We start from the raw sequence: 72,089 nt of genomic DNA, 5'->3' as shown, positions 1-72,089 counted from the left end.
ATCCAGTGTCTGTCAGCCTGGGACTACATGCTCGACAAGCCGCAATGCTTCACAAGAGACGGCTTGCACCTGTCACCCCTAGGCTTTCGAATACTGGCCAAGGCTCTTGCTGCCCCTATAGTGCCCACCTCCATAATCAGCACAATTAACAAAAAAGTGAGGGTTATGCTACTCAATGCCAGGAGTTTAAATCTCAGAATGCACGGGCTCGAAGCACTCCTCAGTATGGAGAACATCAACATCTGTGCAGTAACTGAAACCTGGTTCAAGGCTGCAGAGAGCACCCCAGCACTACCGGGCTACAACGCATAACACATGTTTCAGCCACATAACATGGACAAAAACACAAAAGGAGGGGGTGTATCCATATTCATCAAGGATACCGACACCTCCAGGTTAGTGGCACAGCATGATACCTCTGTGATCATTCATGTGCAACTAACATTGGGCAAATCTGCAATGCAAATTGTGGCCTGCTACAGATCACCCTCCATGACTCAGGACCACCACTCCACCTTTCTGGAGACACTGGAAAACATGAAGGTCCTACCAAACATGCTGATATTGGGCAATTTCAATTACCCTACCATTCACTGGGAAAACTACTCGAGCACAAATTCCCAGGCCCAGCGCTTCCTGGAATTCATCAACTCAAAAGCCCTGGATCAGCTGGTAAACTCCCCTACCAGAGGTGAAAACATATTGGACCTGGTCATCACCAACATGGGCGACAAATGTTCCACACCGGAGGTCAACCCGTCACTAGTTATATCAGACCATAAACTAATCACTCTGGATGTCCACACCCCACCACCAGCCCCAACTAAGGAAACCACAGTAAAAAACTTTTCTAAAGCAAATTTCACCTTACTTAAGACAGAGGTGATAAGTTTCACAGCTCCCACGCTAAAGGATAATGCTGCCTAAGATGCAGAACCTTTACAAATGCACTCTATGAAAATCTACAAGGATGCATGGGTTGTGTCATCCCTAGCAAAACCAAGACTCACTCCTCTAAGAGAAGGAAACTAGTTTGCTGGACCCCTGCAATAAACATGCTATACAATAGGAGGAAACTAGTTCAGAAAAAAAGCATATCCCAAGAAGGAAAGACAACCCTAATCAGTAAATAACTGAGGTCCCTCATGAAATCATCCAAGGCTAACTTCAAAAGAAGAATAGCCAAGGATTCAAAAGATAACCACAAAGCCTTCTTTAGCTATGTTAAGAATCTAAGTGGCAACTCACAGATATGCACTGAACTAGTGCAAAATAGCACAAAATATACTAAACCTACTGATACTGCCAACAACCTAACAGATAGATTCAGTGCAAGCTTCACCCCCCCCCCTCACCTCCAAAAGGGCCCACAACAATACAGGAAAAGTGTAGTGTCCCAAAAATCACAGACTCACAGGTGAAAACAGCCCTTTCAAAAGCCAAAAACACAGTGTCAATGGGACCAGTTGGTGTCCCAGGCTGCATCTTGCACAAACTACAGAATGAACTAGCCCCCAACCTAAACACACTGTTCAACTTCAGCCTCTCCACAGGCTACTTGCCCACAGAATGGTGCACAGCAATGGTTATTCCTCTCCACAAAGGAGGGGCCACAACTGACCCTGGTAACTATTGCCCCATAAGCCTGATTAGTCTGGTCTGCAAGGCTATGGAGCGCATCATCATGGAACTCATTAACAAATACATTGGGAACCTCCAAATACTTGACCCAACCCAGTTCAGCTTTGTTAAGGGCAGATCATGCCTACTAAACCTGGTTGATTTCTTCGAGACAGTCACCAAGGCCTTAGACGAGGGAAAGGTGGTTCACACAGTCTACCTTGACCTCGCCAAGGCTTTCGACACCATTCCCCACTCGGGTATTACAGAAAAACTCACCAGCCTGAACATAAACCCCTACATCACGAGATGGGTTGCCAACTGGCTCACAGACAGAACTCGCACGGTAAGAATAGCAGGCTCCAGGTCAGACTCTAAACCAGTCACAAGGGGTGTCCTGCAAGGCTCAGTCCTGGGACCCCTACTGTTTGGCATATACTTCTCAGAAGTACAGGCAAATACAGGAGGACTATGGCTAACCAAGTTCGCCGATGACTGCAAACTGGGAGCCATAATTGGCTCTCCGGCTGACATGGACATCCTCCAAAAGGGACTTACTGAGGCGGACAACTGGTGTCAGTCATGGCCTCAAGCTAAATGCCAAAAAATGCATAGTCATCCTGTTTGGGAAAAACAAAACACCTACGAATTACCACATAGGTGGCAGCCCCCTTAATACAGAAGAGGTAATAAGAGATCTGGGGACTCAGTTAGATAGTAATCTCTCTTTTGACAATCATATTGCCAAAGTAGTTAGGAAATCCTTCTATGTGGCCCATCTAATTACTAAGGGGTTCACATCTAGAAATAAAGAGGTTATAGTACCCCTCTACTCATCACTCATTAGCCCCATCATAGAGTACAATGCCCCATTTGGGATGTACCTCACAAGACACTTCCAACAGCTGGAAAGACCACAAAAGTACCTCACCAAGAGGATTACTGGTCTCAAACATATGTCCTATGTAGCCCGACTGAAAAAACTCTGGCTGTACTCAGTGGCATATCGCTTACTCAGAGGTGATCTTTGCCTGACTTATAACGCTATGTCCAACTCAGAATTGATGGACATGCTCCACCTAAAGAAATCCAAGTCAATTTGAACCACGCGTTAGTGAGCTAAACCTTGCCACAACAATAAATAGAACATGCTGTCACAGACTCCCCATGCTTTGGAACAAAATTCCAAATTACATCAGGCAGAGCCCCTCACTAACACTCTTCACGAGAAACCTTGATGAGTGGATGTGTAACAGAAAATACACCCCTGGGATCACTTCATTGGCTCTGCTTGACAGTGGATCAGTTAATTAATCAATGGGGCAGTGAAAGCTGACACAGTCTGGCTAGGCTTATAAATGCCCTCGGGCAGATAGCCTACTACCTACCTATGAACCTATGATTATAAATTAGGAGCCATCATCGAATCCCACACTGACACAAATGTTATCCAGGAAGGGCTGACACAGACAAGCAACTGTTTTCATACATGTGGTCTAAAACTAAATGCCAGAAATTGTGTAATAGTATCCTTTGAGAAGTGATCCACTCCTGTTAACTATCATATTGACAATACTCCAGTTACAGTTTACCCAGTAGTTACAGACGTAGGAACACACACAAATAGTAATCTAGCCTTTGACCACCTCATATTTACAGTACTGAGGAAATTATATGTTGTGCAACAGAGACATAGCATCTAAGTCCAATGACGTCATTGTTATACTGTATTTTGCATTCAGCAGACCTATCATTGAGTACAATACCCCCTTTGGTATGTACTTAAGCAGGCATATCCAACAACTGGAATGTCTACAGAGGTTTCTCACTAAACGATGACAGGGTGTACGTAAAATGTACTCTGCAAACCTCCTCAAGGCCCTATCCTTGTATTCTGTCTCCTACAGGCTTTTGAGGGGACATCTATGGCTGTCACACAGGGCAATGTCAAACCCCTCTCAAATGGACCTCCTGCATATCCACAAAAGAAACAGGACCAGAATTACCTGTTCTAAATACTTAAATCTTGCTTGTGATATAAATAGTACATGTTGGAGAGACAGGTATGTATCTCAGAGACTATCCCATCTCTGGAACAGGCTCCCCCATCCATGTGAAGCAGAGTTCCTTCCTAGCCCAATTCAAGTGCAACTTGGACAATTGGATAGGGAACAGGAAATGCATCCCTGGTTTGGCACCTATGTCTCTAGTGGACACAGATAACCTGTAAATGGTTCATCTCCCAGGCCCCTGCTTGCAAAATTTTCATCTGCCAAACCCCTAATTACACTTAGCAAGGCGATCGGAACTTTTCAGCAATTTGGGATGCATGGCTTGGCTTAAAAAGGTCCTTGTGGTCATCAGCCTATTAAACAGCTATGAACCTATGAATCTATTGGGGTTCCACACCATCACACAGTCATGTATACTGTATTCCCCAGAAACAATACCTAGTTATGGCCAATAAGCTGTGTGATAACACAATGTGACAAAAGTGGTACACGTCAATTACACATCACTGGAAGATGTGCAGGGAGGTACATGAAGAAGCATTCATTGTACACAGTTATTGGTGTGATGAACGCTGGGAACCATGAAGTTAATATGGCCTCTAATGTGCATGTCCATCACATGCCCAGAAGTTCTGTTACATTCAAGGGAGTAGTGACCACATGCTGATGGATGCACCACTTACTCTCTACTCCAGGACACATGTCACATACCTATTAGTCTGATTATAGGTTATGATGTCCACATTATACTTGGGTGGTGTGTGTCTGTTTCTTGATTCAACAAATCCCACCATGTGTCATGTCAATGTAAGTGTTGTCATGGCTGTGGCAGCAGTCTCTGGTATGTGTTGGCAGCAGTCTCTGGTATGTGTTGATACTGTCTATATTATATTAATAATATCACTGAGTCAATATTCACTCACAAGCTTTAGTTCTTCAGGCACCTCTTTAAGGACATCTATCAGATGTAACAAGAAGAGATTCATGATCACAAGTTGGTCTACCTCACAGTTGAGGAGAGTCAGGATGTCTCTGTACATGTATGCATTAGGTGCTGTCCCGTCTACTCAGATAGATGCATGTTTGTGTACCTCTGTGTATGGGAATATAGTCCATGTGGAGGGTGTGTTGAACTGTGTATTCACCTGTATCAGGAAGGTGTATGTGCTGGGTCACACTATAGGTGATCATTGATGTTGTCAGAGCACATGGATTCCATGTGATAGGCCTGGATGAAGGTAAGACATACTGCCTATTGCGATCTGGCCTAGGATTTTGACACAATCACACATGCAGGTATCATTGAGGAATTCCCCAAGCTAGGGATTAAACATTATGTCTGTTGTTGGGTAAACAACTGTCTCAGTGACAGAAAGCATCATGTGATGCCTGTACTAGTAGTGGTAAACCATTGGTAAACCCCAGGGATCTGTTCTTGGACCGTCACTGTTTGAACTGTATTTCTTGACAGTTCAGCCTCTAAAGTATGTGGTATTTGACTTACCAAGTTTGCTGGTTTTTGCATATTGTGCACAATCATTGAGTCCACCAGTGGTGATAACATAGTACAGGAGGAGCTAATGCTCACAACTGAATGGTGACAAAGATACACAATGTACAAATAAATGCAAAAATGTGTGTTTGTAATATTGTCCATCTGACAACTGGAGTCTTATGTTAATCACAGCATTGACAACAGTATTGCTAAGCAGAAACCCAGTGATGCAAGCACTGGGAAAACATTTAGATAGGTAATCTCAACTTTGACCATCAAATGTCCACACTGCTATTGAAAGTCTATGTTGTGTTCATCATAACTCATGCCATCATGGGATTCCAAGATGGCTGCCGACTAGTCTAGTCCTTACTCTCTGAGCTCCTCACAGCTATTTAACTTTTGTTTTTTTTTACAACTATACATCAACCTTTTTCCTCAAATTTTTATACTAAAAGATTTTATAAATCTTTTTCTACGCATTTGGATTATTTTTTCTTCTGGAATTATTATCCTGGGATTTATTTTACCTCAGAACATTCTTGGTCTCTCTGCTGCTGGGACTCCTACTGCTCTAGTCTGTTCCTGGTTCCTGGTATCCTGTTAACTGCATTCCATTTCTGGGCATGGCTACAAAATCTGACTCCATGGAGACTCAGCCTACAAAGGCCAAATATACTTCAATGCTCTCTCCTGAAAAAGATTCAGGTTCAAAAAGACTGAAATCATCCAGACAACCTACAGAAACTATTAATGTAAGTAATAAAGATTTAAATGGCTCAAATTTCCTTTTAGAAGAACTAAAAATAGCATTAAAACCAATCCAAAGTGCTATACAAAACTTTTCAGAACAGTTTACAGACTTTAGTAAATCTTTAAAGCAAATAAACGATAGTATTGTTACTATTGAAAATAAAATCTTAGCTTTGGAGGTTAAAACAGACTTATTGGAAAGTGACTTTAAATCTAGAGATAAAACTGTTTCAGATTTACAAGCTAAAATATTGGATCTGAAAGCCAGGAGTCGAAGAAATAACATCATTATTCGTGGTTTACCTGAATCTTATGACAATAAAAACTTGTTATCTGTGACTAAAAATATCTTTGAATCACTGTTAAATTGTGAAGCTTCTTCAAAATCTATAATTGTAGAGAGAGCACACAGAGCACTGCGTACAAAGCAAGATTCTTCCACACCAAGGTTAATTTATACTAAGTTACTAAACTTTCAAGACACTTTCCAGATCCTAGAAACTGCTAAAACAAAAACAATTCATATGGAAGTCTCACAAACTATCATTTTCCCAAGATCTTCCTGCACAGATCAAATTAGACAAAAACTAGCCCCTATTGTGCTGACTTGATAAAAAGAGGGATTAGATTTCGAATGGCATATCCTAATACCTTGTCTTTCACAGCTAATGACAAAAGATTTGTATGTTCAGATCCTAAAGATGCAAAAGACATTTTTCTTAAAACATTTAAAAAACTTCCTGACACTGTATCTTAATATTCTACTGTTAAAGAACTACAATAAGGTTTGATCTTTTCTTTTCTTTAATATGACAGTATTTGTGTTACATGATTTGTAATTCTGGTGTGACATAATTATATTACCTAAAGAACTTGTCATGTAATTTACACATGATGGATTTGGTGTGACAGTGTGCAGTGACAGGATATATGCTTGTTAGATTTGTGTGGATTAATAGAAGCATTTAAATTCCTCTATTTACTTTTTTCTCTTTCTCTCACATATGCTTGCTGTGTAAATAGATAATATGTTAATTTTACTACAAGCTTTGGAGTTACAGCCTTCTGTGTAAGCTAAATGATTTTTGGAGGGAAAAACATTCCATCTCAACATTCTAGCAAGAAAATCTTCCCCTCAGAGTTCCAGCTGATGCTCTGCATGAACATGCGCACACTACAGTCTCTCTGAGATGGATGGTGATGTCATCATTTGTGAGGAAAGAAGGACAGTTTCAAATACACAAGTCTGCTTGTTTTCAACAATATTCAATAGCACTAACTTTTTAATAGATCTGGCTATTATTTAAAGTGTTTTCTCTTCATAAATGAAGGTTGCTTTTAAATTTAAACAGATTCATGTCACATAATATATTCAGTGACTTTTAGTGTGTCTGCATGACTTCAAAGCAAGCTGCTACTTTCATAAAGCAGAGTGAAAATGTTTCTGGAAACAAATGAACAGGTTAGTTTTATATATTAAAATTCTAAAGGATGTGTAAAGAAATGAACATATTTTCCTATTCAGAATATGTTTTCATACAATATTTTATATTATACTGAAGTGTTTAATTTGACAAATGTTACAAAGTATACCTGTTCATATGAAAGTTTCATGTTCTTTCTATTCTCTGCTCTCTCTCTTCTCAGAGGCTGGATGTGATATTTATGATTAGTAGTTTATGTTTAAGAAAGCCTTTACTTATTTGAAAGGTTTGAAATAACTATCTTTAATATGATTAGCTGAATCTACATGTATATATTTAAGCCCTTAGATTTACTGCATTTAGCTTGCTTGTTTCTGTTTTAATTAGATTTTCAAAATGTTTACTTTAAAAGCCTTGTCTTTTCATGCTGTTTTGCTATGTTACATCTATAGCTTAGAAGAATAGTATGGCTATATAACCTAACAGAGTCATTAGTAAAATATTCAAAAAGTAGATTTAAAATTATATGTATGCACATTGTTGTACATTCAGTCCAATATATATGATGCTGTTTAAGTTACTATTTAATAATATAATTATACTTTATTCATGTATATTAACTAGTGTTAAAACCTTACAGCTTATAATATTTCATTTTGAATAGTTCCTGTACTATTATTATCTAGTTAATAGATGCATCTCCAGACTGAATTGTTTTTCATTTTGAGATATGGTTGCTTGGTAGTTGTTTTTTGCTTTATTTTGAACTATAACTAAATACTCATTCTACAGGTATTAGTGCTTTTATCATACTAATGGTCATGTTGATTAATGAAATTATCACTAAAGTACTAAAGAAGGTTCAGTAGATAGTGCATGACTATTAGCTTTAGTTCAGTAATGCTATGCTTATTTACTTATATTATAATGTTACCAGTTGGTTTTGTTATACTTATATATGTTATCTTACATATCTTTCAGTTTTAATTGTATTACTTCTTATGATAGAGTGTTCTAGTTAAGCAGAGTGTGATTTATTTATTATTTACTTGTTTCTCTTTCTCTTGAAATACTTGAGGAAATACATTTAATCACTATAAATTTCAATTTAAGGATAGGAGCTTTAGATTAGTATTAGAAGTAGGGATTAAGCATGTTGGACGTCTTGAAATTAGTTAATTTTGTATATATTTTTAGTAGTATTACTCGGACTTTATGTTATGTTAGGCTTCCTTTGAGTAATTTGTATTCTAACTTGAGGTTATTATTATCTATAATTACAATGATGTTTTTTCATGTTCTTCTGCTCTTCCTTTATTACAGGGGATTGGTGGGTAGGCACTAGGGTTAGGATAAAGGTTATTATTATACATTTCATGGTTCTTAAAAAACCTTTTTTCTTTTTTTTCAACAAATGTTATTTGATGACTTGCTTGAATACTTAAAGACTTTTTCTTTTCTTTTTTTTCTTCTTCTTTTTAATGTTGTGTTGGATTTGCACCTTGAGTTCACTTTTATAGCATCAATAATGATTATACTTGTAGAATATGCCTGTTGACATAATTTTAGATTCTTGGAATGTTAGAGGCATTCAAGATAAAGTGAAAAAGTCACTATTATTTCATATGATCTTTAAATCACAGGCTAACATTTGTTTTATTCAAGAGACCCATATTTCACGTATTGTTTGGAATAAAGAGTTAAAAAAATGGATCAAAAAAGATTATAGCTTCAGGTGACTCATCTAACTTCAGAGGTGTAGCTATAATCATTAAACAAAATTCATTGGGAATATTATTGATGAGAAATTTGATGTGAGGGAGGTGGTGCTTATTTACCGCTTCTATTGCTGGTTTGGACAAACCCTTATTAATTTTAAATCTATATGGCCCATGTAATTCACAACATTTGTTCATTTTAAAAATTTACAATATTCTTGCATCCTATAAGGATCATCATATTATAGTGTGTGGTGACTGGAATGCAGTTATAAACCCTGTAATTGATCGTTCCCGCTCCACTGTCACCTATAATCTTCAATCTACTCTGGCTATAAATGATTTGATGACAGAATATAATTTAATAGATTCCCTCCGCACTGTTAAAAATATAAACAAGAATGATATATATACTTATTATTCTAAGTGCTATCATTCGTGGTCCAGATTAGACTTCTTTCTAATTTCTGATTATATTTCAAAATATATTGTGGACTTTACTACAGAACCCAGATTCTTTTCGGATCACTCAAGAATTTCACTAAAATTGAACATAAAACCCAATATCAAAAATAAAACTATGTTTAATAAGTGGACCTTAAATAATAACTTATTGTCAAATGAAGATATTTGCAAACAAGCTTCAGAAATCCTAAATGAAATGGTGAATAGTCTTGAATCATCAGACATTCCTTATGACATACAATGGGCTGCATGTAAAGCAAGATTAAGAGGTTTATTTATTAGTAAAGCTGCTTTTTCAAAAACAATACTTTAAGAAAGAGGAATTCTTAAAATCAAGAATTTCTTCATTGGAAAATCATCTTAGTCTGAACTATGATGCTACTTTAGAAAAACAAATTTTTGATTGTCAGAAAGATTTAATTCTGCTTCACCAAAATAACCTCTCCTTAGCTGAACAAAAGCTACTTGCTTCATATTCAGAGTGGGCCCAGGTTCCATCTAAATTGTTAGCGAGAATTATTAAAGTTAACTTCAGAAATCCAAATATTACATCTTTATGTTATAATAACAGATTATATAATACTGATGAAGAGATTATTCAACTTTTCAACTCTCTTTACACGGAGTTATATTCAGGTTCTTCTAATTCTGTTAAAGATAATCACTCAAAACTCTTTTTAGACTCTTTGCAGTTCCCTAAACTTAATGATAATCAGCAAAAACTACTTTCTACCCCTATATCGGTACAAGAAATCTCGGATTCAATAGATAATCTTAAATTGGGTAAATCTCCGGGACCTGATGGTTTTACTCCAGAATTTTTCAAAACTTTCAAATTGGTAGTTCTTCCCTTTCTATTTAAAGTTTACAATCATATAAGAGTTAATGATATCTCAGATATTCATTGGAACACATCCAAAACCATTCTAATTCTAAAAAATAATAAAGATAAATCTGACCCAGTAAATTATAGACCCATTTCTTTAATTAACGTGGATATTAAGATTTTGTCATCTATTCTGGCTAACAGATTGAAACGGATTTTACCCTCAATTATCTCGCCAGATCAATCAGGTTTTATGTCTCAGAGACATGCTTGGGATAATACTCTATCTTTAGAGACTATACTTCATCTAATTAAGAAAAATCCAAACCCTATATATGCTTTGATTATAGATGCATCAAATGCCTTTGACAGAGTATGTTGGAACTTTCTATTTCAAACTATGTTATGTTTTAATATTCCCTTATTCTTTATAAATTTTTTAAAAGTTTTATACAAGAATATGTTTACTAGACTATACATTAATGGTCAATTTTCTGCTCCGATAAAGATCACTAAAGGAACAAGACAGGGTTGTCCATTGTCCCCTTTTCTTTTCAACATTTACTTAGAGCCTTTGCTATTGTTTATTACTCAAAATACTTTTCACAACATCCCTAGAATTCTTAATACTAATATTCATTTCTCTGCTTTTGCGGATGATTTAGTAATCTACTTTCAAACTCCATTATCTGATTACAGAAAAATAATGAATTCTATTGATTATTTTTCTTTGGTTTCCAACTATCTTTTAAATTCTACCAAAACTCATATTTTTCCCTTAAATCATTTAGCACACAAATCTTTTTTGTTTCCAGACGATCATTTTCAGTTTACTTATAATATAAAATATTTAGGAATCAATTTAGAACACAATAATAAATCTTCCTTTCAAAATAATATTAATAAATTATGGAACTCTATATTGTCTGATATGGACAGATGGAAGCATCTAAACCTTTCATTTCTTTCAAGGGTGGCCATTATTAAAATGAATAGTCTGCCTAAATTTCTTTACCAATTCTCATCATCTGATCAGATAATTTCAAAAAATTTTTTTGAGTCTGTAAATAAAGCTTTGGCAAAATTCATATGGTTCCCTAAATCTGTTAGAATTTCCTATTCTAGATTAGCATTTTCGAAGGACAAGGGAGGTTTGGGTTTACCTAATCTTTATCTCTATTATTTGATTGTCTCATCCAATAAACTTCTTACTATCTCTAAATTCAATAACACTTCTTATCCAAATCACTCTTTATGGATAAAATTATGGTATAATTATGTCATTTCTAATAATTTAAATCCTGAAGCTATTCCTTTATCTCTCTGGATAGTTTATTTATTAAAATATATCTACAGTATTTAAACAAAAGATTAGAGATTTCCAAACCTTACTCAAAATGTGTAAACTAGAAAAGATCTCGCACCATGTTCAGCCAATTCATCTAAACCCAAATATATTATTGGACAATAAACTTTTGAACTTAACAAACTATCCTTTAATTAAAAATCTAAAAGTAGGAGATGTTTTGAAATATCTTGACTTGCCTTTATCTGACTGGCGTAAGTTATTGAAAGTAAACTGGAATTACTCACCAATTCTTACACAACTAAGAGCAATAATTAAAAACAAATTTGTATCTCTGGTCCCCATAGACTCACAATTGAAAAACCTTAACACGATTATCAAAATACTTTCATCATCTGATAAAATGCTCTCAAACTCATATAAATTAATTAATTCTTTAATGATGGACCACAACTGTCTTATCTAATGTTTGGTTGAATTATAATTCCCAATTGTCAGAATCTCAGAAAGTCCTGGCTATTAGACACACTAAGGAATTTATCCCTTTTAAAAATTAGCATACACACAATTAATGATTAATAATGATGCCTACTTTACCCCAATCAAATTAAACAAATTTAACATAAATAAGTCCCCTTCGTGTTCATGCTGTTCTCATCCCCAAGCAGACCTCCTTCATATTCTATGGTATTGTCATTTTCTCACAGATTGTGGACATCTTTGAAAGTCAGACTGCAGAAAATGGGATATCAAAATCCACGTTGACGGGAATTTACTATTCTACATATTCCATTGATTCATCTTTCAAAAGTTGATATTCATGTTATCATTTTTATTTGCTCATTACTAAAACTTTATATAATACAAAATTGGATTGATCGTTCTAAATTAAAATGGGTTACTTTCTAGAAAATGGCTTTTAAATTTATTGATGTTCAAAGATACTTAGGTGGAAGTCCAAAAAAAAAAGCTATTAGAAAGGTTGTGTTAGAAAAGGTTCTAAACATATTAAATAGTTAATGTTAATTTTTTTTTTTTTTTTTTTTCTCTCAGGTTGCCTAACTTGTATATAGTGTACATATGGTGTATGTTTTATTTCTAAATAACTTATCAAAATCTCATGAAGGTTGTTATCACTAGATGAATTGTTATATGTTCATTTATGCCTTCTTGTTATGTATAATCTTTTAATTGTCTTGCTATTCATATAATTAATAAAAATTTTTTTGAGAAAAAAAATAACTCATGCCATCATATTGAGATGTTAGGATCATATGACAGCACTGTAATCAAACCTCATTACAATGCTAACAGAGTATAATGTGCATTGTTACATGTACCTCACCAGACACATGTAGCAGCTGCAGAAACAACAGGGCTTCCAAAGCAAGATAACACAGGGCCTACACACCATACCATAATGTATGTGGATGGATTAAAATCCATATCACTGTAAACTTTACTGTATATGATGAGGTGACATCTGCCTGGCCCCAGGCCAGTCTCTGACCCTGTCCTGGAATGAGTACTGCCTATCTAAAAATGTGGAATAGCTGATGTCATCAACAATGTCTGTTGAGGAGAAGATGACAGTTTCTCACATGCTGGAGTAAAATGCAATCTGTAATGTCAAGCACGCACACACACACACACACACACACACACACACACACACACACACACAGCTGACTGGAGTGAGAATAGAACCCCTACCTAAATACACCGGCTACAGAACATATTACTTAATACAAGTGCCACAACACAAGTTTGAGTTATATAAGAGTGCAGGTGACATTATAGTAGATGATGTCAGCAGACCATGTGGGAGACAAGAGGTTGGTAGGCTTATATGAAATGGATGTGTAGATATAAGCAAGTATCAAAATAATGGCAATCCATGTAATTGGAGAAGTAACTGTAGGATACACACATCTGCTTAGTTGTCTAGATGCGCGTGCTCATACGCATGCATGCACACACATACAGTCAACTTTAGTAAGACTAAAACCCTATCCAAGTACACAGACAGCAGAACTCAGTATTTAACACAAGTTTCACAGCACAAGTGTGGGCGGCACAGTGGTGCAGCGGTTAACGTTGTTGCCTCACAGCAAGAGGTTCTCCGGTTCGATTCTCGGCTGGGGTGCCTTCTGTGTGGAGTTTGCATGTTCTCCCTGTGTTCGCGTGGGTTTCCTCCGGGTACTCTGGTTTCCTCCCACATTCCAAAGACATGCATCTGGAGCATTTATCCCCGGGCCTCCGCTGAAAACAGGCTCTGTGGAACCTAGTCGGACATTCCCGGTCAACAAATGTTAAATAAAATAAAATAAATAAACAAGTCTGAGTTAAACAACACTGCAGGTCATCTTATAGTAGATGACATCAGCAGGCCATGTAGGGGACAACAGTTTGAAAGCCTGCACAGATTCATATGTTCATATAGGGCTACTAGCCTAACAGCACTAGGGTGTTTAAAAGGGTAGCTGTGTAAAAACACAGTACCCTTATTGAGCATAGCTGAATGGTCATTTTTAGCAGATCATTTTTGTGAGAAGAACCAACTGGCCCTCTCCATGAGGGGCATAGGTACCAGCCCAGAGATGACTGTGATGATACCGAGTACAGTGACAGATATGTTAGTCTTTCCATGTATGTCATGTTTGTAGACCTGGGAGTCACCCAGGCACAACCCTGTGTTCTCTCCAATTGCTGCAGGTGTCTGGTGAGCTACAGAGATCTAAGCATTGTGCTCCATTATTGGTGTGATAAGGGTAGGTACAGCAGAGGTATAACCACCCTGGTCATGGATGCGATATCCATATGTATGATGTCCACAATGCAGATTGTGTCTCTCACCACTACGGGCACATAGTGACGAAAATGTAGATTGCTATCAACACGTGTTCCCAAGTCTCGCAACACTGTGTTTGAGCTTAAAGGGGTGCTGTGTATATCAAAGTTAGCATGGGTACTTCATTGACAAAGGTGACAAAGAGTCTGTGTATGCTTAAAGTCCAGTCCATGAGTTTGTCACCAATCTCCAGTCTGTGTCTGCCCCTACTGTACTGTTACCATCATTAGGGGACTGTATATGAGAGCGTCCAGTTAACAGTCATCTGCAAACTTGGTATACCACTCACCATGTACTGTTGCCTTTGCTTCTGGGGAGTATTTCCAAACAGTGGAGGACCAGTCACATATCCTTGTGGTATTCCACTGGTGAAAGTGTTAGTGGTGGAGTTGCAGTTCCCAACTTTGACAATGTGCATTCTGTCATTGAGCCAATTGTTTCTCCATCTAGTACTGTATGCCCTAATTCCCAAATGGGAGATCTTCATTATGAGATATGACTGGGGGATAGTATCAAAAGCCTTGGATAACTCAACATAGTCAGCATGTCCCATTATCCCTCATCCAGGTCTTTTGGGTCAGTATCCAAGAAGTCCGAAAGGGTCAATAAGCAAGATTTATTACTGACAAAACCAACATAGGTAGGGTCACGTCTGTTGAAGTTCACCTCTGTCCCCGTGGATATGGTCCATGCCAATTCCTGCAGTAGCCTTGCAGATTAGGCATTTTAGGCATATGAGTCAGTAATTGTAGTTCTGCATGTTACCAGATTGATGACCATTGCATAACACACATTTGATATTACATTTTGTAGTGTGGTTGATATATGTATGGAAAAAATACTGAGACCTCATGGTCATAGTGCTTGGTGGGGTGCCAGTACATGGATGTATTTTAAATATATGAAATACAGTTAGATAGGGCCCTCAGTTTGTAATGTTTCTACATGAAATTTCATGTCATACAAAGGAAATGTATAGTAAACAGCAGAAATGCTGCATAACATATACATTTCCATAACACAGCAAGCATCGGGGTTGAGCGACAGTTAGCAAAGTGCACATGAATGTGATATACCCATGTTTGTGCATAGCTCAGCTGTGCACAAACACAAGACACATTGCAAAAGTCTGACAATTAGGTCTGAGTCTAGGAAACCTGCTCCTGCTGCTCAACTGAGTCTGTTGCAGCATGTTTTAATGCATTCCTTTTTTGAGGCCACATGGGACTGGGTTCAAATACAGGTGCATGTAATACTTTAAAATACTTTTCAGTACAGAGTGATAATGCAATGACATGAATTCTTTATACAAAATATGTTGCTGTGTTGGCATAGCGCAGCTAGGTTAAGTGGCATTGCATGAGGGTAACAACAGCTTTTGCCACTGCTCACCACTGGGGTGCAATGTGCATCTCTGCACAAACATGGATCCCAAAAAGTTAAGGAATCCATAGCTTCTCTAACATTGTTAAAGTCCAGTAGCTAGTACTCAGTCTGTGGAATACACCTGCTTATTTACTGACAATGTGGCAGCAGGTGTTAATGTACTGAATGCAAGGATATGTTCCTTTATGGGGATAGATGGTACTGGGAGTGAATAAAACTGTATATAATATTTTCAACTACTTTTGCATTACCATTGCTACACACTGGTGTGCAATAAGCACCATCATGCAATAATGCTTTAAGGAAAAGAAAATGGGGAAGATAGGACAGTGGGGAAATGGTGAGCAAGCAGAGGGAAGAACAAATGGAAATCAATATATGAATGTGCAGGAGGAGGTAGGAAAGAACCAAAGCTATCCATTTCTTCAACAGTAAAAAATGATAATACATGCAGATTACCTGAATTTGGACGGTCATCTCCAGAGAGAGCAGGGACCACAACACAATCATGTTGTATATCCAACTGGAATGAATAAAGTGTCAAGAAGACATGTGAATGAAATGGACAGCTATATATGGGACAATGTTTTATTTTATTTTTTTGTGGGACTAGTGTCCTAGTGTCTGTGGGTACACTGTCTTACTATGTTCCTGTAAGCAGCAGGAGGAATGCCCAGTGATTGTCTCTGGGAGCAAGGGCAGGTGTGGTAAGTTTATTACCAGCTCTGAACTGCCAGGGATGGTACTTAGCATTGAGCAAACAAGGTGCTCATGTTTTCAGAATGGTAAGCAGTGTGCAACAGTGGCAAGCAATGCAAATTCAAGGTTATTTGATGTAGAGGCAGTTGTGTAAGTGTCTTACTCAAATGTGAAGGCCACGTCACTCCAGATAGATGCATGTTCCATACAGGAATGTTGGGGAAGGGATGTAGGTATGTCTGGGTCTGTTAAGTTGGGTTAGCGAGGAAGCAATTGCAGACAGACAAGACACAAGGATGGTGATGGACACAAGAGGTTGGTGAACAACATAGATGGGGTGAGGGTGTGGATATCCAGGACCCATGTATGTCAAGCTGGTAGACAGAATTGAGTCCTCACTCACAGGGCTATCATCTCTGTCACCTCACTCTGCCACTGGCTGGATCACTCAATGTTTGCTTCTTCTCCTCCTGGTCCTATATAAAATGAGCAGGAAAGGCCCCTCCATCTGGAGTAGGCATGCACCAACAATGAGGCACACAACCATTCGCACTATCCCTGGCAGTTAAGAGTGGGTGATTAACAACCCCTGCCACTGCTCTTGGAGGGAACCACTGGCCTATCCTCCAGAGCAGAACTACCTGAGGGGGCAGGTATTGCAGGGGCAGAACAGGTGCTGTGGAGTGGGGGACAGGTGGATCCTATGGGTAGGCCTACCCTGCTATGCTGTTCAGCAATTTATTATATGGTACACATGGATGACACTGGCACATTTTGACAACATATAATAAAATAAAACAGCCAATAAAATAAATAAAGAGATAAGGCTTGGGGTGAGAGAGAAAAAGATACAATTAGTACCTTCATATGTAACATAAAATGGATTAATACAATTATTTGACTCTATTATCTTAACCTTTAACCTTAAGTCTACTACCCCTAATAACTTATTACTTTTAAGACTAGCAACTCCTAACAGATGCACACTGTACTACTAACTGTAATAAGTGTTCCTTTACATGTGCATATATTGTACATATGCATGTTCCAATTATCCAGATTACAGTTTACAGCATGGCATGGTATAAAGGTTTTACTTTAAACCTTTAAGTCACACATAGCTGAAGAATTAGCAATTATTGTATAGTTGGAAAGTATGGTATTTGAACCCACCACCTCTGACTAAAGCCTAATATTGCACTTTTGGTTTGTGCTCCAGACTGATGCATGAATATCTCCTTTTACAGTTGGAATATGCATGTTTAATTTAATACAACTGTATAAAATACCAAACAAGCTATCTTTCTTTGTGCTACAGACTAATGCATGCATACTTGCTTTAACAGTTGAGGTATGCATGCTCAATGTGATACATCTGTATAAAATACCAAGCAAGCTATCTTTAACTTTTAATGGTGCAATAACTACTTTTCTGCATACATACCACATGCCACCTTCATACTCTCCAATCTAGCATCATAGGTCCTAATATTGCACTCTCTCTCAGTTGCAGCTGTGGAAAAAACAGAACAGAATACCATTATGAATACCAGCCTTGCTTATATTTAGTTTTTAAGTATTACAAGTACTCTCTGTAGTTAATAGTTACACATCTGTGGGATATCCTCCTCCTTCCTAAATGCCTCGATCCAAGCTGTGAAGGTAACTTTCCTCCTCCGGAGGTCACTCTAGTGATGTCTACATTGTTCACTAGAGTAGGGGATACCAGTGGCACCGGTCACAGCCTGGGCCATGCTATCCCAATTCTCTGTCTTAAACTGGCTCCCAGAATAGTCCTCCTGCACCAGCTTGGCACTGTGCTATTTCACTACTTGTCCAACAAAAACTTGGACTCCTGGTCATTATATCTCTGAGCACTAAATCTCAGACCCTCTCCATGAATGCCTCCCTTGTCTATTACAGCAATGGAGACTGATGGTTTCACACCAATTTCCAGTTATCACATTTACTGGGAGTGTACAGTGCTTGAAATTGTTGCACACTGCTTATCATTGCACAAACAAGGTGCTCATGTTTGCACAATGGTAAGCAGTGTGCAACACTGGCAAGCAATGCAACTTCAGGGTTATTTGACGTACGGGCAGTTCTGTAAGTGTCTTACTCAAATGTGAAGGACATGCTACTTCAGATAGAAAAAATCTGCTTACAGGATCATACTACATGGAATACCTATAGACATACATGTTAAAAGTGAGAGTGACTATAATGGGAAGTGGAACAACATTAGAAGTGTATGGAATATGCTGTATTTTAACCCAGGACCATGTACCTGGTAGTTCTACATTTACAACTGCTGCCCCGAGAATGCCAGGCCCAGTGGAAGGATGGCCCCCCTGTTGTAGAAGGAAGTAGTAGATCACAAAAACTGATAGGCTAAATAAGACACATAAAGACAAAGTGGATTACTGAAGATAAGAAAGAAATTATGTATTGTTAGTATAATGCAAATAGCACAGAATTTCCAGACACAAGATATACATAACGATTAAGTGAGAAATTAGAGAAAAGAAAATGCTTCCACTAGAAAAACTGTCAGAAGATTCAAATAAAAATTTGCATTCATTAATACAACAGATTTGTGAAAAACAGTATATAGATCAAGAAACATTGATCTGTTTGGAAAAAGAAGGATCTGAGGATATGAGAAAATATAAACAACAAAACCTAGAGAATTTTGAAAAGTATAAATAAGAAATATGGACATGGGAAAGAGAGATTTGATATGGTGCAATAATTATGCAAAGGAGAAAGCCAGATTAAAGAACACAGTCCCAAAGATACAGGCACAGGCATCCAGATATGGAAAATTTCTCAAAGAAAATATCACAAAGTGGGAATGTAGAAAAGAAGATTAGTAAAGTAGAAATAAAAAAACAATAAAAGATAAAGTTATGGAGTGCCTGAGAAATTAAGGATTTGGTGTAGAAGGTCTAACATAGGTCACATCATAGCAAGATGGAGTGAGTCCACAAAATAAGGAGAAGCAGGAAACTCAGAAAAAATCTGCAGAAGAAATATGGACATGGGAAAGAAAAAGAGATTTAATATGGTGTAATATTTCTGCAAAGGAGAAAGCAAAACTATCCAATAGAAAAAGAGCAACAACAAAAATAATCAAAGAGAAATACAGGCAAAGGAATCCAAATATGGAAAATGTTACAGTACAAAAAATAAGAAGACAAACAGGAAAAAGATTAGCAATGGAGAAGTTAAAGAAATAGAAACTGAGGTTATGGAGTACCTGTGAAGTGAAGGATCCGGGTCTATGTTAGAACAACGAAAACTCAAAATGTCAATCGCTCACATGAACCGCTAAATATATATTCCTACTCCGAGAATGCACTCCAGTGAGGAAAGGACAAATATTCCAATCTTCACTGTACTGTGATCCCAAAAATCCAACATCGACTTCCTGATTATTCGCTCATGTGAGCGATCGACATTTTGAGGTTTCAGCAACCCAAGGACTCAGTGTAGAAAATCTAATTCAGTAAGCACCACAACAGGATAGAGCAATGGAGAGAGCAATGGATATCCAAATAAAGGGGAAACCAGTGGAACGGGAAGCATCTGGTCATGTGCCATATGAAGATATTTTGTAGCCTTCCAGAAGAAAGCAGTATAAACATTCACTTGAGGCTGGACAGCAAGGAAAGGAATAGGAAACTGTGGAAACTCTAATGCAGTCAATGTTGAGGAATGATAGGCCTGTAAGTTCCCATAAGAGAGAGCAATGGATGGCACAGGATGAAATTGAGCAGAATGTGCCACAGGAAGATGTACAGAACATTCTATAGAATGCCAGCAGGAAACAGAAAATAAAAAAAGTGCCCTCAGATTCGAAGAAAATGAGCTAAGAGAAGAATTGCTTGATTTAATAGAGATAGACATATTAAGATCAAAGAAAGAAATAGACTTCAGAAGGTCCATAAAACACAAAAGTCTAAAGTTTAATAAAATAAACACAGTAATTAGTAAACAAGTCCAAGAGGAATAGTGCTCACACCAAGACCAGTAAACAAAAAGAGCACTGGATAGCTGTTTCCACCATGAATAAAATTTAATGCACAGCAAGCCATAGCACAAAGACAGGATTAACGCTGACACACAACCAGTTCGTTTTCATCTCACCACTTCATCAGATAAAACAGACCCCACTAACTTCCTTTTTATATACCCTTTCTAATGAACAATTAAACAATTAAAATTAAAATCCTTCTAGTTCATTTAATCCTTCATTGACCTAAGTACAATATTGCACATATAAAAGCTCCTAAAAATCACTTGATAATGTTAAAATACATACAAATACATTCAATAAATGTTTTAAATATTTTAAATAAATATATACTATCAATAAATAATAAATTTAAAATATTTAAAATGTATATTACCTACATAACTAAATAGATGTAAGAATATTGTTAAAAATGTAAAAATGTGATTATAAAATGTAACTAAAACAAAGGGGGTTTAATATATATATGTCTTAAAGCTTAGCTGCTCTTAACTTCAAGATAGGGGCAAGGAAGTTCATCTCATTTAAACCCGGCCATTTACTGGCTTCTAACACCAGTTGCCAGAACACCTCACGATATTCCAACTTAGTCTCTCACAGTCCATCCCTTTTGTCCATAGGCACCTCATCCACCACAAAACATGTAAAAGAAGCAACCTTGCATGTCTGAGTATGTTTACATAAAGCATTTTTAATATAACCCCTCTTAATATCGTAAAAGTGTTCATATATCCTTCTCTTTAAACACCTTTCGGTTTTACCTATGTAAAATGCCTCGCAGTTCTTGCACATGCAATAAGAATTATAATGTGACTTAGAACCTATATATTTACCCCTACTGCTAATAAATATTTTTGAAACATTAGCTATAAAAGGACACTGCTGGCATGCTCCGCACTTGAAAGTTCCAACCTTTTGTTAACTAACTCCTCATATTTATTCTCTAAGAAGTCCTTAACATTTCTACCTTTCCTATAATTGAATTTCAGAGGAACATTAAATCTTAAGTTCAGGTCAGATAACATAGAAAACTTATCCCATTCCTTCTGAACTAGATCCCTAATAATATAATAATACCCATTATAGTCTAAAATGAAGGCATTCCCATGTTCACCATCTACACTGGTGTCAGTATTCCCCTTTTCTTCTACTGTAACTGAATCCTTTGAAGATAAGATAGGTGCAAATATATCAATCCTATATAAAAGCACTTCATCCTGAATCTCACATATTAATAACTCCAGATACCCACTTTCTAAAAACATTTGTTTTAAGAAGTCACATTCATCTTTAAAATCTTTTTCTACAGATGTCATCTTACTACCTCAAACATACTGACCCTTCACTACACCTTTCTTTTGGTAAAATGGATGGGCACTTTTAAAATGCAAAAAGGAATCACAGTACGTCTCCTTCCTATGTACCTTAGATTCAAATTAATTCTCCCCTTTCCGCATATTAACATCATGGTAGTTAATATTTTCATAACCTATCTTGTATGTAAACCTCAAAAATATAGTACTATTAGAAATATATTCAAAAAATTCCAAAAAACTCACCTCACTGTCAGTCCAAAACAGAAAGATGTCATCTAGGAAACACCTGTAGAGTGCCCAGCTATTTTTAAATCTTGAATTAAACACATATTTCTCCTCCCACCTGGCCATAACAAGGTTGGCATATGTAAATGCACACATGGCCCACATAGCTACCCCTTTTGTTTGCCGAAAGAACTCACCTTCAAAATAAAGGAAATTATAATTCAAAACTAGTTCCATAAGAACCAAAAATACATAAATCTCCTTCTCTGTAAATTTATTCTCTTTCCTTAAACTTTCTTCAAAAAATTCCAAACCAGACCTATGAGGGATGGAGGTAAAAAGGTCAGTTATGTCGATAGTAATACAAATAATGTTACTTGTCATCTTTGTATCCCTTACACTTCTCAAAAAATCCCAGGAATCCTTAAGTACGTTACAAGCACCTACAGACACACTTTTTAACTTAAAATCCAAATATTTGGCAATGGGTGCAGTAACAGACTGACTGGCTGCCACAATAGGCCTTAGGGGTGTCAATAACCTTATGGACTTTGGGAATCCCAAAAATGGATCGTACCCTAGGCTCTTTATTGTACAAAAATCTGAAGGTCTCAAGATCTAAACAGCCTTCAAGCACTAAATCATTAAGCATCACATATATTTTCTTGTAAGCTATGTGTACCACATTAATGGAAACCTTCACATATTTAGTTTCATCCAACAATAAATCCATCATCTTACCTTCATAAGTAATGGAGTCCATGAGGACTGTACCCCCTTCCCTTATCCGGCTTCATCATCCGGCTTCATCACTATTACATACTTATTCTTCCTAATACTATCCAAAAGTAGTCTTTCCTTAATGTTAAAGTTAGATCTAACCTTGTTCCTAAGGACCCTTTCTCTTAATTCATTTTCCAAAACATTTTCAAAATTGTTTAACTGGATTTGTAACGGGGGATTCCAAGTGCTTTTTCTTTTTAATTTATTGCATGCCTCCTTGTGCACATTAAATAGAAGCTCTACATTTTTCTTACAAACAAACATCTTCAAGTCTATTAAAACCTTACTTAACTCACATTTTTTATTAGGATCAAATTTAAAACCTTTTGAAAATAGGTAAAAAAAAAGTGGTCGTAACACACAAACTACTATAGTTAAAAACAGTGTGATCTTGACATATTAACTTAAGGCCTGCCATTTTTATACTCACGTCAGGTTCCAACTCACACCCTAAATTACTATGTTTGGAACATCACCTATCTGCCCCCATTGTTGTTTCACCCCATCCAGTTGCCCTGATAATAATTAATTGTAGCCTTGTTCTTCAGTCTCTCGGATCTCCAGAGGGGGGGATACTCTAAAGGATCACTATAACCATTAAATGAAATTCTTTCTTCGGAATTAACATTTATATGTTCCACATGGTTAGGGTGTCTATAACCTTGGTGGATCATTCCACCATCATTCCTATTTTTACCAAAATTCACAAAGCCTTTGGCTTGGGGTATTGAATATTTTGTTCATACTCATACATATCCCTATTTATTTTCCTTTTCTTCCTATTAACAATCAATGTCACCTTCTCATCAATTTCTGCCCTTAAATTAAAATATTTCTTTTTTGTTTCATCTACAGTAAACAGGTCATTCATTAAACAGGTGTTAATATGATTAATTCTGTTATTTTAAGTCTCCAAAACCCATTTGTTGTGTTTAATAATAGCTCTCAAGATGTCTAAACCATGAGTCAAAAATTCTAATCAATTTCATATGAAATTCAGAACCTTCCTCGACATTATTAGGGTATCTATATACCCATAGACCCTTAGGTACAATCTTTAAATTAATACACTCTCTCAAATAAGCATTTAAAAAGCAAATCATGCAATTTTGTTAAATTATTATTATAAGTATCAGACTCATCATTAGATACTACAAATTTATCAAAAGAATCATTTTGTCCAAATTACACTGATTAACTTCAGTGCAATTTAAATGGTTAATGCAGTCAACCTTGAATCGTTTTTCTTTGTCCAACATCAGAATTAACAGTTTCATTATGTTTGTTCTGCATTCCGCTTGCTCGTAGCACCTCCGGCATCCTTAAACCATCAAAACCAGGGAGCTATGTCCATTACTCTCTGGATTAACAGGACAATTAGAAAACTCACCATCTCCTTGCCTCACCAATAACTCTGCTTCCTGGTTACCGGGAAGTGATGTCAAATGGACAGGTTTAATCAAGTGATTGACATATCAGTGTCATCAACTCCACTAGCTGTGAAACCTTGCTTAATAAGTCCGGAAATTTCTTTGTCACTGCTGCTTCCACCTGAAGCAGCCTCTGTGGAAACAATAAGCCCTTCCATCCTCTATTAAAACCAATAAACAAGTCCAAGAGGAATAGTGCTCACACCAAGACCAGTAAACAAAAAAAGAGCACTGGATAGCCGTTTCCACCACAAATAAAATGTATTAATGCACAGCAAGCCACAGCACAAAAACAGGATTAATGTTGACACACAACCATTTCATTTTCATCTCACCACTTCATCAGATAAAACAGACCCCACTACCTTCCTCTTTATACACCCTTACTAATGAACAATTAAACAATTAAAATTAAAATCCTTCTAGTTCATTTAACCCTTCATTGACCTAAGTACACTATTACACATATTAAAGCTCCTAACAATCACTTTATAATGTTAAAATACATACAAATACATTCAATAACTGTTTTAAATATTTTATATACTATCAATAAATAATACATTCTAAATATTTAAAATGTATATTACCTACATAACTAAATAGATGTAAGAATATTATTAAAATTATAAAAATGTGAATATAACATGTAACTAAAACAAAGAGGGTGTAATATATATATATATATATATATATATATATATATATATATATATATATATATATATATATATATATATATGTCTTAAAGTTTAGCTGATCTTAACTTCAAGATAGGGCCAAGGGAGATAATTTAATTTAAACCTGGCCATTTACTGGCTTCTAACACCAGTTGCCAGTACACCTCTCGATATTCCAACTTAGTGTCCCACTGTTCACCCCTTTTGTCCATAAGCACCTCATCCACCACAAAAAATGTAAAAGAAGCAACCTCACATGTCTGAGTATGTTTACACAAGGCATTTTTAATATAACCCCTCTTAATATCATAAAGGTGTTCATACAGCCTTTTCTTAACACCTTTCTGTTTTCCTATGTAAAATGCCTCGCAGTTCCTGCACATTTATAAACAACACCTTTACTATCACAATTATAATGTGACTTAGACCCTATATATTTACACCTACTACTAATAAATATTTTTGAAACCAAGGCTCAGTGTAGAAAATTGAATTCCGAAAGCACAACAGGATAGAGCAATGGATATCCAAATTAAGAAGAAACCAGTGGAACGGGAAGCATTTGGTCATGTACCATATGAAGATATTTTGGAGCCTACCAGAGGAAATCAGTATAAACATTCACTTGAGGCTAGACAGCAAGGAAAGGGATAGGAAACTCTAATGCAGTCAATGTTAAGGAGTGATAGGCCTGTAAGTTCCCATATGACAGAGCAATGGATGGCACGGGACGAAATTGAACAGAATGTACCACAGGAAGATGTACAGAACATTCTATAGAATGCCAGCAGGAAATGGAAAATAAAAAAATGTGCCCTCAGTTTCGAAGAAAATGAGCTAAGAAAAGAGCTGCTTGATTTAATACAGAAATACATATTAAGATCACTGAAAGAAATAGACTGCAGAAAGTCCATAAAACCCAAAAGTCTGAAGTTTAGTAAAGCAAACACAGTAATTAGGACCATCCATAGAGATGCATGCAATATAACAGAGGTAAACAGGATACATTACTGTGCAAATAAATTAATAACTGATCAAGTCCTACTGCAAGAACACAGGGTAGTGAGGGAAAGGAAGGGGAAAACTGAATACCCTCAGGGAAGTATTGAATAGAGAAACCTATAAAGCAGTTAAGACAAGAAGTGTCATTGTTAGAAGAATCTAGAAGAGTGAACAGATCAACAAAAATACTAAGAAAGATAGACATAATAAAAGCAATGAACAGTATTAGAACAGACCAGGTGCTATCATGTAATTGCAAATAAGCTAAAAATCTCAGCACAGGCAGAAAAACTTAGAAGATGCACAGATAAATATAAAGGAGAAGTACAAAATAAGCAATTTATTGATGACCCAAAGATATTCTAGAAAGAATTGGGAAATAAGATAAAAGGAATTGAAAGACTACCAAAAAAAGAAAAAAATAGCTATATTTTGGAGAAGTATTTATGCAGATCCGGTGGAACATAATAAAGATGCTAAATGGATAGAAGTAAAAGAAAGAAAGAAGAAGCTTAAAGGTACAGGATATGAAATGGGATGAAGTAACAACCAGAGAGACTGAAACAAAGTTAAGCAACGCCTCCAATTGGAAAACCCAGGCCAAGATTCAGTACCTAACTTCTGGTTATAAGTATGAACATCTTTGCATGAAGATTTAGCTATGAGTAAGAACTATTTGTATGCACACCCTGAACAGACACCAATCTGGCTAACAGGAAAAACAATGCTACTACTTAAGAGTGAACCTGCAAGCTACCCCAAAAACTATAGACCAATAACTTGCCTTCTGACGACGTATACACTAGAGCTGATGCCGACAGAGTTTATAGTCATTTAAAAAAAGCCTCAATTATGGCAGTAGAGCAAAAGGGCAATAAAAGAAAGTCATATGGAACAAAGGATCATTTGTTGCTAAAGTCATAGTGGAGAACTGTAAAAATGGGAAGAATCTAAGTGTGGCACGGATTGACTATAAAAAAGCATTTGATAGCATCCCACATTCAAGCATAAAAGACTGCTTAAACATGTATAAGATACACACTACACTGATCAACTGCATTACAGTGACCATGAAACAATCATCGACTGCTTTGCAATTAAGCCATGATAAAGGACATATTTGTATTTCAGGGATAAAAATTCTAAGGGGGATATTCCAGGGTGACTGTCACCACTGTTATTCTGCCTTGCCCTTAACCCATTAAGCTGTCTACTTAACAGCTTTGGTCATGGCTACAATTTTGCTCTTTGAAAACAACAAAGTGTAAAGACTTCTCATCTTCTCTTTCTTGATAATTTAAAACTGCATAGCTCATCAGATGAGGAGCTGAGAGCAGAACTGCAAATTGTCAGAACTTTTTCAGATGATATTAGAATGTCATTTGGTTTTGATAAATGTCCAAATGCAACCTTTAAATCAGGAAAACTGCAGCACCAAGAAAACATCAGTTTGGAACAAGAATATGACATAAAATAACTTGAGCAAGAGGGAGTGTATAAATACTTGGGAGCTGATGAAAGTTCAGCAAAAAAGCATGAACATATGCAAATAAAACTTAGCAAGGAATCGTTTAGAAGACTTAAATTAATCCTGAAAACAGCATTGACATCTAGGAACAAAATCAAATCTATAAACCAGTTTGCTTTTCCTATTATAACTTACAGTTTTGGAGTGATTAATTGGTGTCAAAACATGTTGGATAGATTAGATAAGAAAACACGAAGGATGCTTCATGCTCACCAAATGATTCATAAAAATTACTGCATACCGAGATTATATATTCCCCGTTCCGAAGGAGGGATGGGCCTCCTTGAAATTGATTACATGTATGGCTCTGTAATTGTGGGACTCCACACATATCTACTGACCTCACAAGACCCAAATGTAATAAAAGCTTTGAAACATGAGGAAAATAAATCTAAGATGACTTCTCTGCTTAATTTAGCAGATGCATATCGGCATCAAGGAGCAATGGAAATCAAACCAAAAGTAGATAAAAATAAGGCAGCAACTGAATATGTCAAAAAACAAAAGAAAGTATACAAAGCGAAGGACCTAATGAGAAGGCAAGAAATGTGGAAAATGCATAAATATAGTTGCAAGTATAGAACCTTATGGAAAAACCTCATGTTGATCAGGAACAAATGCAGGAATGGTTAAGGAGAGGCAAATTCAAACCAAGAGATTGAAGGTTAATACTGGTGGCCCAAGATAGTGGGCTACATACACACTGGCTTACAAAGTCCATTGAACATGTGGCAGAAACAGACAGATGTAGGTTTTGTGAAACCAAATTGGAAACACTTGCACACCCTGTTGCTGGTTGTGACATAGTAATGGCATAAGGACTGTATACTGACAGGCATAATAATGTGGCAAGACTGTTGCACTGGGGATTGTGCAAACATTATTGTATTGAAGTGGCTGAAAAACACTGGAAACATGACCCAAAAATCATCACAGAAAATAAAGGCTACATCACATGGGATCACCCATTACCAACAGTTCAAAAGATAGATGCCAGAAAACTGGATATAGTGGTTCAAGAAAAGAAGACAAAAGTAGCATTGATCATTGAAATCACCACACACAGTTACTTCAGTGTGTTGTGCACAGAGAGACACAAAGTCATAAAATATCAGAATTTGCAGGCAGAAATGAGATCAATGTGGAAGAAAGATACCCATATAGTTCCAAAAGCAGTAGAAGCAACAGGTCTTATAAAAACGAATCCACAATTGTATTTAGACAGGTTACCAATACATGTAACCCCATACTAACTGCAGAAGAGTCATTACTGGGCACATTGCAGGTGCTGTGAAGACTTCTGGATGACATCAAAGATACTAATTTCATGAACTTTAATCGTACTTTAACTTAGGAATGGGGTTCATCCCTGTCATGGTATTAGAAACCCAAAATACTTGGAGTAATTAAAAAAATGAAAAAGTACTTGTCTATGTTTCAATTTAATGCTATAAACTGCAGTGTCAAAATACCTTGCAATAGAACTCTGGGCCATATGGACTTCAGCCCTACACTTAACACCTGCTGCCATAGGATTATGTATGTAATATTCCCCATCTTAGTATTCATTGTTAAATTGTTAAGCACAGGATAACATTGCTTACCAGGTTTGCATGATGCACAATAGAATTAATTGAATGCATCAGGTGTCTATTTTTGGCTGTCTGGATCACTTCTGCTTCCTGGGTGGTTCTGTTTCTGCACTGCTGCTCTTCGAGCAAACAAGATAAGCAGAGTTAACCCTGTTTACGCTAAACCCAGCATCACTCAAACACTGGCAAAAAAACAATTAAAAAAGGGGAAATACTTGAAATGAAGAAAAGCAATGTCTGACCCAGCTCTGTTAGAAATGCTACATTTAAAGAAATCCCAATCCTTCCGCACCACATGCTCCAGAGATCTCAATCTCATTACCACAATCAACAGAACATGCTGGAGGGACAGGTTCATAACCCAGAGACTGCCCATGGTCTGGAACAGACTTCCCATACATGTCAAGCAGAGCACCTCACTGGCCATCTTCATGAGAAATTTTGATGAGTGGATGGGAAATAGAAAGTTCACAATGGGGATCACTCCAGTGGCTCTACTTGACTAACGTTGGGTGGCATGATGCCAGGGCACTTCTATGGGCAAGTATTGTAAAGGCTCCAGGGCCATTATCCTAGTACTCACCTATGACATATACACTACAAAATGTTAGTGCACATGAAAGATTTCTACATAGGTCTGGATTAGAAATGTTACTCCAATGTACCTTCAAGAACACAGGATGGGTGCCTTATCCATCTTTACTACACAGACAGCTTTGCAGCAAAGAGTTGAAGTCATTCTTCACACAACCAGCTGCAATAAAAAGTACACAGATATCAAACCATAATCTGTTATTTGTACATTTATTATATTTGGATGCAGTGCACTTAGTGATCACACAACCTGTTATGATAACTGCTTGCAAATATACAGCTCTGTCTTACCTTTCTGTGTTTATTGCTCATTCATCAGTTATCTGACCAGTAGTCTGAGACATTCAGTGAGTTAGCCATTCTATATCGTTGGCCTTAAAATGTCTGAAGATATTAACTGGGAATAATATGATATGGGGTTGCTAACAACTGAAGGGCAGGTTGGATGGCACAAACAAGCATAGACTGCTCTTTTGGAAGGGGAGCAAAGGTGAGATACTGTTATGGCACATACAAGGGTACACTGTTCTTTCAAGGGGGGACAAAGCTGAGGTACTCTTATGGCACAAACAAGCATAGACTGTTCTTTTGGGGGGGTCAAAGGTGAATTACTGTTGTGGCACAAACAAGGATTTGTTGCTCTTGTTACTCTCCTTGTTTTGCATCCTGCCTGTTACCTAATCATGTGATGGTTGTGAATTCTGAAACTGTAATGTGTATCATTACTTTCCAACATATCTTTTTAATTATTTTCCAGTAAGCATGTATGGTTCGAAACCAAGGGCATGCAGTGATCATCATTACTTTTCAGAGGTATGACTGTGTGAATCTTTGATGCCTGAGGCCTACTTCTTACTAATGAGCACATAAGTTAAACAAGTCTCTGCTGTCACATGTTAAGGCAATTTATGTACAAATCTCCTAGCTTTTACTTGCGTACTATACCAAGTGATGATATACAAGGAAATGCCACAATATTATTAAACAATATACTCCAGGTTCAGGACTAACCTTGTAAATGCAGTAGTTGCCACAGTGTTACTTCAGGACTGACTCTGTCTGATGTAAGGAGTACACCACCAATACATGAGGAGGTAAATGTTGTGTGAGTTGCCTGCCATCAATATTACTATATGTATGCGAGAAGGAAGGTTTTAGGCCCCTAGGTAGTGAGAGAGTGTGCTACGCTTTGTCTCTTAGCTAATGCAAAGGGCAGACTGAGCACACCTATGTCTGTCTACACCCACAACATCTGATGGTTTTCCCCTCTGACTCCTAATCTGCCTGTGGCTGTGGTGACCTTGACATCGTTGATGTAATGTCTGCCCCTTCCCCTTGATGATCCTGCTGCAGCTGTTTCCTCAGGATTATTTTGTGTAGCATAGGACATACTATGAAAACTTTGATACTTGCCTGTGGATTGTACTGCAGGGCTCCCCCTGATGTATCTAGACACTGGAACTGTGACTTCAGCAGCCCAAACAAATGCTCTATGATATTTGTGACTCATTATGACATTCTTCTGTGGGTGGTGTGCATTTGTGATAGGTGTCATCAGCCATGGCTCCAGTGTATAGCCTACATGCCCTAGTAAATGATCCTTTGGGATACCCCCCGGCAAACATCTGGTACAGTTTGGAGGTGTGCCAGATATGCAAGTCGTGGTAACTGCCAGGGCTGCCAGTATACACGTTCAAGATGGCATTACACACAACTTGGCAGTTGATAGAGTGGTAGCCCTTTCTGTTGCTGTAGAGCCTACCCTGTTCTCCAGGTGGTGTCTTTATTTCTACATGAGTGCAATCTATAGCACCCAGTACTCCAGGGTGGTGCACTACCCAGTAGAACTGTTGCATATTGCTGACCCTTTCCTCAGAACTACTGGGAAAATATATGTGCTCAGTTGTATATTGGAGCATAGCATCCAGGAATTGGTGGAGGATCCTGGATGCTGATGCCTATGAAACCCCCAGCATGTCTTTAGTTTGTCTCTGAAAGGTAACTGTAGCTAAAATACTAAGTACTACACATACCTTAGTTTCCATTGGGATGGGTTCACCTTGGTTGGCTTTTGTTTCTGAGCTGAGGCTGGCAGAGGTTGCAGAGTTCGTATAGTGTGTCCCTGTCCACCCTGTAGTGCTACAGAATTTACACATCATGTAGGTTGTGATAAGTTAAACATGGCCTGAAAACTGTTCTCCATCTTGGCCTAGGCCTTTTGTCAGCAGCAGCAGCAGCATTGGTTTCAGCCTCTAGCAAATACAAATGGATTAAAGCAGCAACAACCCCTAACATTCCGTTTATGCAGACTTTGTGTCTGTACTCCAAAACTTTTGAAATCCACAGGAGGAACAAGCATGAATTCTACATCTATCATTTATAGTTTATTGAATAGCTCCACCATGTTGGACTGGTCGATTGCCATGCAAGTCAGCTGCTTATGCTGTTATTTGCATCTATGAAAGCCAAACTAAGACAGGTGCAATCCATTAATAATGTACTCCATTATAAAAAGGCAAATGTGTAGCTAGTCAATCTGGTGCTGAAGAGCATTGTTATATGTTTGCAAGACTGCAAAACAAGTGTTATTTTCAGGATATATAAGTACAGAGGACTACTGAACTTCAGCAGGTATGTTCCCATTTTGTTACCTACATAAAGCATATGCTGGAATGTATTTAAGAATAATGTAAAGCAAAGACTTTTACACTTATCTGTATGCATTACTTAGAAATGTACTGATGGCATGGGCTAGTTTGTCAAGCCATTTAAGAGATACACATAATTCGCAATACATGAAAATGGAATGCTGTGTGATAAATATATACAAATGTTTCAGGGACAGGTCCTTTGTTAGCACTTTTAGCATTTCAAAGATGTTTTGTTAGCAAAATGGGTCATTTGCCAGTTATTTTGTTGGGGGGAGCAAAGATGAGTTACTGCTATGGCAAAAACAAGAATGGACTGTTCTTTTGGGGGGGGGGTCAAAGGTGAGTTACTGTTGTGGCACAAACAAGGATATGTTGCTCGTTACTCTCCTTGTTTTGCATCCTGTCTGTTAGTATTTCACATCTGTAGAGTGTTGTGTTTCTTCACAGTGTAATACTGACTGCCTGTTTTTTTCTGTTTTATCTGGGATCAGTTATTTTGTAGTTATGTGATACTTGTGTGTATTATCATTCTGTTGTCTTTTAGGGCACCTACAACCATGTGAGTGAGACATGTTCATCCATGGAATCCCCCCTTCAGTAATGCTGAAAATTAAATTATTGTTGATGGTTTTCAGCAACATGGTGCATTTCGTCTGGAAGTGGCCATGCAGATTTGGCACAGATGCTGCGAATATGGCATCAGATCATACAGGATGTCAGTGATGTGGGCAGTCACAGCAGAACATATTAACAGGTGTGCCACACGGCCAATGAAATGGTAACCACTGCATGGAGGTGAGCAGTGCAGTTGCCTGGGACCAAATGGTTACCGGGGGTGACTGCTAGGGAAACACCTCTTACTCCCAATGAAGAGTTGCTGGCAAATATGTGAGATCCTGACAATTCACAGGAGAGTGGAGTACTGTGCTGGATGTGGGCACAAACCTTCAGAGACAGTGAGTGCATCCCAGGTGGAGTTTCCAGGTAGGCATTGTTATCTGAACAGTTAAATACTGTTGTATAGTAAAACAACGTATAATAAATTTTAATTCTGTGTCACATGTCTTTTGAAGGATTGAAGATTGCTACAGTTATAAAGCTTAGTTTGAAGTTGCCAGCCACATTCTTGTTGAGAGTAGTGTTAATGCACATATAAAGGAATAAACATATTACCCTGTGTTACTGTCAAATGTGAAGATGTTGCTGCCCTTACCTCTTGTAACTTCTTCCAGGACCATCAGGACTCCAGTGACATATGCTTCCTGCAGATAGTAAGCCAAATAATTTTTTATCATTACTGCAGATCAGTTTAAAGAAATATTGTAGTTTGTCATCTTAGGCTTGCTGTGTGTATTGCTGTATTGTCTGCAATAGTGGTGGCACTGTTACTTTCTTACTAACTAATTGTGGAGCTGTTCGCCCCAGGCCTCTGCTTATATATACTATAGTAGTGCAGGTATTAATGTATTCCGGTGCTTCTTACTTTTATCACTGGTGATCATGACAGTGGGAGTGTGGGCCTTGTGCCACGTGATGCCAGTGTATAAGAAGACTCTGATGATGTATGGTAGCCAAAGTGAGGCACAGTCAAGGGATGCAGAGGTTGAATCTGACAGAGGTTGACATACAGCCATCCCCTGCATTTCAATCAGGCATAGCCAATGGCGTATATGCCTACCCAGTCCACTGAGCCCACAGATGATGGACAGGTGGAGAGGAAGGACATTGATCAGGGGAAATGTGGCTACTATGAATTCAGTGCCTGTTGAGTCTGGCCGTAGCAAAGTGTGGGTGAGGTGCCACACAAGAGGATTGATAGGGTGCTCACAGTGCCTGATGTCCCTCATCCACCTGGTGCAGGTGTTGCTTCCAGTGCCACTGAGAAGGTGTGTGGGGGCCATAATGGAGGCACAGGCACATTCTCATCAGTGCTCAGACAAATGCTCAGGGTTGTGGTTGTGTCACAACTGCCTCTATCATGTTGACAATTCACTGATTCAGATGAATGACACATTGGAACAAGGGGCATCTGTGATGGACTGATGGGTGTCTGTCATAGAATGAGCAGTATCTGTGGTGGAATGTCTGCCTGGAGGGGAACAGCATCCTTGTGGGCATAGGTCAGCCACATCATCTGCTGTCAGCCAATGTGGCCATTTCAAATCATGCTCTAGAGTGGCAGTGCTGCTCATTCAGTGAGTGTGCTGCATGGCAGGCAATGGGGTCATGGTCTCAGGCATGCCTACGAAAGGATCTTGGTCCAGCAGACATCAGTCATGTTCAGGTAACATTGGTACATCTGACCTTGGGCATGAAGATGCCAGTGCAGATCCTGGCAGAGCCAGTTCTCATGGATGGAATGACAGCAATGATCTGCCACCTCTACCATTCATGGCTCACACCAATCTGACAGATCAAGACACAGAGCTATCACAGAGCTTGGCTGTGCTTATGCACACACTTACACACTAATTTCAACTACAGGACCTGTACTGACACATACACAACAGTTACTCATTTTGTCTCACTGACCATTTGTTGTTTTATCCCAATGTCTGCCTTCTTCTTACTCACGCACACTCACTGACCTTTTGTGTCAGCCTAGGCTTCCTACCCCCCTCGCAATGCCCCGTGCAAGTAATAACTGTGCATATCCCTGTTTTCTATCTTTTGGATTTAGGGATATAAAAGTTGCGTCTGATGCCCAGCATGCATAGCTAACTTAGTGCTTAGTATCTGCATTTGTGCTGTTGAACTTGTCATTGTGTCTCTGCCTTATACTGGCCTTCACAAATTACATGGTTTATAGCATCATAATTTCACAAGTTTATTGTGAATGCTGTTGTAAGGGTTGTGAAGTCAGAAACTGTAATGTGTATCATTACTTTTTAACTTCTCTCTGTAATGACCCACATACAACACGGTGTGCAAGTGATCATAACTGTGCCATATCCCTGTCTTGATCTTTGGGATTCAGGAATACAAAACCTGTGACTGATGCTCAGGTGCTTAGCTTATCTGCATTTGTGTTGTTGAAGTAATCATTGTACCATTGCCTTATAGTGGCCTTGGCAAGTTATACAGCTGCTAGCATCATCATTTCACAAGTTTATGGTGCTGGTCGGCCATGGTGGTGGCAGCGATTAGCGTTGCCGCCTCACAGCAAGATGTTCTCTGGTTCGATTCTCGGCTGGGGTGCCTTCAGCGGAGTCTGCATGTCCTCCCAGTCGTGTGGGTTTCCTCCGGGTGCTCGGTTTCCTCCCACATCCCAAAGACATGCTGTAGGTGGATTGGACACCTAAATTGGCTGTATGCATGAGTATGTGCATGTGTGCCCAGCTGCCTTCTGTGGAAGGTTGGGTGCCAGGCTGGCAACTCGACACTGTAAAACTCACTGCCAATCATGAGCGGACAGGTGATCCGCTGTTGAGACCCCTGACCAGGAAAACCCGAAAAGAGAAGAAGATGGTGAATGCTGTTGTAAGGGTTGTGAAGTCAGAAACTGTAATGTGTATCATTACGTTCCAACTTTGGACAACACAGCAGTGCAGTGCTTAGCATTGTTTCCTCACTGTAAGAGGTTTTATGGTTTGATTCTTATCTGGGGTGTCTTCTGCAGAGTCTCTGTCTTCCCTGCATATGTGTGGGTTTTTCTAGATGCTCCAGTTTCATCCCACATTTTAAAGACATGCATCTGGAGTGTTTCTCCCTGGGCCTCTGCTAAAAAGGGCTTTATACTCATTGGACTTTCCTGTTAAGCAAAATGTTAAAATAATGTTTTCCAGTACAAGCATGGTACACATCATAAGTCATGCGCCATTATATTCAGATCTTAGGATTGTGTGACAACACTGTAGTCAAATCTCATCCGAACATTAATACAGTACAATGGTCTCTTTGCATGTACCTCAGCAGACATGCAGCAGCTGGATAGACCACAGGGCTTTTCTCATCAATATAACACAGTGCCTAAAACCATGCCATGATGCATGTGTATAGATAAATGACATGTCACTGTAAACTCTCCAGTATAGGATGAGCCAGTGTCTGACCATGCCCTGGTGGGATGACTGCATATCCAATAATCTGATATAGCTGATGACATAAGCATTGTCTGTTGAGAATATGGTAATAACAGTGTCCCATGTGCTACTATAAAAGGCTGTGTAATATCTGGCAAGAGCTCACACACAGTTGACTCCAATGAGAATAGAACCCATACCTATCTAAGTATACAGACTACATAACACACGTACCACAGTACAGCTCTGATTTTTGTAAGACTGCAGCTAAACTTATAGTACATTACATAAGCAGGCCATGCATGAGATAAGATGTTGGCAGGTCTACCTAGATTCATAGTTTCATAAGTTTATATGAGGCAACTACTATAATGGCCCTAGGTTCATAGGAGGTTACTAGGCTAAGGACCCTTTAGCCTTTACAAGCCAAGCCAAGTTGTACCACTGTTCCTTTATAAACCAGGATATGTAGTCAGTATTTGCAAATCCATGATCAGCATGGGTTTCCTCTGTCTAAGAGTGACATAGGTGAAAGTTCCAGGGTAAATTAATTTTTTCCCATCCGATTGTCCAAATAGTTTCACGTGAATTGGGATTTTGTTTCATGGGAGTGTCAGTCTCTGGGAGACATATATGCCTCTCCAGCATGTCCTGTTGATGTCACAGGTTAGGTTAGGACCCTATAGTGGTGTGGCTTGTTCCATTTATGGTTTAATCCCCAGCTGGTGAATTTTCTCAATGATACCTGGGTGGGGTATTGTATCAAAGCCCTAGGCCAAGTCAATATAGGTAGAATGTACTGATTTACCCTCATCCAGGGATTTGGTGACATACTTAAAGAATTCAACTAGATTTAACAGGCTGATCTACCCTTAAAGACAAACTGGGTCAACTTCAGAATCTGAAGGTCACCAATGTATACATAAAACGTATTTGTGACAAACCCACATTTGTGTATAAAACGGGGTTCAATATCAAAAGGCTTATTGAATTGAAATCCAGTAGGCAATTTTTGCACATTAAAAACAAGTGTAGGGGGACCAAGAAATGTGGTCGTTGTTCCCAATGTGCTTTTATTTTTGAAGAAGATTGTACTACACTTGCAAATGTGAATAGGAACAAAATTTGGTTTGCCAATGGGAACTGTCAGTCCAAACACTTGGCATACTTAGCAATGTGCTGTTCATGTTCCTGTTTTTATGTCGGGAAAACCGACAGGCATCTTAAAAACAGGATATATGACCATATATATTGTATGAGGAAAAAAGATGAAAACAACGCTTTATTTCGACACATTGTGAGCAGTAACACTTGTGAGAAATTCAAGTTTGCCATTTTGGAAATTGTGAAGGTCAATCCTAGAGGAGGTGATATAAAAAGTATTGTGGGTGAGAAGGAAATTAAATGGCAACTTAAATTAAATGCAGCCTGTTTACCAGGTCTCAATGAGATGATTCCTACCAAGCCACTTATAAGGAATTTTTAACAAAATTATATTCCTATACAATACACACAGCATGTTAGGGATTTTATATAACTTATTATTTTAGGTGGTTGACAACTGTATAAGGAAGTACAGTATGTATGCAGTCCATTTATTTATGTAACACATATTAATTTCATTGTTGAGAATTGTCTTTTTATGAGGACTATTTATATGTTTTTTATATCAGTGGTAATATATATATATTTTTTGAATGTATATATATAGTACAGGTTTCATACCATTTGAAACCATTTACAGATGTTTTATTAGTTGTCACTACTGATCAAATTTGATGTATTATATTAACAACTTGTAATATACATAGTGACATACAGCATTTTTAAATCTTGATTTTTTTTTTTTACTTTTTTCATGTTTGAATGTACCCTAGTATTGATGAACCTAGGGTTACACAGCACAATGACCTTTTTAGATTATTACAATACTGGAGCTTTAAAAGGGAAGGGAGTATTATTAATTGATTAATTTTGGCGGTTTTTCAACTATTTAAATAGGTGTTCAAGTGTTTTTAATTCGTTCTGATGAAGTGTATTGGTATACATGAAAGCGCTCAACTACATTGTCTAGTGGTTTATTTTCAACAATAAACTTGATTTCTGGTATTAAAATACAGCGTGGATCGTGGTTTACATCTGTGGGACTTTTTGTGTTGGTTACGAGATGCACATAATTGACAATACATGAAAATGGAATGCTGTGTGATAAGTATATACAAATGTTTCAGGGACAGGTACTTTGTTAGCACTTTTAGCATTTCAAAGATGTTTTGTTAGCAAAATGGGTCATTTGCCAGTTATTATGTTGGGGGGTGGAGGAAAGATGAGTTACTGTTATGGCAAAAACAAGAATGGACTGTTCTTTTGGGGGGGTCAAAGGTGAGTTACTGTTGTGGCACAAACAAGGATATGTTGCTCGTTACTCTCCTTGTTTTGCATCCTGCCTGTTAGTATTTCACATCTGTAGAGTGTTGTGTTTCTTCGGAGTGTAATACTGACTGCCTATTTGTTTCTCTTTTATCTGGGATCAGTTATTTTGTAGTTATGTGATACTTATGTGTATTATCATTCTGTTGTCTTTTAGGACACCTACAACCGTGTGAGTGAGACCTGTTCATCCATGGAATCCCCCCTTCAGTAATGCTGAAAATTAAACTATTGTTGATGGTTTTCAGCAACATGGTGCATTTCGTCTGGAAGTGGCCATGCAGATTTGGCACAGATGCTGCGAATATGGCATCAGATCATACAGGATGTCAGTGATGTGGGCAGTCGCAGCATAACATATTAACAGGTGTGCCACATGGCCAATGAAATGGTAACCACTGCATGGAGGTGAGCAGTGCAGTTGCCTGGGACCAAATGGTTACCGGGGGTGACTGCTAGGGAAACACCTCTTACTCCCAATGAAGAGTTGCTGGCAAATATGTGAGATCCTGACAATTCACAGGAGAGTGGAGTACTGTGCTGGATGTGGGCACAAACCTTCAGAGACAGTGAGTGCATCCCAGGTGGAGTTTCCAGGTAGGCATTGTTATCTGAACAGTTAAATACTGTTGTATAGTAAAACAACGTATAATAAATTTTAATTCTGTGTCACATGTCTTTTTGAAGGGATTGAAGATTGCTACAGTTATAAGCTTAGTTTGAAGTTGCCAGCCACATTCTTGTTGAGAGTAGAGTTAATGCACATATAAAGGAATAAACATATTACCCTGTGTTACTGTCAAATGTGAAGATGTTGCCCTTACCTCTTGCTTAACTTCTTCCAGGACCATCAGGACTCCAGTGACATATGCTTCCTGCAGATAGTAAGCCAAATAATTTTTTATCATTACTGCAGATCAGTTTAAAGAAATATTGTAGTTTGTCATCTTAGGCTTGCTGTGTGTATTGCTGTATTGTCTGCAATAGTGGTGGCACTGTTACTTTCTTACTAACTAATTGTGGAGCTGTTCGCCCCAGGCCTCTGCTTATATATACTATAGTAGTGCAGGTATTAATGTATTCCGGTGCTTCTTACTTTTTATCACTGGTGATCATGACAGTGGGAGTGTGGGCCTTGTGCCACGTGATGCCAGTGTCTAAGAAGACTCTGATGATGATGGTAGCCAAAGTGAGGCACAGTCAAGGGATGCAGAGGTTGAATCTGACAGAGGTTGACATACAGCCATCCCCTGCATTTCAATCAGGCATAGCCAGTAGGCGTATGCCTACCCAGTCCACTGAGCCCACAGATGATGGACAGGTGGAGAGGAAGGACATTGATCAGGGAAATGTGGCTACTATGAATTCAGTGCCTGTTGAGTCTGGCCGTAGCCAAAGTGTGGGTGAGGTGCCACACAAGAGGATTGATAGGGGTGCTCACAGCAGGCCTGATGTCCCTCATCCACCTGGTGCAGGTGTTACTTCCAGTGCCACTCAGAAGGTGTGTAGGGCCATAATGGAGGCACAGGCACATTCTCATCAGTGCTCCAGACAAATGCTCAGGGTTGTGGTTGTGTCACAACTGCCTCTATCATGTTGACAATTCACTGATTCAGATGAATGACACATTGGAACAAGGGGCATCTGTGATGGACTGATGGGTGTCTGTCATAGAATGAGCAGTATCTGTGGTGGAATGTCTGCCTGGAGGGGAACAGCATCCTTGTGGGCATAGGTCAGCCACATCATCTGCTGTCAGCCAATGTGGCCATTTCAAATCATGCTCCTAGAGTGGCAGTGCTTTTACTGCTCATTCAGTGAGTGTGCTGGCATGGCAGGCAATGGGGTCATGGTCTCGGGCATGCCTACGAAAGGATCTTGGTCCAGCAGACATCAGTCATGTTCAGGTAACATTGGTACATCTGACCTTGGGCATGAAGATGCCAGTGCAGATCCTGGCAGAGCCAGTTCTCATGGATGGAATGACAGCAATGATCTGCCACCTCTACCATTCATGGCTCACACCAATCTGACAGATCAAGACACAGAGCTATCACAGAGCTTGGCTGTGCTTATGCACACACTTACACACTAATTTCAACTACAGGACCTGTACTGACACATACACAACAGTTACTCATTTTGTCTCACTGACCATTTGTTGTTTTATCCCAATGTCTGCCTTCTTCTTACTCACGCACACTCACTGACCTTTTGTGTCAGCCTAGGCTTCCTACCCCCCTCGCAATGCCCCGTGCAAGTAATAACTGTGCATATCCCTGTTTTCTATCTTTTGGATTTAGGGATATAAAAGTTGTGTCTGATGCCCAGCATGCATAGCTAACTTAGTGCTTAGTATCTGCATTTGTGCTGTTGAACTTGTCATTGTATCTCTGCCTTATACTGGCCTTCACAAATTACATGGTTTATAGCATCATAATTTCACAAGTTTATTGTGAATGCTGTTGTAAGGGTTGTGAAGTCAGAAACTGTAATGTGTATCATTACTTTTTAACTTCTCTCTGTAATGACCCACATACAACACGGTGTGCAAGTGATCATAACTGTGCCATATCCCTGTCTTCGATCTTTCGGATTCAGGAATACAAAACCTGTGACTGATGCTCAAGGTGCTTAGCTTATCTGCATTTGTGTTGTTGAAGTAATCATTGTACCATTGCCTTATAGTGGCCTTGGCAAGTTATACAGCTGCTAGCATCATCATTTCACAAGTTTATGGTGCTGGTCGGCCATGGTGGTGCAGCGGTTAGTGTTGCCGCCTCACAGCAAGATGTTCTCTGGTTCGATTCTCGGCTGGGGTGCCTTCTGTGCGGAGTCTGCATGTCCTCCCTGTAGTCGTGTGGGTTTCCTCCGGGTGCTCCGGTTTCCTCCCACATCCCAAAGACATGCTGTAGGTGGATTGGACACCCTAAATTGGCTGTAGGCATGAGTATGTGCATGTGTGTGCCTTCTGTGGAAGGTTGGGTGCCGGGCTGGCAACTCGACACTGTAAAACTCCACTGCCAATCATGAGCGGACAGGTGATCCGCTGTGGAGACCCCTGACCGGGAAAAGCCGAAAAGAGAAGAAGATGGTGAATGCTGTTGTAAGGGTTGTGAAGTCAGAAACTGTAATGTGTATCATTACGTTCCAACTTTGGACAGCACAGCAGTGCAGTGCTTAGCATTGTTTCCTCACTGTAAGAGGTTTTATGGTTTGATTCTTAGCTGGGGTGTCTTCTATGCAGAGTCTCTGTCTTCCCTGCATATGTGTGGGTTTTTCTAGACGCTCCAGTTTCATCCCACATTTTAAAGACATGCATCTGGAGTGTTTCTCCCTGGGCCTCTGCTAAAAAAGGGCTTTATACTCATTGGACTTTCCTGTTAAGCAAAATGTTAAAATAATGTTTTTCCAGTACAAACGTATGGTACACATCATAAGTCATGCCATTATATTCAGATCTTAGGATTGTATGACAACACTGTAGTCAAATCTCATCAGAACATTAATACAGTACAATGGTCTCTTTGCATGTACCTCAGCAGACACATGCAGCAGCTGGATAGACCACAGGGCTTTCTCATCAATATAACACAGTGCCTAAAAACCATGCCATGATGCATGTGTATAGATAAAATGACATGTCACTGTAAACTCTCCAGTATAGGATGAGCCAGTGTCTGACCATGCCCTGGTGGGATGACTGCATATCCAATAATCTGATATAGCTGATGACATAAGCATTGTCTGTTGAGAATATGGTAATAACAGTGTCCCATGTGCTACTATAAAAGGCTGTGTAATATCTGGCAAGAGCTCACACACAGTTGACTCCAATGAGAATAGAACCTATACCTATCTAAGTATACAGACTACATAACACACGTACCACAGTACAGCTCTGATTTTTGTAAGACTGCAGCTAAACGTATAGTACATGACATAAGCAGGCCATGCATGAGATAAGATGTTGGCAGGTCTACATAGATTCATAGTTTCATAAGTTTATATGAGGCAACTACTATAATGGCCCTAGGTTCATAGGAGGTTACTAGGCTAAGGACCCTTTAGCCTTTACAAGCCAAGCCAAGTTGTACCACTGTTCCTTTATAAACCAGGATATGTAGTCAGTATTTGCAAATCCATGATCAGCATGGGTTTCCTCTGTCTAAGAGTGACATAGGTGAAAGTTCCAGGGTAAATTAATTTTTTCCCATCCGATTGTCCAAATAGTTTCACGTGAATTGGGATTTTGTTTCATGGGAGTGTCAGTCTCTGGGAGACATATATGCCTCTCCAGCATGTCCTGTTGATGTCACAGGTTAGGTTAAGGACCCTATAGTGAGTGTGGCTTGTTCCATTTATGGTTTAATCCCCAGCTGGTGAATTTTCTCAATGATACCTGAGTGGGGTATTGTATCAAAGCCCTTGGCCAAGTCAATATAGGTAGTATGTACTGATTTACCCTCATCCAGGGATTTGGTGACACACTTAAAGAATTCAACTAGATTTAACAGGCCTGATCTACCCTTAAAGACAAACTGGGTCAACTTCAGAATCTGAAGGTCACCAATGTCCTTGCTGGTAAGTTCCAAGATGATGTTCTCCATGGCCTTACAGACAAGGCTGATCCAGCTTATGTGTCTATAGTTCCCTGGGTCAGTTGAGGGACTCCCTCTGTGCAAGGGGATTGCAGATGCTGTGTTCCACTCTGCTGGGACAAAGTCACTACTTAGACTGTAGGTGATGAGAGTACCCTGTGGTTCCACTAACTCTTGCTTTACACAATTTAGTAAGCAGCCTGGGATGTTATCTGGTCCTATAGAGGCTGTGTTTTTGGCCTTGGCCAGTGCAATTATGACCTGCTCTTTGGAGATAATAGATAGAGAACAGATGACAGGTATGCTTTGGGGTATGATTGATGGAGACAGTGGCATGAAATTATTACCAAACCTGTCTAACAGGTTGGCGATGTCCTCAGGTTCAGTATGAGTGGTAAAATTCACTATGAGTTTGGTGCAAAGCTGAGCCTTCTATTTTACATTACAGACCTAGCTAAAGAATGCCTTGTGATTATCCTCAGCTACGGATGCTAATTTAGTTTTGTAATTAGCTTTAGAGGACTTATCAAGATGTCTAATTAGGTTGTTTAAGCTATGGAGTGTGTTCTTCTGCTGAGACTGTTGCCTCTAATTCCTGAGCATCAATTTCTTTCTCTTGTTCTATAATCTATTTATGCTAGATGTCGCCAGTTGTATTGATTTTATATTTGTTTACTGGGATAATCCGTCTGGACCAGGTTCATTTACAGCAGAGGCCCGGGGCGAACAGCTCCACAATTAGTTAGTAAATAATCAAAAATACAAGACAATTTTGATGAAAGATTACAAGACAGACAAATAAATAACATCAGTAAGTGAAATTAACAACAAGCTTAACAGGAAAATAAGTCAACTCGAGATCTACTGTCAGAATTCTAATACTGTAGCATAATTACAGTAAGTAAATTAGGAAGAAAAGTGTATGAGATAGTGAGAGGAGTGAATTTTATGTAACACATGGACATAGCCAGGTATTCATAAGATGCGCATTGAGTGGGTTTTTGAATTGTGTGATAGTGAAGGCAGAAGTCATAGAAGGGGGGAGGTTATGCCAGGTTCTAGCTATGGTGTGAGAGAAAAGTGCTTTCCCTGCAGTGTTGTTAGCCCTAGAGATACAGAGGAGCAATTTATCAGAGGAGCAGAGGATGATTAGCTATGTAGTGAGTGAGCAGTTGATTTAGTGATGGGGTTTTATCAGGATGTTTCAGGTGATTGTAGGCAATGACAAACTGGTGGTAACTGAGTAGTTAGGGAAGTTATGGCCACTGAAGGTTCCTTAGAGCTTGGCAGTGGTGGGTTCTGAAAGTGGAGTTGTTAGCAAAATTGGCAATTTTATTATAACATGACTCAAGTTTGTCAAGATCAAGTTTTCTGATCTGGGTAAGAATTGGAGCTGCATACATTAGTGTGGACAATAGGTGAGTTTGGGCTAGGGTGACCCCTGCCTGATCTGAGAGGATATTTTTGTGTCTATATAGTGTTCCCATTTTTTTGTGTACCTTTTTGATGGTTTGAGAAATATGGACATCAAAGAGGAGGTTTTTGTCGATCTCTACACCAAGGAGTTTGGTATGGGCAGAAAGAGAAATGATAGTGTCATTACTGGAAGTAATAGAAATGGACAGAGGGATAGATTTAGATTTTTGGGGGGTGAAAAGAAGCAGTTTAATCTTGTTAGGGTTTAGAATGAGTTGGATATCAGTAATCTACCATTCCACAGAGCTAAAGGATTCTTGAGTGAGTTGTTGTAGCATGGGGAGGGTTGGGGCTGAGCAGATGAGAGTCCAATCATCTGCATATTGTATCAGCATGGCATGCTGGGTAGAGGTATGTAGATTGTTAGTAAAAATAGAAAAGAGAAGTGGGCCCAAAACTGAGCCTTGTGGTATGACTTGTGTTGGAGGTAATGGGGATAGTAAACCTTGCCATTGGACAGATTGCAGCCTGTCAGAAAGATAGTTCTTGAACCAGGAAATAGTAGAGGGGGAAAAGGATAGGGAGGCTAGAGTATCAAGTAGTATGGGGTATGAGACCATATCAAATGCTTTTGATAGTTCTAAGAATATGTCAGATACAAAATTATTTATATGTTGGTTAACCAAATTAGTGAAAGAGAGTAGAGCAGTTGTTGTGGTGTGGCCAAAATCCATGATGTGTGTTGGAAAGGAGATGGTGTGTGTTCAGGTATTGCATGACTTGAGAGTGTATACAGTTCTCAAGTAGCCTAGATAAGGGGGATAGAATGGCAATGGGATGATAATTTGAAAAGTCATAAGAGTCGCCACCTTTGTGAAGAGGGATAATATATGAAACTTTCCACAGCTGGACGATATAGGCTTAATGTATGGAGCGGTTGATAAGGATAGAGACAGGGTAAGATAAGGATTCAGCTATTTTTAGGAAGCTAGCGGGTAAACTATCAGCTGCAAGGGTGATAGGTTTCAGTTTTAAGAGGAGTTTTTTAATTGCAGAGATGGGAACCAGTGAGAGAGTAAAGGAGGCAATGTTATCTAGGCATTTGGGTGGGATATGTGTACGGTTGTTTTGGATAATTGAGTTAAAAATGTTAGAATGGATTCTGTAAAATGATTGTTAAATTGAGAAACTATTTCCTTATTGTTATTGTGGAGTTGGGAGCTGGAGTGGTAGTTTTGCCTGGTTTTAACAGGGAGTTGATAGCTTGCCAAAACATTTGAGGGTTTTTTGAGTGTTTGCTCTGGACACTACGGAAGTAGTTCTGCTTATCAAGTTTGGCTAGATTCTTGGCCTGGTTTCTAAATTGTTGGTAGTTTTGTTTGGCAAGATTTGTTTTATCCCTCTTCCAGATTGTCCATGCATTATCTCTGGACTTTAGTAGACTCTTGTGTCCCTGCTTAGCCATGGTGCATATTTAGCTTTAGCTCTGATTTTTCTGATGGGTGCACCTATCTTAAGGACATTGTTGAAGATAATGTTGAAGTACTCAACTGCCTGGTCTAACCCTAGGGTTCATAGCAGCTCCCAGTTACATTGTTTTAGAATATTGTTAAGATCCTGTGAATTTAGGTTATGAACTTTTCTAATCTGTTTATATACTATGGGCTTGGGTATGTTGGTTCTTTTGTGAAGGAGGAATGTGTGGGGTGGTCACTTAGACCATCTTATAGACAGCCTACCTGATACTTTTGTTTGGGGCAATTGACCAGTGTCCAGTCTAGAAAACATTGTCTTTGGAATTTTTTGTCTACACTAGTGGGTTCTTTTATAAATTGGGAAAAGCCGAAGAGATTAATATGGTTAGTAGGGTTGTTACTGTTGCAGGCTAACCAGTCAGTATTCAAGTCCCCTAGTAGGATGGTTTCTTGTGGAAGATTATCTTTAGTCCATTGTAAGATTTCTTCAATTATGGGAGCATTATTTCCTGGAGGGATATAGCAGGCAAGGATGTTATTTTTTTTTTTTTGTTTTGCTTAGTTATAGGACGGAGCTTAAGGTTTCAACAATATGAAATTTAGGTAGAGGGATTTGTAGAGGTTGGATACGGAGTAAGTTTTTAAAGAGAATTTCAACCCACCTCCCTTTCTACCTATCTAGTCTTAAGATATTATAACCTGGAGGGAGGATTTCTTCATTTTGGTTGCTGGGTTTAGCCATGTCTCTGGAATGGTCAGTATGTCAGGGGAATAGTGGGTTCTAAATCCATGCACGTCTGGAAGCTTATTAGATATACTCCTGCTACTGATGTTAAGAATCAGTAGATCAGATTATCTGTTTGGTTGACAGTAGAGTATTCAGTGGTCCTGGGGTGGGGTGAATGTCTCCTGAGATAAGGAGCCTCTTTGCGATAAATAGTATATGTTTGGTTGCTTGTGTTATTTCTATATTGGATTTAAATTATGTTTTTCTAGTGTAAGGACTTTGTATGTAGGTCTTATGTATGTGTAATACTGTGTTGTCATTAAATATAGTAGGACTAATAGGGAAGTTTAGGTGCGTTTTTGTAAGTGTGAAGGTGTGTGTTTTATGGAATGAATTGTTATCTAGTGATGTGTTTCAGTGTATGGATGTGATATAGGTTAGGGCTGTGAGAGCAAGAAAGAGAGATACTAGTGTGATTTGCATTTTTATGGGTGTGATACTGGGTTATTAGTAGTAAAGAGGTTTAAGTATGGAGGTGGGTTTAAGGGTGTGGACTGTTTCACTAACTGTGTTTAAGCTATGGAGTTAGATAGGGGCAGGGATGAAGATAATAATTTGAGGTATCTTATTGGTGTAGGGTCGTGTCAGGTGACAAGGGGTTAGAATGTTCTAAGGATGGCTTTTTTCATTGTGAGCAAGTTTTGATCCGTTCTGGTACAGTTAAGGCTATAGTCTTGCAAATGTGTTTAGACAAGGCACTTGTGTCCACCTCCATATACGAGTTTTTATGTCAATGGTGTCAGGAGTTTTTAAACTATTCATGCCATTAGTTAGGAGGCTATAGTTTGCTTTAGAGAAACATTTCAACCTTTTGTATCATGAGGGAGAGTCAGATAGGATTGCTACATTGAATGTGACTGATTTATGGTCAGACCTTACCAGGAAGGTTCTCACACATGGGGTGGTGCAGTGATCTCCCATGTTGTTGAGTACTAGCTCAAGGATATTTGAGCCCCTTTGTTGGGGCATGGAGTAACTGCTCCTGAGCATTTGTGTTTACAAAGTGCATGGACCTTGTGGTGAGCATGCTTGAGCTCATATATGTATCCCAATTGATGGAAGGATAGTTAAATTCACCCATGCCCAGGGTATTTGGCTGTATTATGAGTGAGTCAAGTAGGTCTAGGAATGCACTGTGTGGTTTTTATGGTTCATGTTGGTGGATCTGTACCTAACAATGACATGGAGGTGGGTCTTTCCTATGGGTCTATGGTTAATCGAAGACAAAAATCCATTGAACAGCTTTTAAGGGAACACTACCCACTGAATATGCTTTTTGTCATATGCGCTGATCATCATAAATCCATTCTTCGAGTAGTCATAGTTAGCCATCTTCAGTACAGGATAGCAAACCTGCCCTTTCCCCACCATAGCGTGATCTCGGAGTTGATATATATGTAATTAGTGGGGGCCACAACCCACATAACTAATGTCTGGAGTTAATAAAGTTTTCCTGTTGTGCTACTTCCTTGTAGATGGCCAACTATGAATATTCCATGAATGGATTCACGATAATCAGCCTATATGATAAAAAGCACGTTCAATGGGTAGTGTTCATTTAAAAGCATAGACCCCTTTCCTCCAGTTAGTTGGACTTGGAATAACTGTGCTTAACAAGTCCTGAGATGTATTTGTCTTTTATAAAGATCAGTACACCTCCTTCTTTTGTACTTTCACATCCATTTTGCAGCCTGAACGTGTGGAAGGCATTATAGCCTTTCATGGCCTTAGTACTCTGTGGCCCTAAACCATGTCTCTGTGACTGCAGAAACATTGACATCTTCCCAAGTAAGTAGTGCCTCCACTGAGTGTACTTTCTGATTTAGACTCCTAGTATTAAGCAGCATAACCTTGAATTTGTTCTTTGAGGATATGTTTACATCAGGTATTTTGTTCTTATAACATTGCCTAAAAAAGCTGCTATGGGGAGGCAAGTACCTTTACCAGTAACTGAAAGGCAAGAGGTGACAAATGAAGACCATCCCTAGCAAAGCAGCGTGGTTTGTCGACCAGATTATCCCAGGCTGACCAATACTGTATCCCCCTGAACTGACACCAGCAGCTAAGCCAACTATTGAAGTGGATAATTCTTTTGTTTGTATTGAGACATCATGCTAGATGAATGTAGAATGCAGTTTAGGGCTACAGACATACCCGTCTGTGACACAATCTGAGAGCTCAGATACTTCTCTTTTCATATAGTCCAGTGAGGTACATCTGAAGTCATTTACTCGAACATGGAGCATGACAGAGTTGTAACGGTGCTTGTTGTTGAAATACTTGAAAGCATGCATGACTTTGCAGATCCTGGCAACTGACAGCAGCTGACCTGTGACTTACTCCTTGAACAACCTGGTGAGTGGACATCTGTATGTCTCACAAAAGGTGGAAACGCATGGCAGAATCACTTTTTTTCCACTTTATTTAGCGCTTTCATCCTCACAGAGCAGGAAGGACTTTATCAGAATAAAAAACAAGCCAAACTCTCACACTTAAGTACTCCAGAGTATATAACCCCTCCCTCCCATCAAGAAACCAATCATCTCAAATGGTTAACAGTAAAAACTGCCCTTTCATCATATTACCTATTAAATACATAAAAAATGTAAGAAATACAAACATACACAAAACGTACACAAAAATACTTAACCTGTAAAATCATGAACAATAGCTGGTCCTGTACGGTAAGTTTAACCGATCATTAAAAAAACTTTTTCTAAATTTTTTTTTATACAACACTAGCAGCTTTTAACCTTAGCACTAGACTAATAGGTATGTTCTCATTCAGACCTGGAAACATAGTGGCATTAGTGCGTAGTTGCGACTGCAGGTCTTTCTATTCCAAAATGTTGTCTGTTAGTCCACCCCTCTAGCCAAGGTCAATGTGGTTAATAATCAAATTTAAAAGAATGCCCATCATATACAGACATATGGTAGTACAATGCATTGTTAGGGTCCTTTTTGTGGATGTCATACATATGTTGATAAACCCTTTCCTAAAGCTATTTTTAGTTTTCCCAGTATAGAAACCTGGGCATTCTTGGCACACTGCCGCATAAAATATACCATTAAACTACAATTATCTCTCTTTTTTATCTTCATTGTACCAAACCCATTGAGTTCAACTTCATTTCCTTCCATCATATGTTTACATTGATGGCATTGCCCACATTTGACCATCTTACCAACTTGCTATGCTGGTAGTTCCTTTTCTAGCATGTTCTTAAAACATTGGTCCTTTTTTAAACTATTAAAGATTTTTTGTCCACTACTTCCTGATATTTTCAGTCAATTCCAAATACACCCCAATATTTCCTAATAATGCCTCTAATTTCATCAAAACCAGAGTTATATGTTAATACAAGCACCTTACCAAGGTTTTCCTTGCCCCTGGCAACCAGGATGGGTCTCATTTGCCCAGGTTCACAACCAAGTAAGTGGACATAGTCACCCTTTAACCTTTTTTGAGTGGCTTCACTGAATATACCATCTAAAAAGGTATCAGGATAACCCCTGCTGGACAACATATTTTTAATAGATTACATTGTGTGTAATATTCACCCAGGTCTGATACCATGCGGGCTAGCCGCACACGCTGACCTTTTATAAAGGCCTTTTTTTTTGATGCATGGGATGCCAGCTATCGAAATGAAGTAGCCTGTTGGGATATGTTGGTTTCCTATAAAGCGTGGAAATAAAACACTTATTCACTATGTCCTTTATAGTGACATCCAAATAATTGATCTTATTTCCACAAGTGGCCATGGTGAATTCCACAAAATCTGTTGTACTATGGATGTATTCAAAGAATTCATCCAATTTCTGATTGGTGCCATTCCAAAAAATTATGTCATCCAGGAAACGCCCATAAAGTGACCAACATGAACTAAATCTGGAATTGAGAATATAGTTAGTCTCCCAAAATGCAAGTACCAAATTTCCGAAAATGGGGGCACATGCTGCCCCCATTGCAACAACCCTTGTTTTTTAAAAAGTTGTTGTTCAAAGATTATGGAATTATTTTCTAGTACTATCTCCACCAGTGTTCTTAAAGTATGAATAAGGTCCTGGTTTAACCTGGAATATTGGGATAAATAACTAAATAAAATTCGATCCCTAAGTCATGTGGAATCACTGATAATGAGTCTTTGATGTCAGTAGTGAGGAAAGTAAGGTTTTCATTAAAGAGTTCCTGGGAAACCTTTGATAAAAAGTCCCATGAATCCTTAAAATAATAAGGATACTCTAATAAAACATTTTTAGTATAGTAATCTATGAACTTGGCTATAAGAAATGTATTTGATGCCTTTGCATCAACTAGTGGTCTAAGAAAGGGATCACTGAGATCTTTGTGTATCTTCAGGAATCTAAAAATTGTAGGGGTTCTTGGTTGCACTACCTTCAAATAGCTATACTGTGAGGGGGAAATTTGGTTGTTAGAAAGGAGGTCTTCAAGTAATACATCAATACGTTGGTATGCAATATTCATAACATTCAGACTTGTTTCCTCATAAATATCTGTAAATAACATGGACATCATCTTATTATAATGCTCATAATGACAAGCCCTCCTCCCTTATCAGGTTTCATAACCCTAATCATGTAATTTGCACATATTCCCCAAGTGCTGTGGCTTTGTCCATACTTAAGTTGACCAGAGAACTAGGTCTCCCTTCATGTTGTCTAAAATGTTTTTATTTATTTTATTTTTATTTATAAAAATAAAAAATAAATAAATAAATAAAAATGTTTAAATTAATCAGTACTTCATCAATATTTGCCTTCCTGCCAGGAACAAAATACATACCTTTTTCAAACAAATCAGCATGCACAGTTTTAATAGAAACATTGCTGTAGTTATATATTTTAAACTCAGCTTTTTTGTTACAAACAATTTTTAAACCATCATTGTCATTTAGTTAAAATAGGAGTGGGGTGGCCCTTCCCCCTCTCTCTCCCCCTTGATCCCTGGTGGCGGCCCTGTGCATTTTTCACAAAGTCCCCTGAATATCCCCTCCTCTGATTCATAAGTCGCTCTGACCTCCTCAGGGTGTGGAGAGTCTAAAAGGACAGGTTCTTCTGGTAACAGGTCTGCTGAATTGTCATTATGGTTGTTGTTAAAATTGTTCATAAGGGCCTCCACAAAGTTAATAGAACCTTAAGCTTGGGGGGGGGGGGCAGAAGGTAGGCAGTACAATTCTTATAGTCTCTCTGTTCTCTTTACAATTTCTTGACTTCTTTGGCTTTTAGCTCAGACAACAAATTGTCCACATTATAAACACAGCATTATACTCAACTTGTCTATGTTCAAACAACAGATCTGCATGCAAACTTGTGTCAACTTGAAAACTATTATCAGTCAGTACTGCCATTTTTTTATCATTGTCTTTGATAGCAACTCTAACAATTCACAACAGTGCCTGTAAAAAATTTTGAGTAACTCACTGTGAAGTTCAGAGTCATGTTCAAGCCCCATGGGGAATTTCCATTTTCTTAGGCTCTTGGGAATCAAGTCATTCTGCAGACTCTCCTTAAAATAGCTGTTTTCTAGTTGTAACTTCCTAAATTTAAAATCACCTTCTTCCAAAAACTTGAGCTGCCTGTCATCTGTCCCAAAGTGCTCATTTTGTTGGTTAGTTTCAGAAGAAAACACAAAACCACCATCAAGCCATTCTTTTAGAGAGTTGTTGCCATTACAAGGGAGCCCGCCCACTCCTCTGACATAATTTATCCAGATATGCAAATCAGGTGGATCCAATTGGTTGGTGGGCGTCACCCTTGTTCTTTGAACTGGAGTAATGCCATTGTCTGTATTAAAAAGCACTTGAGAATAGGAACACTATGTAGAATTACTGCAAATTCCACACATATCTTCCATTTGCTGAGATAAATGCCTCATCAACTGTGTCAGTGCCCCGACGGAGCCATTTAGCTCATTGTGGGAGGCAAATAGTGCTTGTGTAGATATAGGCTCATCCACCTTGGCTCCCTCCATAGACAAGTCAACCAGAATAACACAAAAGAACAGACAAACCTAGAACCACATAAGGTGGAAACACGAGGCAGAATCACTTATTTTTCCACTTTATTTAGCATCTTCATCCTCACAGAGCAGGACTTCATCAGAATACAATACATCTGTGTGTCTCACTATGGATTCTCCTATGTCCAAGACATTGGTTTTCAGGTGTTTTGCCTTAAGGTCTTAATGGGTGACACAATAATACATTTGTTTTATTGTGTAGTGGGTTCAGTTGGGACTGTAATGTGTGCAGAAGGTTTGCATTTGCAAGGTCTCTGCTCTTTTTGTAAACTTGTAATGACCACCTCTATGTATGTCGGGTTATGTGTTGTGCACTTGGTTTATTGAGGAGGTGAAGTGTGTGTACTGACAACCTGTTTAATATCTGGTTTGTTGTTACCTAAGAGAGACATTTATTTTAGATTCATTGTATAGCTGCATCTGTCACATATTGTATATATAAGTTTTTGGAGTACATAGTTATCAGTGTTTAAAAACAGAAGTGCCATTATTAAGCATATTTAGTGGTTATTCTTAGCAGAGGGCGGCCACGGTGGTGCAGTGGTTAGCATTGCCGCCTCACAGTGAGAGGTTCTCCAGTTCGATCCTCGGCTGGGGGGTGCCTTTGTGCGAGTCTTGTCTGTGTCCCTGTGGTCGCAGGGTTTCTTCTCCGGCTGTCGGTTCCTCCCACATCCCAAAGACATGCTGCAGGTGGATTGGACACTCTAAATTGGCCCTAGGTGCCACTGCCAATTAATGTGGTGGTGGTGCAGTGGTTAGCATTGCCGCCTCACAGTGAGAGGTTCTCCAGTTCGATCCTCGGCTGGGGTGCCTTCTGTGCGGAGTCTGCATGTCCTCCCTGTGGTCGCGTGGGTTTCCTCCGGGTGCTCCGGTTTCCTCCCACATCCCAAAGACATGCTGCAGGTGGATTGGACACTCTAAATTGGCCCTAGGTGTGCGTGTGAGTGTGCCTTCTGTGGAAGGTTGGGCGCCGGGCTAGCAACTCGACACCGTAAAACTCCACTGCCAATTAATGTGCGGACAAGGTGATCCACTGTGGTGACCCCTAACTGGGAAAAAGCCGAAAGAAGAAGAAGAAGAAGTGGTTATTCTTAGCAGAGCGATTTTCTGAGCAAGAAACAACTGGGCCTATTTAAGAGGGACATAGGTGCCACCCCAGAGATGACATTACAATCATCCAACCAGTAGTGAAGGTTGCTCTTGAACAGGGTCATTGAGGAGCATTGCTTTGCATGCAGGGGAAGCCTATTACAGAGGAATGTGGACTGATGAGGGATATATCTGTCTCCCCATCATGTTCTGTTTATGTTAATGCTCTCTAAGACCAAGAGCACTGCATCAATGGGCCCAGACAATATCCCAGGATGCCTTCTAAATAGCATGAAACATGACCTATTAGGGCCTCTGGAAATACTATTTAACTGTAGCCTCCAAACAGACTTTGTGCATCATGAATGGAAAAAGGCAACAGTCATCCCTCTGTACAAAGGTGGGCCATGTACAGACCCTGGAAACTACAGACCTATTCATCTCACTAGTCATAAGTAAAGCCATGGAAAGAAGTATTATAGAGATGATCAGTAGATATACAGCAAACCTTCAGACACTGGATCAAACCCAGTTTGGTTTCATAAAGGGCAGATAATGCCTACTCAACCTGGTGAACTGCTTTGAGAAGGTCAACAAAGCAATGGATTAGGGCAACATCGTTCACACTACCGACCTTGACCTGGCCAAGGCATTTGACACAATATCCCACTCGGGCATTGTTGAGAAACTCAGGATGTTAGGTATAAACCTGTATATCACCCAGTGGATAGCCAACTGACTCACAGACAGGATTCAGGAAGCTAGAATTGGGGAGTCCACCTCTACAAAGAGGCCATTCATAATTGGAGTCCCTCAAGGATCAGTCCTTGGACCGCTCCTTTTTGGCATTTACTTCTCAGAAGTCAAGGCCAATGTCAGTGGTCTCTGGCTGACTAAATTGGCAGATGATTGCAAATTAGGAGCTGTCATTGAATCTCACACTGACGCATGTTTTCCAGGAGGGGCTGATCTCAGAGTCATAGACTAAAACTAAATGCCAAGAAATGCATAATAGTATCCTTTGGGAAGTCATCCATTCCTGGTAACTATCATACTGACAACACACCCCTAAAAGTTGACCCAGTAGTCAGGGAATTAGGGCACACATAGATAGTAATCTAGCCTTTGATCATCACGTGTCTACAGTGGTGAAGAAATCATTCTATGTTGCACAACTTATAAACAAAGGTATGGCATCTAAGTCCAAGAAAGTCATTGTTTCATTGTATTTGGCATTCATCAGACCTATCATTGAGTACAATGCCCCCTTTGGTATGTACCTAACCAGGCATATCCAACAACTGCAACGTCTACCGAGGTTACTCACTAAAAGAATACAGGCCATAAGTAATATGTCCTATGCAGACTGCCTTAAGGCCCTATTCCTGTATTCTGTCTCCTACAGGCTTTTGAGGGGGAGCTCTATGCCTGGCATACAGGGGATTGTCAGACTCCACTCTGATGAAACTCCTGCATATCCGCAAAACAAACAGTACCAGAATTACCCATTCTAAAGACTTAAGCCTTGCCTGTGATATAAATAGGACCTGCTGGAGAGATAGGTACGTATCCCAGAGATTACCCCATTATGGAACAGACGCCCTATCCATGTGATGCAGAGTTCCTCCCTAATCCATTTTAAATGCAAATTGGACAATTGTATTGGAAACCAGAAATTCATCCCTGGTTTGGCACCTATGTCCCTGATGCAAGCAGATAACCTGTAAATGGATCATCTCCCAGGCCCATGCTTACACTTATCAAGAATATCAGAACTTGTCAGAGATTTGGAATGCATGACTAGGCTTAAAAAGGCCCCTGTGGTCATTGGGTCAATTTTATAAGACCGAAAGTGCATATGTGCGACTACATAAAAGTAGACACATAATGCACGAATAGAGAATAGAGAGCGGCCACGAAATCAAATTTTTTCCCTAGGAAAAAACGTATGGGGCCCTTTGCTAAAAAAAAATTATTGAACATCAGAAACAGGTGGGAGGCTTTGCCTCCCACACCCCCTGTCTAAATATACTGAATCTGAGATTGTACTATAGGGAAGGAAAGGGCAACTCCGTGAAGTTGGCCAACTATCTCCTTGCCTTATGACATATTCATCGAATCGCTTAAATGCGATTCGATGAATATGTGTCATTGTTTCCGTATTCGCCCAGAAGCATTTTCTTCCTTCTAATATAGACCCATGGTCATTAACCTAGTAAACACTTATGAACCTATGTCACAAGCTAGGTTGAGAACCATGTGGCAAACTACAGTCTTCCCATTTGAATTGCAGATGTCCATCATTTCCAGAAGGGCAGGGTCTGGGACTGCTCTGCAGGGCAGCTGCAGGTCACCTCTCAGCAGCCTGCATGATACAGAGTACAGTGACAGGTATGTCAGTCTTTCTATGTATAGGTTCATAGGTTCATAGGTTCATAGGTTCATACTAGGCTATCTGCCCAAGGGCATTTATAAGCCTAGCCCATAGTTATGTGGCTTTCGCCACCCCTTTAGTTTGAATAAAAACTATGCCTATCATTTTGCTGTGCCTCTGTCAAGCAGTGACACTGAAGTAATCCCTGGGGTATATCTGCAATCTCCCATCCATTGGTCAAGATTCCTCTTGAACAAGGCCAGAGAGGTGCTCTGCCTCACATGTACCAGGATTTTGTTCCACAGCATAGGGAGTCTCTGGGTGATGAATCTGTCCCTCCAGCACGTTCTATTTATAACCGTGTCAAGGTTTAAGTCTCCCGCCCTTGTGGTTCTGAGGGATCTAGATTTTTGAGGTGAAGCATATTCATCAAATCTGGGTTTGACATGGCCTTATATGTCAGGCACAGGTCACCTCTGAGCAAGCAGTATGAGACTGAATAGAGCTGGAGTTCTTTCAGTCAGGCAGCATAAGACATATTTTTGAGACCCTTTATCCTTTTGGTGAGGAACTTTTGGGGCCTTTCAAGCTGCAGCAGGTGTCTGGTCAGATACATTCGAATGGGGCATTGTACTCAATCATAGGTCTAATGAGTGATGAGTACAGGGGACGATGACCTCCCTTGATCTAGATGTGAATCCCTTCATGATCAGGTGGGCGATATAGAAGGTTTTCCTAACTACTTTAGCAACATGAGTGTCAAACGAAAGGCTACTGTCAACCTGGGTCCCCAGATCCCTGATGACTTTTTCTGTGCTCAGTGGATTGCCACCTATATGGTAGCTAGGGGTAACCTTGTTTTTCCCGAAGGGTATGACTATGCATTTTTTGGAGTTTAACTTCAGGCCATGGCTCTGGCACCAGTTATCCGTTTCTGTGAGGCCCTTCTGGAGGATATCTGTGTCAGATGTGTTTTCGACTATGGCCCAGTTTGCAGTCATCTGCAAACTTTGTCAGCCATAACCCTCCTGTGTTTGCTTGTACTTCAGAAAAGTAGATGCCGAACAAGAGTGGACCCAGAACTGAGCCCTGTGGGACACCACTTGTGACAGGCTTTGAGTCTGACATGGCTCCAGCAACTCTGACCCTGTGGGTTCTGTCACTTAGCCAGTTTGCAACCCATCTTGTGATGTATGGGTTTACATTCAAGCTGATGAGTTTTTCGATGATACCTGAGTGGGGTATTGTGTCAAAGGCCTTTGCCAGGTCGAGGTAGGCTGTATGGACTGCCTTTCCTCATCGATGGCCTTGGTGACTGTCTCGAAAAAGTCAACCAAGTTTAAGAGGCAGGATCTGCCTTTGACAAAGCCAAACTGGATTGGATCCAAAGTCTGCAAGTTCCCTATGTCTTTATTTATGAGTTCCATTATGATCCTCTCCATGGCTTTGCAGATAAGGCTTGTCAAGCTAATGGGGCGGTAATTTCCAGGGTCTGTGGAGGCACCGCCCTTATGAAGTGGGACCACAGTCACCGTGCGCCACTCCTTGGGTACGTATCCTGAGGTGAGGCTAAGATTAAACAGCTGTTCTAACTGTGGGTTTAATTCCTCGTTGAGTTCGTGAAGCACACAGCCGGGGACACCATCCGGTCCCATGGATGCTGTGTTTTTTGCCTTAGTGAGGGCAGTTCTCACCTGGGCGTTGGAGATGTTTGGGGGCTACAATCCTCTGGAATAGATATCTCTCCTTTGGGGAGGGGAGAAGTTTGCACTGAACCTGTCAGCCAGTATGTTGGCAATGTGTGTAGGTTCAGTAATTTTCACATCATTTTGAACTAATTCTGAGCATATCTGGGAGTTTCCTCCTAGGTTTCTAACATAGCTAAAAAAGGCCGTATGATTCTCTTTAGAGTCCTTGGCGATTTTTCTCTCAAAATTTGCCTTGGATGATTTTATGAGAGCTCTTAGTTTTTTACTTATAATGATCAAAGGTGTCTTACCTTTCAAGGATTTTGCTCTATCTTGTAGTAGCTTCCTCCTTTTGTTGTAGAGCTTGTTTATGGCTGGGGTCCACCAGACTGGATGCTTGCCTTTGGTACAGAGAGTCTTAGTTTTGTTTGGGATTGCCTGATCCATGCAGTCCTGTAGGTGCTGGTAGAAGGCATTTGTAAGTGATTCAGCGGTTTGAGTAATGTTTACCACTGGCTCAGGGGCCTTAAAGGAGACCACACTAGTTTTTAGAAGTGTGAAATCGGCTTTTGAGAAGTTTTTCACTGTGGTCTTTTTGTTTCAGGTGGGGGCGGGATGAGGACCTCCAGCGAGATTAGTTTATGATCTGATCTCACCAGTGAGGGGTATACTTCCGGTGTTGAACATTTTGATCCCATGTTCGTGATGATGAGATCAAGTATGTTTTCTCCTCTTGTGGGGATGGTGACTAGTTGTTCCATGGCATTTGAGTTTATGAACTCCAGGAATCTTTTGGTTAGAGTGTTCGGGCTTGAGTAGTGTTCCCAGTCTATATTAGGGTAGTTGAAGTCACCTAGTATGATGGTGTTTGGAGATACATTTATCCCCTCCAATGTTTTCAGGAAGGCCATGTGAGGTTCCTGAGTTTGAGAGGGTGGCCTGTAACATGCTACAAATTGCAGAGCAGTCTTACCTATGGTTAATTGCACCTGGATGGTCTCCGATGCATCGCGTTGCCACCAACCTTGAGGTGTGGGTGTCCTTTATGAATATGGACACCCCTCCTTTCTTGGTGTTGTCCGGATTTTGGGGCCGGAACGCATGATATGAGGTGAAACCTGTTAGTGCTGGGGTGCTCTCAGGAGCCTTGAACCAGGTTTCTGTCACAGCACAGACATCGATGTTCTCCATATTGAGAAGGGCCTCGAGTGCGTGCATCTTGAGATTGAGACTTCTGGCATTGAGCAGCATTACCCTTAGTTTTTTCCTTTTGGTGTTCTAGGGTGGTAGGTTTAGAATTTGAGCCTTGCCTAAAAAGGCACTATGGGGTGGCAAGAGCCTTTGCCAATATCCGGAAGCCCAGGGTGACAGGTGCAAGCCGTCCCTTGTGAAGCAGCGTGGCTTGTCCAGCATGTCATCCCAGGCAGACAGACATTGGATCCCCTTTGAATGACACCAGAATTTAAGCCAATTATTAAAGCTGATCATCTTATCACTGTATTGTGGCATCATTCTAGGTGAAGGTAGGATACTGCTCAAGGTCAGGGTCATACCTGCCTGGGCTACATAATCAGAGAGCTCCTCGATGTCCCTTTTCATGTAGTCCAAGGAGGTATGTCTCAGGTCGTTGACACCAGCGTGGACAATGACTGAGTCGTACTTGTACCTGCTGTTGAGAGACCTGAGTGCTTGCGTTATGTGGCGGATTCTAGCTCCCAACAGGCAGCTTACTGTGACCTTCTCTTTACTCAGTCTGGTGAGCGGGACGTCAGTGTGTCTGACTATGGAATCACCAATGACAAGTGTGTCTGGCATTTTGTTTGGCCTTAAGGGCTGTGACTATTTGACACTCTGACTGTGTGGTCTATGTGTTGCATGTGTTGGGTCGTGAGGTGGTAGTTGTTTGGGTGTCTGCTTTGGTGGCCTCTGCTGTTTTGGTAAATTTTTGATCAGAGCCTCCGAGTATGTCTTTGTGTGAGTATGTGTATGATTTGAAGTTGTGATGGTACCATGTGTGACTGGGTATGTATTGTGTGTGGTTACCTTCTCCTCCTGTCTGGTCTTGCCAGTCCTATGTTGAGAGAGCTCAGCCTCCAGTTTGGCCGTATAGTTGCATCTCTCGCATGTATTTGTGTTTTGTGGGAGAAGGAGAGGATTGTCTGTGTACATGAGGCAATTGTAACATTGCCTCAATATTCCCAGGTTCACCAGTTGAGCTGGAGAGGACACTAGCAACTGATCCCTCGACATACTAGAAGTAGTAGATAAAGAGACTTTCAAAGGACTCCGGGGGAAGTGGGTTTTAGGCTGGTGGGGTACTATCTATAATAAGAGTGCTTTATCAAGGTGCAAGTACTGTAGGAGTAAGTGCTAGGCTTTACAGATAGAGAATAGTCTACTTGGGAATCAAGTAGAGATGAACTTTTCAGTTATAGGAAACATGATATGTCATGTTTGTTAGCCTGGGAGTCTCCCAGGCACAACCCTGTTCTTTCCAGTTGCTGCAGGTGTCTGGTGATCTTTTGAGAGATTTGAGCATTGTACTCCATTATTGGTGTGATAAGGGTAGAGTACAGCAGAGCTATGACTACCCTGGTCTTGGATGTGATGTCCATATGTATGATGTGCGCAATGCAGAATATGTGTTTCATCACTATGGACACATAGTGATGAAAGTGTATATTGCTATGAACATGTGTTCACAAGTCTTACAGCACTGTGTTTGAGCTGAGAGTGATGCAATGTATATCATAATTACCAGGGATACTTCATTGTCAAAGCGGACAATGAGGCATTGTTTGCTGTAAGGTTCAGTCTGAGTTTGGCACCAATCATTTGTCTCTATCAACCCCTTCTGTAATATGTTACCATCATTGGGGCAATCTATATGACTGTTGCGGGGGGCAACACCTGGCTGTATTATAAATGTGTGACATAGTGTGAGATACAGCCTTCATTGTTTAATGTTTTCACATGTAATGTCATGTCATATACAAGAAATGAGCAGTAATACTTAATAATAGGAATGTTACATAACTAATCCTGTGGCAGCAGATGTGAAGTGCAGTGCTGGAGTCTAGATGGTCCGGGGTTCTAGTACAGGGTGTGCAAACTTTGTTATACTGTTGTCACATTGCAGTTTATAGAAATGAACTGCAACATAGATACATATTTTTTCAACTTTCTTGTGGCAACAGGTGTCCTGGGCTCGAATAAAGCATACTCTATACACTTTTAAAGTTGTTCCACTTACCATAAGCTATTATCATTCACTAAAATGCAAGCAAATTATCGGAGACAGCATAATGTAAAACATTACTATAACTTTTGTGTTTCCAATTCTTCACGTCTAAATAAATATATTTTTTTAAATAAACATTATTCTCCTTTCATAGTTATTTAAAGCTTCTTCTATACTGCTGATTTTTGGGTCTTTGTTGTTTCATAAGAATTTCTAAATGTTCCATTCTCTTTCTGGATTCTTCCTTAAAACTTTCTATTTTAGTGTCCAGTTTGTCCATTTTTAGTAATACATTTTGCATGCTAGATATTAGTGACTGAATATATTTTTTTTTTAAACAGAAAAATCCTGAGTATCATTTTTTTTTTGAGTGGGTCATGTTAAAGTACCATCTCTCTTAACCAAGCAAATTAAATTTTGACAGGAAAATTACAGCTTTTGAAAAACGTCAAGCTATAAAGTTTTACTCTTACTATTAGTGAATATCAATAGCTATCAAGTATTTCCAAAATCTGCAGTGGTAGTGCTGTGGTAGCTTTGTCGCCTCACAGCAAGACGCTGTCCGGTTTGATCCTCAGCTAGAGCGTCTTCTGCATGGAGACATGCATGAATGGGTGTACCTTTGTTGAAGGTTGAGCATCAGGGCTGGTAACTCGGCATGTAAAAAATCAACTACCAATCATTAGCGGACCGGAGTTCTACTGTGGCGACCCCTAACCGGGAAAACCTGAAAGACACAACAACATCAAGTATTTCCAAAGTATGACTTCGGATTAAACTTTCTGTCAGAAAAGTTTTCAGTCACAGAGCTTTTACCAGTTGCTTCTCTCAGCTAGCTATCTTGACCACACCCCCTGTATACAGAACTTGTAACAGGGCAAACACACCAGGAAGCTCATTTTTATATGACCCACCCACAGACTGCTGCATTTGCATATTGCACTACTACTTTTATTACTTTTTTTTCCAAAAAACTTTTTATTTTTTGTTTCATAAGAAGTAACAACAGTAGGGTGAACAGCCAGTAATGAGTTGTTGATACATAAGGAAATATATGCTGAACACATATATTAACAGAAAACACTGTCGAGACTTATAACCTCATAACCAATTATGTACAATATAAACAAATTATACAAAATATACAAAATTGCTAACCAAGATGCTACCCATAAGAAAATATTTATAATCTAGACATAGAAAGTAAGATAGGTCCCATTACTTAAATTAGAGAACTGAGATTAACCTTCAGTGAGAATGAGGGCATTAACCCTTTCCCAGACTTTTATAGAGAGGGCAACTTTTCTAGGACTTTTTATAATGAGTTTTTGTGCTGCAATGTATGTATGAGCCATTACCTTAAAGTTATTCCAACATAATTTAGTACGGACCATCCAGTTTTTAGAGATATATAACTTCATGAGTGAGCATAAAAAAAACAGGACATGTGTGTCAAATTTAGAGAGATCGCATGTAGGGATATGAAGGATGGCTAATTCCCAGGAGAGGGTCGATTTATGGTAACCCATTTTCTGGAGGCGGATTTTTAGCGAGGTCCAGAGTTTATGTGAGTAATTGCAGGACCATAGTACATGCATCAGGTCTGCGTTTGGGGATGAGCAGCACGGGCAAGAGGGGGATTTCTTTGAATCAAACTTGGATAGTATAGCGGGAGTATAATATGCATTATTATTGATCATTAGTTGTGTGTAAAAGAGTTTTTTAAAAGGGGAAAAATTTAGGGTGTTTTTTATGGTGGAGAGTTTCTGATTTTCCGACAGTTGAGAGTTGTATTTATCCCAGTAATTAGGGAAAAGACAGCCTGAATCGTGGATTATGGAAGATATGAGTTTGTATGAATTGGAGAGCATTTCCTTGGTAAAATCAGGGTTTGAATTACAATCTCTAGCTTGGTGACGTCTTGACTTTTGTCTAAAAGTTGGATGAATTTTGATGCAACAAGATCTCGCATCTGTCGAAGGATAGTTAAATATTTCTTGTTAACTTTAAGGATTTTGCAGAAGTTGGTAAGTGTTTCATTATTGTGTTTGAGTATATCCCAGACAGTGAAGTTTTTAATCAGAGGGAAGTTGGAAAAATTGACTGGCAGGCTGTTAATTTTAATGTTGGGATTTAAATGGAGAGGTTGGAGGAAAGGAAGAGCTTTGTCTAGATTGATAAGTTTTAGCATGCTTTGAAAGGATCTAACCTTTTGTTTTATGTTTGCTGATAAGTTAATACTGTCTAAGGTATCCAGAGAAAGAAAAGGGAGAGCAGCCGGATTAATTTTACTGCCTAGGATCTGTTGATGCCATAGTTTGGACCAGGTAGGGTAAGAATTATACTCTTTATTAATAAGCTTCGAGATGAATAACAGCCTATTGGCAGATATGATTGTATAGTACAGATGAAGGTTCGGAAGGCCAAGCCCTCCTTTGGTTTTGGGAAGACTTAATTTGAAATATGAAATTCTCACTGACTTAGGATACCATATAAATTTGGCTAGTTCTTTACTGATCCTACATAGAAAGGATTTAGACACTACCTGATATGTGGAGTTAAATTGATAGAGGAGTCTGGGGAGAATGTTCATTTTAATTATTGCTGATTTAGATAGAAGAGAGAGCTTCAACCGTTCCCATCTGTGAAGATCAAGAGATATTTTGGACCAAGCTCTAAGCAAGTTATTTTGAAACATAGACAACTGGTTGTGCTCAAAGTGGATCCCTAAGTACTTAATATCAAATATTGTCTTAAAGGGAGAAGCAGGGAAGTATTTTGGTTTATGACCTAGTGGGTTTATAGGGAAGATATGTGACTTCTTAAAGTTAACCTGGTAATCTGAGGCTTTTGAGAACACATTAATACAATTAACAATCTTATTCAGGTCATTGTTAGGAAGTTGAAAATAGATGATTAGATTGTCTGCGAAGGCTGAGAGTAGTATTTTGGTATTTAGTATTTTGGGAATTGTATGAAATGTATTTTGGCCTATGTAAAGAAATAATGGTTCTATGAATATGTTGAAGAGGAAGGGGATAAAGGGCACCGCTGTCTTGTACCATTGGTTAGCTTTAAGGGTTTGAAGATATTCTTGTTGATCCGTAGATAGGTAGAGGAATTTTTGTATAAAACATTAATCATATCTATAAACTGGGGGGGGGGGGGCTGTTAAAGTGGGACATAGTTTGGAAAAAAAAATCCCAATGTACCCTATCAAAGGCTTTGGCCGCATCTAGCGTTAAGGCATAAATCAGGTTTTTCTCTTTTTTTAGACAAGTACATTAAGGAGTCCAACGTCAGGGTGTTAACCCATGTATGTCTATGCGACATAAAACCTGCTTGTTCCATGGAGATTATAAAAGGTAAAACTTTTTTTAATCTGTTAGCTAGTAGTGAAGCTAGAATCTTAATGTCTATATTTATCAGCGAGATGGGGCGATAATTATGAGGATCTGTTTTATCTTTATTATTTTTCAGAATTAGAATAGTTTTCAAGGTGTTCCAGTGTAAATCAGATATGCCATAATTTATTATATAGTTAAATATCTTTAGTAAAATAGGGGAGATTACTGAAATGAAAGTTTTGAAGAATTCGGCGGTGAAGCCATCTGGACCAGGGGACTTACTTACTTTAAAATTTGAAATGATTGTCTTAATTTCTTGAAGGCTTAAGGGAGCTGAGAGCATGTCACATTGGAATTTATTTAAGGAAGGGAATTTAATAGAATTCAGAAAACTATTCATGTGTTGGTTAATGGAGGGATCTATATTTTTTTCTGAATATATATCTGAGTATAGGAGCGAGAATAGCTGTATTATTTCAGGGTCCGAATTAGAGATCTTGTCTTGGAAATGTATAAGCGAGATTCTAGGAGGATCTTGGCTGTTTCGAATTATTTTTGCTAATAACTTGAACGGGACCTGTGCCCATTCTGAATAAGACGCAATAAGTTTTTGCTCAACTAGAGTTAGATTTTGTTGATGTAGATGTAGCAATTGATTTTGGGAATCGATTATTTCTTTATCTCTATTGGGGTCCGGGTTAAGACTTTGTTGTTTTTCTAATTCAAAAATCTTACCTGTAAGTTTAGCTTCCTTACTCTTATAGATTTTTTTAAGGTAAGAAGCTTTATTAATTATAATATCTCTGATGCAAGCTTTACATGCAGCCCATTGTATATCCATAGGGATACTGGTGTTGTCAAGCTTGGAGCTAAGGTTAAGTAAGGATTCTGTGATTTCTTGAATAATATCTTTATTGCGAAGCAGGTTATTATTAAGTGTCCAGTTATTATAGTTGAGAGGAGAAGCTGCACTTGGGGCAGGATTAATATTGAGAGAGATTTTTGAGTGATCAGATAGGAATCTGGGTTCTAGACAGAAGTTAATTTTAAAGTGAGATAGGGAGTCAGAAATTAGGAAAAAGTCTAGTCTTGACCAGGTATTGTAGCATTTCGAGTAGTATGTGAATAATTCATCTTTAGCTAAATGGTCCTTGTAAGAGATGGGATCGATAAGGTTAAGATCATACATTAATTCTTCTATAGCCAAAGATGATTGAAGGTTATAAAAGGGAGATTTACTGGTTCGATCTGAGTTAGGGTCTATTACAGCATTCCAATCTCCACCAGCAACAATATAGTGGTCCTTGAACAGTGAAAGAATGTTGTGTATTTCTATAATAAAGGTATGTTGTTGGGAATATGGGCCATATACGTTGAAGAATAGGACCGGTTTGTTAAGGTTGCATAAACGTGAGGTAAACAGGCACCATCTGCCATTTTCATCATACCTCTCCTCAATAATATTACCTTGAAAATTATTTTTGATTATAATAGCCACCCCTTTTGAATTCGAGCTATTCCCCGCAGAGATGATGGCTTTTATCCACTTTTTTTCCCCTCTTTGACCCAATCCTCTTTGTGTATGTGTGTTTTCTGGAGATAGCATGTATTGGCCTGAGACTTGAATAACAGATGAAAAAGGAGTGTTTTTTTTGGTTTATTATGAATCCCTCTAACATTCCATGAATCAATATGTAATGTCATAGGCTACTAGAGAAATTATATTGATAATTTGAAGGTTGTTGATTAATAGGGTTAAGGGACTAGATAATTTTAGAGACCATACTGGGAAAAATCATGTGCAACATGGGGACTTGTATAGTATGTAAAAACAGTAGATAAGGTAGCATAGTATTCCTTCAAGACTCCCCCGGTGCCTACCCACCCCACTTCTCTAGCAGAAGGAATACATAAGCAATATTGAAAGGACCATTTAGTTTTGGTTAGCAAAACAAGTCTTATAAAGAAAACTAATATATATAAATTTCTAAAAAGGACTAATCTAACAGTAAGTAAATATATACATATATACAAAACAATCCGTTTCCATAACCAGGTCATACCCTTCGGGAAAAACAAGGTAACCCCAAGCTACCATATAGGTGGCAATCCACTAAGCACAGAAGAGGTTATCAGGTACCTGGGGACCCAGGTTGACAGTGGCCTTTCTTTTGACACTCACGTTGCTAAAGTGGTTAGAAAGACCTTCTACATTGCCCACCTGATCATGAAGGGTTTCACATCCAGATCTAGTGAGGTCATTGTTCCCCTGTACTCTTCACTTATCAGACCAATGATCAAGTACAATGCCCCATTCGGGATGTATCTCACCCGACATCTGCAGCAATTGGAGAGACCCCAAAAGTTCCTCACCAAAAGGATAAAGGGACTCCAAAATCTGTCATATGCTGCCAGATTGAGAAACTCCAGCTCTAGTCAGTCGCATACCGTCTGCTCAGAGGTGACATGTGCCTGACATACAAGGCCATGTCCAACCCAGAATTAATGGACATGCTCCACCTCAAAAAATCCAAATCCACCAAAACCACTAGAGCAAGTGACTTAAACCTTAGCATGGATATAAATAGGACATGCTGGAGGGATAGATTTATCACTCACAGACTCCCTATGCTGGAGGGATAGATTTATCACTCACAGACTCCCTATGCTGTGGAATAAAATCCCGGTCCATGTGAGGCAGAGCACCTCGCTGGCTCTGTTCAAGAGAAATCTTGACCTGTGGATGGGAGATCGTAGGTTTACCCCGGGAATCATCTCTGTGTCACTGCTGGACAGAGGCACAACAAACTAATGGGCACAGTATTTTTTCATATAAGGGGTGGCGTAAGCCATAAAATTTTGGGCTAGGCTTATAAATGCCTTAGGGCAGATAGCCTAGTATAAACCTATGAACCTATGAACCTATAAAGCATAAGCCTTGATGAGCTCTAAACTAGGTCCAGTAATAGCCAAATGGAAAATTCTAGATATAAAGAAGCAAGAGCATAAGAGAGATATAAGAGGATTTGATTAAACAGGAATAGTAGATATTTAATAAAATAGTCGTAACTAGGAAGGAGTCAAAATGCAATAATAGAGAATAGCATAGGATAAGAACGTAAGAAAAGAGAAGAGATAGGGCTAAAGTTGTTATCATAGCCAGGATTTAAGTATGTGCTGACACACTTAACTAATATGAGCATTATGCGCAATTGTCTAGAAAATTAGCAGAATGCCGACCAAAGGTTGAGATACATTTATATAGTCTGGCTGGCATCATTATACATATATAAAATAAATGGAACTGGGGAGACAGCATCACAAACAGTGCATCTCAACCATGCTCATAATTTTAGCTGACAGAATAGTTATAAATTTAATACAAGCAGAGAGTATCACCAGAAATAGTAAGAAAAAGAGAAATACTGACAGGATAAAATAAGTAATTTTAGATAGTATAGCGAGAAGCATTAGATTGTGAAACAACTTGCGTTAGTACAGATTAGAAGTACACATCTTAGCAATAGTATAAAACACCACGTTTACTGCCGTGTTTATGATTGCTCACGCTACTTTGAGACTACCTATGAGTGAGCGTTAAACTCTAAAATTGAACCTATTCTTCAGAACTAGTAACATTGCTCGAGATCTTACTATGAAATGCAACGTAATTGAATATAACAGTTGAATCCCAAACTGTCCAGTAGGCATGGCAGAAAATTGACAGAACACTTTCACAAAGGTTTGTAAGTTAGATCGCGTGCTAGGCAAAACTGCACAGCTGACTATCTCCTGTAAATAGAATCGGTGACCAGATGTAAGTAGATACACATACAAGGCATATTGATCACATTATGTAAAACACCAAAACAAACTGCGCCATGAGCATCACAGGAAAGGCATCACTTTGAAAGCCCGTCGGAAGTCTTCCAGTCTGAACAATCTGCAGGATTCCAAAACTGAGAACAATAAGGTTCCTATTCAGATTTGGTATTCAGGAATACAATAACAGAAGGTCAGTTATAAAGACAAATATTGCTGATAGTAATTATTACAGTCAAAGACAGCCACTCAATCAAATTTGAGAAAGGCATGGATGCCTAATGAGATCAGGTGGATGTAACATGGTGTAATTTTACATCGTTAATTCTGACGAAAGAATAGAGAGAAGTACTCACAGGTACCACAATTTAAAGAGCAGGATGGGAGTTGAAGGCTTTGATAAAAGCCTCTTTTGCTTCCGATGGAGTGATGGCTGTGTATTTTTTTTCGTTGTAAGAAAATTGCAGAGTATTTGGATAGCGCATCTGGAACTTCACGCTTCTCCTGATCAGATCAGCGCAATAGGGGGCTAGCTTTTGTCTATTTAATTTGATTTGATGAGGCAGATCTTGGGTAAATGTAAGCTTGTGACTGTTCCATGTAAAATTTCTTTGTTTTTTGGCTGACATCAAAATTTTTTGCGCATCTTGGAAGTTTAATATTTTGGTGTATATTTGACGTGCAGTAGCTGAATCCTGGCGGTAATGGGAAGCTCTGTGAGCTCTCTCTATCACTAGGTTCTCAAAGGTATTTTCCAATCCCAGTAAAGCAAGGAATATCTGCCTGCATATTAAAAATAAGTTCTGATTATCATAGGACTCTGGTAAGCCTTTAATTAGTATATTATTACGGCGACTTCTAGCCTCCAGATCCATTATCTTAGACTGTAGCTCAGAAAGCAGGGATGCTTTATCTCTCATATCTTCCGATATGGATTGGATCAGTAGTTCGTTGGTTTGAGCTTTGTGTTCAAGAGTGTCCACTCTTTGTAATATCTGATTTATGGACTTTCCAAAATCAGTAAGTTGTTCGGAGAAACCCTGTATGGCAGTATGGATGGGCTGTAGTGCTGATTTGAGTTCATCAAGATGGAAGCTGGCATCAGTTTTTCCTTTTGGATTTGTTTTATTGTTGTCAGCTGGTAGTCTAGTAATTTTTTGCCTTTTGGAAGCTGCATCTTTTTCCGGAGATATGATTGAAGAGATTTTTGCTTTTGTAGGTTGGGTTTCCATATTTTCTGCGATGTCCGACATGGTTAATAGGTACCGTTTGTTGTAATGCAGTAATTGTCTCAAGGGCCTCTCGAATACATGTGGCAGGGATCTCAGGAACTAAGTTGGATATAAATTGCTTGTTTTAGTTTTAGATAAGCAGTATACTTCCGATTTCTTTATAGGAGAGTTAAGTTAATTAGTCCTAGAATGCGACTGATGATAAATAGCTTTTCAATGTACTTTAAGGCTGAGAAAGTTATAAATTACAGTAGGAGCTCCATGGATAGGGTGCACACTAGCCGACCACCATTTTGGAAAATGACTACTTTTATTACTTAATAAGCACAGTGATATATGCAATGAGGGGACTCTACAAATTGGAACAGTCTTGCATAATATGAAAGACCGTTTGCACTTGTCTTGCATACTTCATATGCTGACTATGAATACGGACTTTTGTATCAAATGTTGGTATCGAATGACATCTGAAAAGTAAAAATAACTTTAGTATAAAACAAAGCTGTAGTTAGAAAATTTGTTTAAAGAGACAAATATAAAAATAATCAAAACCTATAGATAATGTGTTATTATTATAAAAATTAAAACATGTTTATTTCATATACAAAGTAATATATTGAATATTTTAACTATGATAGAAAAAATACATTAAAAAGTTTTTTTTTAAACTAGGATACTTATTTATAGATAGTATATGTCAGGATGTGTAGTGTCATTGCGAGAAGGGATGGGCTACATGAAAAGAAACAAAAGGAAAAACAGTGAAAGAGACAAATTACCAGTAAGAGAACCTTAAGTATTTAGTAGAAATAAAATTAATTGCATACATTTCCTTTAGCAGGATCAAAGTTTAGATATTCCTTTTCAACATATAACAAGTCAAACAAAAATATTTCAAGAAAGTTATGTATTGTTACAGCTTGGAATCTTGAATATAGGCACACTGAAACAGGAAGGTCATAAATTTACTGTTATCAACACGTTGCCTAGTTCACACACTGACTACATTGTGGACCTTGAGAGGAGTGAGAAGGTGGAAAACAAATGCAAAACTCAACTCTTTCTGCTCTGAGTTTATCGGACTGCACAATAGGTATATTTAGAGAGCTGAAACTGGGGCTTGTCCACACATCATGGCTGTACAAGTGTTAGCCTAAAAAAATAATTTCTGTGTGTTTTTTATATCGATACTGCAGCTGCTAAGACTGTCTAGTTATATTTATTGCATTGACTAAACAACACACAATCATAGCAAACCCAAATACTTCATTTTACCTGTAACAGGTACATCCTTGTTTTGCAGACCTTTTAATAAACATTGGGAGTTTGCAGTATTGATTGCACGACCAAAACATGTTTCAGCTATGAGTTTCTCATTTTTAGCAGTGTCAAGCTGTTGCCACTAAATCCTAGATGAAAAGCAACTGTCTAGCTACTAGGTGAATTAATTGAATCTTAATTCATGTTAAGAAAAGGTTATTTTGTGGAAACAAAGGCATGCAGAAAAATGAGCAGTCCTTGCCTTTTCCCATTTTATCAAAAAAACGAATACTTTTCCACTGACTGAGATAAACAGCCAGATTTTGAGACAGTGGCTTAGTGTAACAGAAGCCCCCTGCTAAGACAGAGGCAACTTTCATTAGTCCATCACAGAATCATGAAGAAAATAACAGATGAGCGCAAGGGTGCCTTGTGAATGGAAAAGGGATGTTAAATACCAGGAAGTTTCTGAATATGCCAAACAAAGGACTGGCCAAAAAGTGTTAAAGCACTGTTGTAAAACTTTGTAAAGTCTTGCTAAAAAGATACAGTAATGCAAGCTATGAGGTTCTGTTTATATACACAAACCATAATGAAGTCAAGGACTTAGCAATATGATATGACAGACTGCATGTAGTTTATTTGTTGAAATGTACAGCAGGTCGTCCAGCTTTGTGGGACTTTGTTATTAAACAAGTGCACATAAGGTAGAATGCAAGGATCAATAATGTCAAAATGAAGGCTATGTGCAGATGCCTTTTCTAGTTGGATTTAGTATTTATGTGCTGGCATAGTGTGAATAACATTTGCATTGTGGGTAGTTTGTTATATGCAGTCTTAGGCAATCATTGCCGGTGTGGATTTCAG

Source organism: Protopterus annectens, chromosome 14.part0 (assembly GCF_019279795.1).
Source record: "Protopterus annectens isolate FY-2018-M chromosome 14.part0, PAN1.0, whole genome shotgun sequence".
Taxonomy (NCBI): domain Eukaryota; kingdom Metazoa; phylum Chordata; order Ceratodontiformes; family Protopteridae; genus Protopterus; species Protopterus annectens.
Note: the sequence above shows the minus strand (reverse complement) of the source record.